We start from the raw sequence: 72,089 nt of genomic DNA on the forward strand, positions 1-72,089 counted from the left end.
TATTCCTCAACCACTCGCATAATACCTTTTTCTTGTACACACATAGGGCAGCACTTTTTCTGTATTTATTATTTTTAAAAGGGGTTGTCCAGGATTAGATAAATATAACTGCCATCTCGCAGAAGCAGCGCCACCACAGTCCACAGGATGTATATGGTATTACAGCTACACTCTTAAAACGAATGCAATTCAAGACACAACCATCGAACAGTGGTGGCGCTGTTTTTTTGAAGAAAGCTGGGTGCTAACCATGATGGCTCCCATAGGGGTGTTCTCCCAGCTTTCCTGTAGCATCGATATTGCGGCACCGCATAACTTGATGGTCTATGTTTGAAAATCTATTTTTATATAATAATAAGGTTCCTTAAGAGGAGCTGATATGAAATGCATGTTTCTGGAGGACAGACTGTTCTTTGTGATGAATTAACTCTGTGTAATACTTCTTTTCTCCTGTGGGGGTGCTGCAGATAAACAGGATATCTCGATAATAAAATGGTGCCGAAACCCGGAAAGATCAGCTGTGATCTGTAGTTAAACCTGGGAGAAAATATCCAATCTATCTAGCAGCAATTACACAGCAGAGGACCAATGAATTGTAAAATATATATATATTCTTTTGGCGGGTAGTCATTTTTCTTAGTACCCCCATCTTTTAAGGAATGGTCAGATGTATTTGTATGGTTGATTTGCCGGTAGCTGTAAAGTCTCTTGACGTGTACGATTATCTCACCTTGTGACCTGTAGTTATCCGTATTGTACAGACACTCACTGTGGCGCTCATACATTAAATATATATTTACATGGTTCTCTCTGTTCTTTCCCTACAGATTTTTTTTCTCTTCCTCTTACAAAAAGCGCCACTCCTCCCACTGGTCGGGGTTGGTATTGCATCTCAGCTTACAGAATACCTTTCGCCATTTTTTTGTAGCCTATAAATTTTATAACGAAGTGGCGTTAAATATTTTTCTCTGCAGGCAATTTTTTTATTCTCTTGCATATCGTTACCCTTTTATGTAGTTGGAGGGAGGAGGGGTAGAAAACGCCTACAAAGAATGTCAAACATTGCATGATGTCGTAAGACTGGTGTCTAACCGCGTCACACACATCTCACTGCTGAGATTTACTGTGATTACAAGTGCTGGGAGAAGACTAGAGTGATGTGACGCTACAAACACAGCTCTGCTCTTCTTCAGGTCACATAGATATCACTGGCGAAACCTACAGGGATTATAAGTGGCAGGAGAAGATTAGAGCTGTGTGACACTACAAACATCGCTCTGCTTCTATCCCAGAAACAGCTCTGCTTTCTTCCCCATGTCACACAAATCTCACTGTCACAACCTAGTGTAATCACAAGTGTCGGGAGAAGAGCAGAGCTGTGCGACATTACAAACACTGCTGTTTTTCTATCCCAAACACAGATCTCTCTGCTGAAACCTACTGTGGCTGGAGAAAAGCACAGCTGTGTGACATGACAAACAGTTCCTTATCCCAGACACACAGCTCTGCTCTTACTGCTGGAAGTAGAGCAAAGCTGTGTTTCTGGGATCAATGCTGAGCGATCTACATGGCAATGGTCTTCCGCAGCCACTTACAAAGATGGCCACACTCTGGACCTCATCTTCACCCGCCTCTGTTCCCTATCTAACTTCTCTAACTCACCTCTTTCTGACTACAACCTACTTACATTCTCTGCCCTCTCCTCTCCAGGTCCACAATCCCCACTCCACAAAATTGCACACCCTCACAGAAATCTTTTAACACCTTGATTTGCACTCACTCTCTGAATCCCTCCTCCCTCTTACAGACAGTTTCTTACACGATGCAGATGCTGCTGCTGCTGCCGCTTTATAGAACACCACAATAGCTGCAGCTCTCCAATCGGCAGCCCCTCACACACACCAAAGCTCACAAAATCAACAGGCAACCCTGGCACACCAGCCTGACCAAATAATTGAGACGGGCTTCCAGGGTTGTTGAGCGGTGATGTTAACCCCTTAAATACCGGGGACGTATTAGTACGCATATTTGCGTACTGCCCGTTCAGTGAGGGCTGCTGCGCTGAGCCCTCACTGAACCGAGCACATGTCAGCTGATTCTTACAGCTGACATGTGGCCGCAACAGCCGCGGGTGGAATCGCGATCCACCCGCGGCTGTTAACATGTTAAATGCCGCTGTCAATCGCCGACAGCAGCATTTAACGCGCGCTTCCGGGTAGCGCGTCACAAGCCCCGCCCACCAGCGACCCCGTCACGTGATCGCGGGTCGCCGATGGGTGGGCATGACAACCCAGGGTCTGCAGCAGACGCCTGTGGTTGTCATGATCTTGTCGCTATGAGCGCCACCTAGTGGTCGGCGCTCATAGCACAGGACCATTTCTGCTGCATGCAGGGGACCTGCTCGTCCCCTGTATGTAGCAGAGGCGATCGGACAGTTGCTGCTTTTAGTCTCCTATGGAGACTATAGAAGCATGCAAAAAGTAAAAAAAAAAAAAAAGTTTTTAAAAATATAAAAAAAAATAAAAAAATATAAAAGTTTAAATCACCCCCCTTTTGCTCCATTCAAAATAAAATAAAAAATAAACCCCACATACACATATTTGGTATCGCCGCGTTCAGAATCACCCGATCTATCAAGATAAAAAAAGAATTAATCTGATCGGTTAACGGCGTAACGAGAAAAAAATTCTAAACGCCAGAATTAAGTTTTTTGGTCGCCGCAAAATTGCAATAAAATGCAATAACGGGCGATCAAAACATCGGATCTACCCCAAATGTTATCAATAAAAATGTCAGCCCGGTGCGCAAAAAATAAGCCATCAACCAGCCCCAGATCACGAAAAATGGAGACGCTACGGGTCTTAGAAAATGGCGCTATTTTTTTATTTTTTTTACCAAATTTTGGATTTTCTTTTCACCACTTAAATATAAAAGAACCTATACATGTTTGGTGTCTATGAACTCGTAATGAGCTGTAGAATAAGAAGGGCAGGTCAGTTTTAGCATTCAGTGAACGTGGTAAAAAAAAATAAATAAAAAAACAACTGTGGTATTGCACTTTTTTTGCAATTTTACCGCACTTGGAATTTTTTTCCCGTTTTCCCGTACAGGATATGGTAAAACTAGTAATGGCGTTGAAAAGTACAACTCGTCCCGCAAAAAATAAGCCCTCACATGGCCATATTGACCAAAAAATGAAAACACTGACTCTGGGAACAAGGGGAGCAAAAACGGAAAATGCTCCGGGGCTTAAGGGGTTAAAGATCCCGCTCCAAAGAGCACTTCATCGCATTCATACCGTCCCTCACTACTGTCAAGTCCACACTCATTGCAGCAAAACAACCTACTTCTCATATCCTCTCTGTCTCACAACCCTAAACAGCTCTTCAACACTTTCAATTCTCTCCTCTGTCCCCCAGCACCTCCCTCTCCTCTCAGCTGAAGACTTTGATATCAATTTTCTGCTTGAAGAATGAGGCAGAGAAAGGTTTAGCCTACAACTCCTCCTCATATCTACTCAACTCTCCTTCTCCAAAACCAGCTTCTCCACCATCACGGAATATCAACTTTCTGCTCTACTCTCAAGATCACATCTCACCACCTGTGCACTTGACCCAATCCTGTCCCACCTCATCCAAAACCTTGTCGCAGTCTTCATCCCATCTCTTCAACTTATCACTAACAACTGGTGTCTTCCCCCTCATGCTTTAAACATGCCTCGATCACATCCATCCTCAAAAAGCCCTCCCTTGATTCATCCTCTGTCTAGCTATCGCCCCATATCACTTCTCCCCTATGCCTCAAAACTACTGGAACAAGACGTCCATCGTCAACTGTCCTCCTACTCCCTCTTTGACCGCTTACAATCTGGCTTCCGACCGCATCACTCCACTGAAACTGCCCTGACTAAAGTCACCAACGACCTACTGACCGCCAAATCCAAGCGACACCACTCTGTCCTCCTCGACCTGTCATCTGTCTTCGACACAGTGGACCATTCCCTCTTACTACAGACTCTCGAATCTCTTGGTATCACGGACTTGGCCCTATCTCGGATCTCGTCATATCTAACAGACAGGACATTCAGCGTCTCCCACTCACACACCACCTCCTCATCTCGCCCCCTGTCGGTGTCCCCCAAGGTTCAGTTCTAGGACCCCTGCTCTTCTCCATCTACACCTTAGGCCTGGGACAGCTCATAGAGTCTCATGGCTTTCAGTATCACCTCTATGCTGATGACACACAGATCTACCTCTCTGCACCCGATCTCTCCTCCCTACTAACCAAAATCCCACAACGTCTGTCCGCTATTTCATCCTTCTCTGCTAGATTTCTAAAACTTAACATGGACAAAACCGAATTCATCATCTTTCCACCATCTCGTTCAACCCCCCCCCATCTGACCTATCTATCAAAGTCAATGACGGTCCACTCTCCCCAGTCCCGCAAGCTCACTGCTTTGGAGTAACCCTGGACTCTGATCTCTCCTTCAAACCACATATCCAAGCCCTTTCCACTTCCTGCCGACTCCAACTCAAAAATATCTCCCGGATCCGCACATTCATCAACCACGAGTCTGCAAAAACACTAGTGCATGCCCTCATCAGCTCCCGCCTCGATTACTGCAACCTCCTGCTCTGTGGCCTACCTTCTAACACTCTCGCACCCCTGGCCCCCCATTATCCAGAGACTTCAGTTCAAAACCCTAACTTTGGCATACAAAGCCATCCACAACCTGTCTCCTCCATACATCTGTGACCTAGTCTCCCGGTACCTACCTACAGTCAACCTCCCATCCTCACAAGATCACCTTCTCTACTCCCCTCTTATCTCCTCCTCCTCACAATCGCATACAAGATTTCTCCCGTGCATCCCCCCTATTCTGGAACTCTCTACCCCAACATATCAGACTCTCGCCTACCATGGAAACCTTCAAAAGGCACCTGAAGACCCACCTCTTCTGACAAGCCTACAACCTGCAGTAACCACCCCTCCACCATACCACTGCATGACCAGCTCTACCCTCACCTACTGTATCCTCACCCTTCCCTTGTAGACTGTGAGCCCTCGCCGGCAGGGTCCTCTCTCCTCCTGTACTAGTCACTGACTTGTATTGTCTAAGATCATTGTACTTTTTTTTTTTTCTTCTTATGTATACCCCTTTTTACATATAGAGCGCCATGGAATAAATGGCGCTATAAATAATACTGCAGCTCTCCTCTCACAGCATTGACAGTTTGCGTGGGGGAAAGGAGAACGGCATATTACATCAACCATGGTGTATTATCTGATTACAAGTGCTGGGTGGAGAGCAGAGCGGTGTATGTAATGACACAAAGCGTTGCTCTCCATCCCATACACTGTCAGTGCTGTGAGAGGAGAGCTGCAGTTTGTCATATACACCGCTATGCATCTACTCCATTTACTGAGGCATAATTCCGTAATACCAGTGGGGGATGTACTGACACAGTTGTGCTCTCCTCCCCAGGTCACACAGATCTCACTACCAACACCTACTTTGATAACAAATGAAGGAGAGCAGAGCTGTGTGTCATTACAAACACCGCTCTGCATCTGTCCTAGATAGATTTGCTGTACTCTAGGCATGTGTAATCACAGAGATGCAGAGCTGTGTTTATTAGCGACTCCCCGCTCTGCTCTCCTCCCCAGGTCACACAGATCTCACTGCCAACACTATTACAAGTTTAGGGGAAAGAGCAGTGCTGAGTGTGTGGGAGTCTTAATACATCAGTGTTTTATCAGCAGGAGATTATCACTGTAGGACTAGGTATCACTTGCACAGCAAGGGGGGGGGGGGGGGGGAGAGACAACAGCCTGAAGGACCTTCCTTCCAAAGGCTAAATCTCTAATGGACATTAGATCCAGTCTGTAGTGTCTGGAGAAGGTATGGATTGAGGACCAAGTAGCAGCTCTGCAAATCTGTTTGATGGATGCGTTGGCTCTCAGCCCAGGAGACAGATATCGCCCTTGTAGAATGGGCCTTGAGCTTTTCCGAAGGAGGTAGATTTTGGATTTGGTAAGCTTCCGTAATTGCTGTAATCCAGTTGGCTATCGTGGATTTTGCCTCTTTCTTCCCTTTGTTTGGGCCTTGAACATGGACAAATAGATTCTTGTCCGTCCTTCCTTCTTCCGTTCCCTGAAGGTAGTGCAGTACTATTCTTCGAACATCCAGTGTGTGGAACTCCTTTTCTCTCTCATTTTTTGGGTTGTCACAAAAGGATGGGAGAACTATCTCCTGAGACCTGAGGAAATTCAAGACCACCTTAGGTAGAAATGATGGATCAAGTCGGGAAAATTAGACGATCTTCCAGGATCCTTAGGTAGGGTTCGTTAATCGAAAGGACCTGCAGTTCACACACTCTCCTGGCTGTAGTTATTGCTACCAGGAAGACTTTTCCAGACTAGTCTGTCTGATCTTACGGTTGATGAAGGGTGGAAGGGTTAACCCTTTCAGAACAATGTTAAGGTCCCGGGGGGGAACCAAATCTGCTACCTTTGGGTGGAGGTGGGTGGCTGCTGTCATAAATCTCCTTACCCACTGATGTTCAGCTAGGTTTTGATCGAAGTACAAGCTTAGAGCCACTATCTGGACCTTAAGGGTACTAGGACTAACCCTTGTCCAGACCTTCCTGTAAGAAATCCAATATTTGCGCTATATTAGCTCTATGAGGGTCTGGATGACTAGGTGCACACCACATTACAAAGGTCTTCCAGATTTTATGGTATATGGTGTCCGTTACTGGTTTCCTGCTTTTCTGGAGAGTCTCGATTACTCTGTCTGAGAGGCCTGTTGTCTTTAATATCAAACTCAGTAGCCAGGCATCCAGGTGTAGTCTCTCGGGGTCCGGATGCTGAATTGGTCCCTGGAGAAGCAGCTCTCTGATGAGAGGAAGGACTAGAGGGCCTTCCACACAAACTGGTTAACGCACCGAACCAACTCCTCTTTGGCCAAAGATGAGCTACTAGGATTACTCGGGTACCTTCGGTCCTTATTTTCTGCAAGTTTTTGGAAGGATAGACAGTGGAGGGAAGGCATACGCCAGTTTGAATTTCCATTGATGTGCGAATGCTTTTACGCCCAAGCAAGAATCGTTTGAATTCAGGGAGAAATATTGAGGTACCTTCGCGTTCCGGTGTCTGGCGAAGAGGTCTACCTCTGGATAGCTCCATCTTTCGGTTAAAAACTGGAAGACATCTGGGCTTAGACTCCACTCTCCTGAATTAATTTTTGTTCTGCTTAGAAAATCGGCCTGGATGTTGACTGAGCCTTTGATATGAAGAGCCAACAGGGAGAGAAGATGTTCCTCGGCCCAGGAAAATATTCTCGCAGAGATAGATTTTAAGCTCTTGTGCTTCCCTGATGCCGAAGGTGGGCTACTGTGGTGATATTGTCGGAAAAGATCTGTATGTGGGAATCCTGGACCAGAGACTCGGCTTCTCTGAGGACTTCCTCTACAGCTTTTAGTTCTCTGAAGTTTGATGAACTTTGACTCACTTCTTTGGACCATATACCTTGGAATAGCTTTTGGGATTCTATGGTTCCCCATCCTCTTCCACTGGCATCCACTTTTATGGTTATCAGTGGGTTCTGGATCCACAGAACTCCTCTGTTTAGATTTTTTTGTGCTTAGCCCCCAGGATAGAGAGGTTTCTACCCGTGGTGGTATAGAAATCCTCTTGTTCAGAGACCGTGGAGATCCGTCCCAATTCGCAAGGATGTGGGTCTAATGTTCAGGTATGAGCCTGAGCCCAGGCCACCATCTGAACACAGGATGTTAGAGAACTGAGGACAGACAAGGCACTTCTTAATGATACCAATCTCCTGCTTTGTAGGATATTGATCTTTTGCTTTCAACATGACTTGCTTTTGTTTGGGTAGAAAAGACATCTGGTTGTGCGAGTCCAATAGCACTCCTAAAAACATCTTAGTCATGGATGGAACCATGTCTGATTTTTTGTGGTTCACTAACCAACCCAGTGATGACAGGATCTGAGTGGTCAACTGTATATGATCTTGTAGCAACGGTACGGAGGAGGCGATTAATAGTAGGTTGTCGAGGTATGGTACTATCGAAATATTCTGACCTCTGATATAAGCCATGACTTTTGTAAATATCCGTGGGGCTGATGATATTCCGAATAGGAGAACATTGAACGGGTAGTGGACTATTTGTTCTCCTTGGGTCACCGTGAATCTTAAAAAAATTTCAATAAAGTGGATGTATGGGGATGTGGTAGTATACATCCTGGAGCTCGATTGTGGCCAGGACATGGTCCTGTCCTATTAGAGGGACCGTTGATCTGGTCGATTCCATCTTGAATCTCCGGTAGCGGATATATTGATTCAGTGGCTTTAGATTGATTATAGTTCGGTGAGAGCCGATTGGTTTCTTTATCAGGAAGAGATTGGAATAATGTCCTCTGCCTATTTCCCCTGTTAGTACTAGGTAAATCACCCCCAAGGATAGTAGGTCTGTTAGACCGGATATCAAGGCGGCTTGCAGTCCTCGAGAGGAGAGTCGCGTTATCTTTATTCTCTGCGGGGATAGGAGGAGAATTCTCTCTTTACTCCAAACTCGACTGCCCTTAGGATCCATGGGTCTGAGCAGATCTTTCTCCACTGAAGAAGAAAGTTCGAGATGCGGCCTCCAACTGTCCTGGCGTCAAGGTTTATTCGGACGCTGGATTTTGGGAGAGAAAAAGATTCTTTCCACCTCTTTCTTTTGGGTAGCTCCAGCGACCTGTTTTCCTATATTGAGTGGTCTGATCTTGGGAAGGTCGAAAGGGTCTCTTCCTTGCGCTTTTAGGTTCCGGGAGGGATCTCTTTTTGTCTGAGGCTTTTTCGAGAAGATCATCTAGGGCTGGTCCGAAAATGTATCTTCCTTTAAAAGGGAATAGAACATAATTTCATCTTTGATGCCACGTCACCGCTCCAGGACTTTAACCACAGGGCCCATCTCACGGAAGTCGATAAACCAGCTGCTCTTGCTGCTACTCTCACCGATTCTGCGGAAGCATCTGCTAGAAATCCTGTGGCCTTCTGGAGAAGTGGTAAGGATGCCAGGATATCTTCTCTGGGGGTGCCAGAAACCAGGTGTTCCTCTAGTTGATCTAGCCAATGAGCAACTCCCGTAGAGACCGCGTTGGTGTTTAACAGCGCTGCCAAGGTCTCCCAGGACTTCCTCAATAATCCCTCTATCTTGCGTTCCAAGGGGTATTGAGAGGAATCTTCTAAGAGCAATGTGGTCTTCTTTGCCACCCGTGCAATCTGGATATCCACTTTTGGGACCTCAGACCAGCATTCTGTTGTCTCACTGTCAACTGGAAATCTATCCTTTAACTCCGTTGGGGTATTCAACCTCTTTTCTGGGGATTCTCATTCTTCTAGGACTAAGTTCCGAATATTCTGGTGTATAAGAAATACCAATTTCTTCTTGGAATGCAAGCCTCCAAAAACATTTGATCCTGTACTGTCTGGGGAACCTTTTCTTCGATCTCCATAGTTCTCCTTACTGCTAAAAGGAGTACTTCCAAGCTATCTGATAGGAAGTAGTATCTTTCTCGTTGAGTCATCAGGGACTGGACTCAGTTCACCTTCCTCTGGTAGCTCTCCCAGGATATATATCTCATCCTGGGAATCCTCATCCCCTTCCTCTGGCGGGCTGATCTTCCACTTTTTGGTTGCCGGAAAAGCAGACGTAGTAGCCTGACTAGGAGAGGGCATAGGGGGAGAGAATGAAGCCAGGGAGGATTTGATTTCCTGACGGACAATCCCCTTTATTTCCTCCATTAATGAAGGCTGTTCCTGCCTGATAATCTTCTCCGTACAGTCCTTGCATAGGGGTTTTCTATGGGAGGACATTAGCATTTTTGTACAGACAGGGCATCTGCGTGACTGTTTAGATTTGTCTCCAGGTGCAGATTCCTTGTTCCCCTAAAAGAGAGGGGAGAAGGGAAAGGAGCTATAATCATTATTACCTGCACCTGGGAAATGGACTATTAGTGCCATACTTACTGGGACTGGACCGGCGCTGGGCTCCACAGCTGCAGAGCGAGAAGACGCTTCAGAAGCAGACATGGTTTTGTCCTACCTGCAGATGTCTTCCTGTCCAGGGCTCCTTTATGGGCGACTGGATATAGCGCCTCCCTCTCATTTAGAGGGCTCCTCCTCTGGTGTCCAGGTGAAGACCGTTGTGATCACCGGCGGTTTCCGCCCCTATTTCCCCCATTGTGCTGCTGCGTTCCACCGTGGAATGCACAAACCACCGGAAGTGACGTCATCATCCACTGTTCGGCGTCCGTCACTTCCGGCGCAGCGGTTGCATGGGCTCCATATCCAGGAGATAAGCGTCGCCCACGCTTTCAGCGGGGGGAGAGATGATGGGAGGAGGAGATGGGCCGGAGAGCTCAGAGAGGCCTCCGGTCCGAAAATCCTGCAGACCTTGCCCGAAGGTGCGGACTGGAGGAGAAGGTCCCGATTCCAGGGGAGACGGGAGCAGCGCCAACGAGGAGAAGAGGTAAGCCGATCGATCCCCCGCTGCCCGGCTTGCAGCTGCCCGGTGCTGGGCCGGTGGCAGGCACTGAGGAAAAACCCAGTGCCTGCCACCGGCCCAGCACACCGAGGATGACCTCTTCATCCCTGATAGGGACAGGAAAGAACACTGGCGGGAGGATGTGGGAGGGGGCTATTTAACCTCTTCCTGTCCCTATTAGGGTGGGGTTACATCCTCCGGTGTGCTGTCGTGGGGGGGGTTTATTAGAGAAAACAGGGATTTTAATCAATACTACAGCAAGCAGCCCAGTAAGTGATACATCGCCAGAATCGGGTTCTCATGCCCAACTGCTCTAAGCTTTTGAGATGGAATTTTGGTTGTCATTTTTTTCTTGCACACAAGGTCCCTTTACAAAAAAACTAAAAATAAAACAAATAAAAAATTGCAAAGTGACACTTTATTCCTGGTAATGACACATTTAGTAATACTTTTGTTTTTTTCTCAGTGAATAACTTTACCTTACAAAAAAATTCAGAATATGAAAAAACACACAGAAAAGACGCGGTTATTATCGGGAGGCGAGTGCGGAGCGAGCCCTGAGAGAAGCGTCCGTGATAGTGGTATAAGGCGGATAACCGAGGCGGCGGCCGGGGGGGGGGGCAGTAATAGAAGAGCGGCGGCGGTCTCCAGCCTCTGGCTGCTGCTGCAAAAATCACAACTCCCAGCCGTGCCCCAGGCGGTCGGCGCATGCCATTCTCCTGTGAGTGGTTGACCCCCTCCATTAAAGGGGCACTCCAGAGTTTTATAAAATATAGCGCTAACCTGCAATAGACATGTGTTTTAATCTATGAGTGTTTTTATAAACTTCTGGAAAACCCCTTTAAGAAAAAAAAAAAAAAAAAAAAATGATATAGCACCGCCATAGTGTTTCCAAGTCACCGCTGTGGTAGAAAAAAAAAAAAAAAAAAAGAGAAGAAATGTGCAACACTGGAGGAATGTCTGTGAAAATACAACCATCTGGCGTTATTTAAAGGGGTACTCCACTGATCTGATTAATAAAGCAGGATAGGAGAAATGCCAGGACCTGGATAGACAAAGTGATCTTCAGGCCTTTAGCCCAGCTTGCTGGCATTGAGCCGTGGTAGGAGCGCTGCTCGTCCTGAGCTTTCCGCCATCATCTGCGGCTTTAGTAATCGGATTTCTGGGGAGAACCCCCTCTAACAACGCCATAAACACTTTGGGTCGCCATCATATAAAGCAGCTAATGGCGTCAGTAGTCCATGGGTAGACGCCGCAGCATAATACTGAGCCCTGCCCCCGTGCAGTCCTATGTAAGCACGTCTGAGCAGGCAGCTCCCTGCGACGGCTCCGCAGCGGTGACGAGTCCCGCCTTGGGCTATAGCAGCAGGGGCGTCCTCTCCCCCCGCGACTGCGGCTGGCGGAAGTAATCTCTGAACTCCGCCAGGCCGGCCCGGATCCGATCCTTTAGGGGCGGCATGTGGTGGCTGGGATCCAGGATGTTGGTGATCCGCCGCTCCCGCCGCCGCTTCCACACCACGTAGGGGGTCGGGGGGAAAGCCGGCCGCTCCCTCTCCCGGTACAGCTGGGTGAAGACACCGCCGACTGCGAGGATCAACCAGACCGCCATGATGATGAAGTCTGCGGAGGACAAGAAAGAAAGACATCAGGTTTTCTCAGCTCTTCTATACATTTTTGGAGAACTGTGTCCTCTAGTGACGCCTCGCGGTGCCGACAGGAGGAGCTACAGGGGAACAGAAGCGGGAGCCAAATGTGTCCACGCAAACAAAGGGCAGCTCTGATCCTCTCCACCATGATTTACACTGCAGCTCTGACCCCTTCCCCCCACCATGATTTACACAGCAGCTCTGACCCCCTTCCCCCCACCATGATTTACACTGCAGATGACCTTTTCCACTGTGGTTTACACTGCAGCTCTGACCCCTTCCCCCCACCATGATTTAGACTGCAGCTCTGACCCCTTCCCCCCACCATGATTTACACAGCAGCTCTGACCCCTTCCCCCCACCATGATTTACACAGCAGCTCTGACCCCTTCCCCCCACCATGATTTACACAGCAGCTCTGACCCCTTCCCCCCACCATGATTTACACTGCAGATGACCTTTTCCACTGTGGTTTACACTGCAGCTCTGATCCCTTCCTACCACCATGATTTACACTGCAGCTGTGGCCGGATGTGACGGCAGACTTTTCCCTTACCGTTTCTCTGGAACGGCACGCTGCTGTAGGCCGCACTGAAGTCTCTGCTTAGCGCCCTCTTCAGGACATTTAGCGTGATGTAGCTGAGACTGGTGTACACATAACTGTCAACCGCCAGCACCACCACATAGGAGCCGACTGCACCGCAGCTCAGGATGTTCAGCTGTCGGGGGAAAGAAATCACATCAGTACCCACAACGTGTGTATACTTATGCAATCACTCGGATTACATCCAATCATTAAAAGATAAAAAAATCCGCAAACTAATTATTAAGACTTTTCTCTCGTTTTGTGTATACAGCTCCAAGACAGAACTGAGATTCTCCTAGTTTGAGTCAACAGTACTAAGAGAGCCTCTCACCCTGGGAGGAAATCCCCAAAGTGATCAATGTTATGACATGAATACAAAGCGTACTACTTCATTTCACCTGTGGGGGTGCTGCAGGGAAAGTGAACACTTGCCAGATTACACAGCAGATCGTAGCCGATCACTGGGATTCCAGCAAGTGGGAAAGCATATTGTGATCAAATTATATTAAAAAAAATAATGCAATTAATAAAACAAATATTAATGTGTTTTTTTATTATTTTTATAAATTACTAATAAAAAATAAAATAGTACTGCAAATTTATATATTAATTGTATTACTCTTAATTTATATATAACACATTGCTATTAATACAATAAAATATTTCAATTACTATTAATAGTAATATATATATCTATCTTACTATTAAAATTGTAATAAAACTTACTATCATTTTCTTTATTAATGATAAAAATAATAAAAATAAATAGTAATTAGCAATAAAATTATTAATAAAAGTAATATATAGCAATAATAAATTTAATAGTAAGAAAAAATTCAAGAAAAATTCTGTACATACATATATATATATACACACACACACACCAAAAATATAAAGGGAACACTTAAACAACAGAATATAACTCCAAGTAAATCAAACTTCTGTGAAATCAAACTGTCCACTTAGGAAGCAACACTGATTGACAATCAATTTCACATGCTGTTGTGCAAATGGAATAGACAATAGATGGAAATAATTGGCAATTATCAAGACACCCTCAATAAAGGAGTAGTTCTGCAGGTGGGGACCACAGACCACATCTCAGTACCAATGCTTTCTGGCTGATGTTTTGGTCACTTTTGAATGTTGGTTGTGCTTTCACACTCGTGGTAGCATGAGACGAACTTTACAACCCACAGAAGTTGCTCAGGTAGTGCAGCTCATCCAGGATGGCACATCAATGCGAGCTGTGGCAAGAAGGTTTGCTGTGTCTGTCAGTGTAGTGTCCAGAGGCTGGGAGCACTACCAGGAGACAGGCCAGCACACCAGGAGACGTGGAGGGGGCCATAGGAGGGCAACAACCCAGCAGCAGGACCGCTACCTCCGCCTTTGTGCAAGGAGGAACAGGGGGAGCACGGCCAGAGCCCTGCAAAATGACCTCCAGCAGGCCACAAATGTGCATGTGTTTGCACAAACGGTTAGAAACCGACTCCATGAGGGTGGTATGAGGGCCCGACGTCCACAGATGGGGTTGTGCTCACAGCCCAACACCGTGTAGGACGCTTGGCATTTGAGACAGAACACCAGGATTGGCAAAGTCGCCACTGGCGCCCTGTGCTCTTCACAGATGAAAGCAGGTTCACACTGAGCACATGTGACAGACGTGACAGAGTCTGGAGACGCCGTGGAGAGCAATCTGCTGCCTGCAACATCCTTCAGCATGACCGGTTTGGCAGTGGGTCAGTAATGGTGTGGGGTGGCATTTCTTTGGAGGGGCGCACAGCCCTCCATGTGCTCGCCAGAGGTAGCCTGACTGCCATTAGGTACCGAGATAAGATCCTCAGACCCCTTGTGAGACCATATGCTGGTGCGGTTGGCCCTGGGTTCCTCCTAATGCAGGACAATGCCAGACCTCATGTGGCTGGAGTGTGTCAGCCGTTCCTGCAAGATGAAGGCATTGAAGCTATGGACTGGCCCGCCCGTTCCCCAGACCTGAATCCGATTGAGCACATCTGGGACATCATGTCTCGCTCCATCCACCAACGTCACGTTGCACCACAGACTGTCCAGGAGATAGCGGATGCTTTAGTCCAGGTTTGGGAGGAGATCCCACAGGAGACCATCCGCAACCTCATCAGGAGCATGCCCAGGGGTTGTAGGGAGGTCATACAGGCACGTGGAGGCCACACACAATACTCAACCTCATCAGGAGCATGCCCAGGCGTTGTAGGGAGGTCATACAGGCACGTGGAGGCCACACACAATACTCAGCCTCATCAGAAGCATGCCCAGGCGTTGTACGGAGGTCATACAGGCACGTGGAGGCCACACACAATACTCAACCTCATCAGGAGCATGCCCAGGCGTTGTAGGGAGGTCATACAGGCACGTGGAGGCCACACACAATACTCAGCCTCATCAGGAGCATGCCCAGGCGTTGTAGGGAGGTCATACAGGCACGTGGAGGCCACACACAATACTCAGCCTCATCAGGAGCATGCCCAGGCGTTGTAGGGAGGTCATACAGGCACGTGGAGGCCACACACAATACTCAGCCTCATCAGGAGCATGCCCAGGCGTTGTAGGGAGGTCATACAGGCACGTGGAGGCCACACACAATACTCAACCTCATCAGGAGCATGCCCAGGCATTGTAGGGAGGTCATACAGGCACGTGGAGGCCACACACAATACTGAGCCTCATCAGGGGCATGCCCAGGCGTTGTAGGGAGGTCATACAGACACGTGGAGGCCACACACAATACTCAGCCTTATCAGGAGCATGCCCAGGCGTTGTAGGGAGGTCATACAGGCACGTGGAGGCCACACACAATACTCAGCCTCATCAGGGGCATGCCCAGGCGTTGTAGGGAGGTCATACAGACACGTGGAGGCCACACACAATACTCAGCCTTATCAGGAGCATGCCCAGGCGTTGTAGGGAGGTCATACAGGCACGTGGAGGCCACACACAATACTCAGCCTCATCAGGAGCATGCCCAGGCGTTGTAGGGAGGTCATACAGGCACGTGGAGGCCACACACAATACTCAGCCTCATCAGGAGCATGCCCAGGCGTTGTAGGGAGGTCATACAGGCATGTGGAGGCCACACACAATACTCAGCCTCATCAGGAGCATGCCCAGGCGTTGTAGGGAGGTCATACAGGCATGTGGAGGCCACACACAATACTCAGCCTCATCAGGAGCATGCCCAGGCGTTGTAGGGAGGTCATACAGGCATGTGGAGGCCACACACAATACTCAGCCTCATCAGGAGCATGCCCAGGCGTTGTAGGGAGGTCATACAGGCATGTGGAGGCCACACACAATACTCAGCCTCATCAGGAGCATGCCCAGGTGTTGTAGGGAGGTCATACAGGCACGTGGAGGCCACACACAATACTCAGCCTCATCAGGAGCATGCCCAGGTGTTGTAGGGAGGTCATACAGGCACGTGGAGGCCACACACAATACTCAGCCTCATCAGGAGCATGCCCAGGCGTTGTAGGGAGGTCATACAGGCACGTGGAGGCCACACACAATACTCAGCCTCATCAGGAGCATGCCCAGGCATTGTAGGGAGGTCATACAGGCACGTGGAGGCCACACACAATACTCAGCCTCATCAGGAGCATGCCCAGGCGTTGTAGGGAGGTCATACAGGCACGTGGAGGCCACACACAATACTCAGCCTCATCAGGAGCATGCCCAGGCGTTGTAGGGAGGTCATACAGGCACGTGGAGGCCACAGACAATACTCAGCCTCATCAGGAGCATGCCCAGGCGTGGTAGGGAGGTCATACAGGCACGTGGAGGCCACACACAATACTCAGCCTCATCAGGAGCATGCCCAGGCGTTGTAGGGAGGTCATACAGGCACGTGGAGGCCACACACAATACTCAGCCTCATTTTGACTTGTTTTAAGGACATTACATCAAAGTTAAATCAGCCTGTAGTGTGTTTTTCCACTTTAGTTTTGGGGGTGACTCCATATCCAGGCCTCCATTGGTTAATAAATGTGATTTCCATTGATGATTTTTGTGTGATTTTGTTGTCAGCACATTCAGCTTTGTACAGAACAAAGTATTCAATGAGAATATTTCATTCATTCAGATCTAGGATGTGTTATTGGAGTGTTCCCTTTATTTTGTTGAGCAGTGTATATACACACACATAGATATAGATCGATATATTATATCTATATCGGCTTGAAAAGCAAAACATTAGTGGACAACTTTTTCACATGTTTTCCACTGACCTTTGTGTCACACGCGGACATGTGACCTGTCTTTTAGACATCATACAGTGAATTGTGGAAAAAAATATATATATTGCACAACTCAAATCAGCCACAAGGGGCGCCGTGATCCCACTTCTCATCATGTGAGCTGCGTACCGTTGTCCACGAGAAACAGTTAATTGAGCAACACGCGGATGACATCACATGACGGTAGCAGCGACTCTCACGGTCCGGCAGATAATATACAACTTTACTTAAAGGGATCCCGCCCTGATAATACTCACTATTTTGGGGAAGGGGAGCAGAAACGCCGGCACCATCAGGGTGATACAGGCGAACGTCAACCAGAATATGCTGTCGTTCCGGAAGGAGGAATATTCGCCTGCGGAAAGGACACAAAAAAGTCAATATCAAGTTTAACAGGGCCGGTACGAGAGGGAGAGATACTGTAGGTTCACAGGGCTTGCAGCTGGATGTGGGCGGGGCTGCAGAGTGATTGACAGGTCTGACCCTGCGGCACAGTGCAGAGCTGGGAGATCATCACATACAGTTTGTACGCCGCAGGCAGAGACCGCCGCTGACCCCGCAGCGTTATAGAATGAATAAGCAGATTTCCGGAATGGGCAGTCTCCGCCCCCCTCCTCCCTTATAGCAGCCATGTTGGAATGCATCGTAGAACTTTATACTTTACCTATTGGGGTGAAGAACACAATGGACGACACCAGGAATCCCAGCACCAGCCCCACCAGCATTATACAGAGGTAAACGCAGCCGAATCTCCACCAGTAACCGGCTAGCAGGATCCCTCCGACAACCCCGGCCAGCGCAGTCAGCGACAGACGAGCTGCAGAAAGAAAAATGGTGGCAGGTTATACTGGACAGAGTCAAACTCCACGGACATAAACTAGTCCCTCTCTACACAGTGACAGGAATAGCGAGAGTCCCCCCCCGGACTGTGATTGGCTACCAATTGTATCTAAAAACAGGAGGGGGAGGAGCCTGTGAATGACTGAAATAACAGCCCCCCAAAAAGAACTAATATGGCCGACAGCGGTAACAATCAAGACAGCTGATTCTTCACCTAGAGAATGACTGCCAGGAGGAGCTAAGAGAGGACAAGGAATAGCTTCTGTGACCGGGTGACAGAAAGAGCAGCCCTATGAGAACTAACATGGTTGACAATGGTTACTAGTTTAAGTTATTGCCCCAACTTGTGATTGGCTGCCAAGAGGAGCTAAAGGAGGGAATATGTGGAGCCTCTTGAGATGGATAGCTGTGGCCTTAGAGGTTACCTACCAAGAAGAGCTGAGTGTCTCTGAGAAAACCTCAAGAAAACCCAATATGACAGACACATTGTCTGCCTGGAGGAACATGGCTGACAGCTACTTCCTGAAAACACAATGTCTTACCGTCATGGTTGAGATGTGTGACACTTGTGAGGAGGAGGAACATGAAGAAGCCGAAGATGATAAACCCCATACAGAAGAAACCTGGAGAGAAAACGCAGAGATGATGACGGTCCGCGGGGCGTGGAGGCCTCTGACACACCGGGGCGGAGGACACAGAGGGGGACTTACCGAGCTTAAGACAGCGGTGGCCGAAGAAGCAGATGAGGAGGCCGAAGATGGCGCAGAAGGTGAAGAAGACTTTGGTTGACACTTTACCTGCAAAGGGAAGAGAATATTATAACATTGCGGGGCCCGACGGTGAGGGCCCGGATTGTAACGTGACCCCATCCACGTCCTGCTGACGCCCCCCAACGCCCCTCACTCTCCTTACCCAGGGTGGTGCAGCTGTCCATGGCTGCGGTGAAGTTGCAGGCATATGTGTGAACGGGCACATAGGCTGCCGACGTGTTCAGGACGGGATCACGGACCACCACGCTGTAGATAACTCCTTGTCCGGGGACCGAGGAGAAGGACATGGTGGTTCTGTCGCTGGAAGTCAGAGTGGCCAGCTGGGAACATAACAGCCCCATTAGAAGGATTCAGCAGAGACCCCCCCCAACCGCTCTGCCCCAACACAGGGGACTGTGTCTGTAGTAACTCCTCCACCCTAGACCACCAGGGACGCAGACGCCAACCCCTTCTGTGCCCTAGACCACCAGGGACGCAGACGCCAACCCCTTCTGTGCCCTAGACCACCAGGGACGCAGACGCCAACCCCTTCTGTGCCCTAGACCACCAGGGACGCAGACGCCAACCCCTTCTGTGCCCTAGACCACCAGGGACGCAGACGCCAACCCCTTCTGTGCCCTAGACCACCAGGGACGCCGACGCCAACCCCTTCTGTGCCCTAGACCACCAGGGACGCCGACGCCAACCCCTTCTGTGCCCTAGACCACCAGGGACGCCGATGCTAAGCCCTTCTCTACCCTAGACCACCTGGGACGCCAATGTTACGTCCTTCTGTGCCCTAGACCACTAGGGACGACGGTGCTAACCTCTTCTGTGCCCTAGACCACCAGGGATGCCAACGCTAACTGCTTCTCTGCCCTACACCACCAAGGACGCTAACACCAACCCCTTCTCTGCCCTAGACCTTCAGGGATGCCGGCGCTAACCTTTTCTCTGGCCTACACCACCAGGAATATTGACATTAACCCCTTTTTGCCCTAGACCACCAGGGATACTAGCTTCAACTGCTTTTGTTTCCTAAATAACCAGGGATTATGGCATTAACCCCTAATCTGTGACTCTTTACCTACCCTAGCCCAACTGGGATATTGGACATACTCCTCAGTATCCTCTTACCTTCACCCCGTTGGCGGAGATCTGTGGCACCAGGGACATCCTCTGCAGATGCGCCAGAAGCACGGAGTCATTCAGATTGTTCTCCGGCAGGAAGTACTGGTAGACGTCGTACTGGAGGCGAAAGCGGGATTCCTGGCCCGTCTGGACATCACAGGGCGGAGGCTGCGCCGCTCTACAGAGGAGAATCATACGGAATCACCCCGACTAACTGACGCCCACCCTCCTGTCTAGGACCCCGATATGATACGTACCTGGCATGGCCCAGGTTAGCCGGTGCGAACATGATCACCGTCTCGTACAGGTTGTACTGCAGGTGCACGTTAGGGTCGATGTCTAAACTGAACTCCAGGTTACAGGCGCCGGGAATCGGGTCTGTGGACAGGAAAGTGACAACCAATATGGCTGCCGTGCCGCCTCCTACAAGATGTGACCCAGAGAAATATTCCACCATGTGTCAGGCCGGTCCTTACCTCGCTCGGAGTAAGAGACAGTGACAGCTGACGCCAGCAGGGGAGCCGGGGAGGAAGTCTCCAGGTACCAGGAGCACGAGGTCTGGCTGGGGGTGAGGACGCTCAGGAGGCCGGCATCACTGCCAGTCTCAGAGGCATTAATAGCCGGGACCTAAAAGAGAGAAAGCAGGAGAATAAGCACAGTGAGTGCAGCTCTGGAGTATAATACAGGATGTAACTCAGGATCAGTAATGTAATGTATGTACACAGAGACTGCACCAGCAGAATAGTGAGTGCAGCTGTGGAGTATAATACAGGATGTAACTCAGGATCAGTAATGTATGTACACAGTGACTGCACCAGCAGAATAGTGAGCGCAGCTCTGGAGTATAATACAGGATGTAACTCAGGATCAGTAATGTAATGTATGTATACAGTAACTGCACCAGCAGAATAGTGAGCGCAGCTCTGGAGTATAATACAGGATGTAACTCAGGATCAGTAATGCAATGTATGTACACAGAGACTGCACCAGCAGAATAGTGAGTGCAGCTCTGGAGTATAATACAGGATGTAACTTAGGATCAGTAATGTAATGTATGTATACAGTGACTGCACCAGCAGAATAGTGAGAGCAGCTCTGGAGTATAATACAGGATATAACTCAGGATCAGTAATGTAATGTATGTACACAGAGACTGCACCAGCAGAATAGAGAGTGCAGCTCTGGAGTATAATACAGGATGTAACTCAGGATCAGTAATGTATGTACACAGTGACTGCACCAGCTGAATAGTGAGTGCAGCTCTGGAGTATAATACAGGATGTAACTCAGGATCAGTAATGTAATGTATGTACACAGAGACTGCACCAGCAGAATAGTGAGTGCAGCTCTGGAGTATAATACAGGATGTATCTCAGGATCAGTAATGTAATGTATGTACACAGTGACTGCACCAGCAGAATAGTGAGTGCAGCTCTGGAGTATAATACAGGAGGTAACTCAGGATCAGTAATGTATTGTATGTACACAGTGACTGCACCAGCAGAATAGTGAGTGCAGCTCTGGAGTATAATACAGGATGTAACTCAGGATCAGTAATGTAATGGATGTACATAGTGACTGCAGCTCTGGAGTATAATACAGGATGTAACTCAGGATCAGTAATGTAATGTATGTACACAGTGACTGCACCAGCAGAATAGTGAGCGCAGCTCTGGAGTATAATACAGGATGTAACTCAGGATCAGTAATGTAATGTATGTACACAGTGACTGCACCAGCAGAATAGTGAGTGCAGCTCTGGAGTATAATACAGGAGGTAACTCAGGATCAGTAATGTATTGTATGTACACAGTGACTGCACCAGCAGAATAGTGAGTGCAGCTCTGGAGTATAATACAGGATGTAACTCAGGATCAGTAATGTAATGGATGTACATAGTGACTGCAGCTCTGGAGTATAATACAGGATGTAACTCAGGATCAGTAATGTAATGTATGTACACAGTGACTGCACCAGCAGAATAGTGAGTGCAGCTCTGGAGTATAATACAGGATGTAACTCAGGATCAGTAATGTAATGTATGTACACAGTGACTGCACAAGCAGAATAGTGAGCGCAGCTCTGTGGAGTATAATACAGGATGTAACTCAGGATCAGTAATGTAATGTATGTACACAGTGACTGCACCAGCAGAATAGTGAGTGCAGCTCTGGAGTATAATACAGGATGTAACTCAGGATCAGTAATGTAATGTATGTACACAGAGACTGCACCAGCAGAATAGTGAGTGCAGCTCTGGAGTATAATACAGGATGTAACTCAGGATCAGTAATGTAATGTATGTACACAGTGACTGCACCAGCAGAATAGTGAGTGCAGCTCTGGAGAATAATACAGGATGTAACTCAGGATCAGTAATGTAATGTATGTACACAGTAACTGCACCAGCAGAATAGTGAGTGCAGCTCTGGAGTATAATACAGAAGGTAACTCCGGATCAGTAATGTAATGTATGTACACAGAGACTGCACCAGCAGAATAGTGAGTGCAGCTCTGGAGTATAATACAGGATGTAACTCAGGATCAGTAATGTAATGTATGTACACAGAGACTGCACCAGCAGAATAGTGAGTGCAGCTCTGGAGTATAATACAGGATGTAACTCAGGATCAGTAATGTAATGTATGTACACAGTAACTGCACCAGCAGAATAGTGAGTGCAGCTCTGGAGTATAATACAGAAGGTAACTCAGGATCAGTAATGTAATGTATGTACACAGTGACTGCACCAGAAGAATAGTGAGTGCAGCTCTGGAGTATAATACAGGATGTAACTCAGGATCAGTACAGGATAAGTAATGTAATGTATGTACACAGTGACTGCACCAGCAGAAGAGTGAGTGCAGCTCTGGAGTATAATACAGGATGTAACTCAGGATCAGTAATGTAATGTATGTACACAGTGACTGCACCAGCAGAATAGTGAGCGCAGCTCTGGAGTATAATACAGGATGTAACTCAGGATCAGTAATGTAATGTATGTACACAGTGACTGCACCAGCAGAATAGTGAGTGCAGCTCTGGAGTATAATACAGGATGTAACTCAGGATCAGTAATGTAATGTATGTACACAGTGACTCCAGCAGAATAGTGAGTGCAGCTCTGGAGTATAATACAGGATGTAACTCAGGATCAGTAATGTAATGTATGTACACAGTGACTCCAGCAGAATAGTGAGTGCAGCTCTGGAGTATAATACAGGATGTAACTCAGGATCAGTAATGTAAAGTAATGTATGTACACAGTGACTGCACCAGCAGAATAGTGAGTGCAGCTCTGGAGTATAATACAGGATGTAACTCAGGATCAGTAATGTAATGTATGTACACAGTAACTGCACCAGCAGAATAGTGAGTGCAGCTCTGGAGTATAATACAGGATGTAACTCAGGATCAGTAATATAATGTATGTACACAGTGACTGCACCAGCAGAATAGTGAGTGCAGCTCTGGAGGTGATACAGATCGCGTGGGTTACGCACCTTGCTGACAGACAGCGTCATGTTCACATACTGACTGTGCACTTGGAAGAGGATGAAGGAGACATTACTGGGAATGTTGTGTAGAACGAACTCTGTGGGGGAGGAATGATTGAGCGTAATGTCCGCAAACCTTCCCACTGACACTTCTGCGAGTCCTGGAAATAAGAGACAGCAAGAATTAATATGGACCTGGACCTCAAACATAGGGGCAGTATTATAGTAGTTATATTCTTGTACATAGGGGCAGTATTATAGTAGTTATATTCTTGTACATAGGGGGCAGTATTATAGTAGTTATAGTCTCGTACATAGGGGCAGTATTATAGTAGTTATATTCTTGTACATAGGAGGCAGTATTATAGTAGTTATATTCTTGTACATAGGAGCAGTATTATAGTAGTTATATTCTTGTACATAGGGGGCAGTATTATAGTAGTTATAGTCTCGTACATAGGGGCAGTATTATAGTAGTTATATTCTTGTACATAGGAGGCAGTATTATAGTAGTTATATTCTTGTACATAGGGGCAGTATTATAGTAGTTATATTCTTGTACATAGGGGCTGTATTATAGTAGTTATATTCTCAGTGTCACTGATACCCCACCTCCTATGATGCCCCCAGTGATCACGTTACATAATATTTACAGTATTTGACTTTCTATGGAAGAAAGTAATTTCCAAGAAAATGCAGAACCCGCACTTTTGCTGGTAGGAGGAAAACACTGGAGTAAAATTAGCCCTTCAGGTCGCTGAAACTGCAGATGTTTTGAGAAGACATTTGAAAAGGGAAGTTCTGTGAGAAGGCTGGATATTTCATTCGTAGATGGTACATAATACTATTTTAGTATTTTCTCAATGCTGATTACTTAAGGAAACCATTACACAGATCACCCAATGGTTGGATCATACACTTATTCAGGATTTTGACGACTCGGGGGTCCACATTTCTTAATGGCTCAAATATGGGGTCTAAATTAAGTAATCTGGAGCCTCAATTTATCACAGGGGTCTGACTTTTGGGCTCTGAGTATTTTCGTACATTTTTTGGGGCACCTGATCTGTAAATACTTGCATATTTGTTTGTTCGAGGGCTTCCCCAAGACAGGAATTTATTTCCAGGAGTTTCCCCGACATTAAGGTTGGAAAACCCCCGAGAGACAAAATATGACATCCTTGTCCCTTACTATAAACCTCACTAGTTGATGAGGAGGAGGGGGCGGCCGCTGACGCGATAGAGGAACCGAAAAAAAAGTTTGGGAATTTTCCCGGCCGTGTAAAAACATTGCAGTCGCCCCTTTAAAATGAGAAACACCTGAAAATGGACGCACGGGCTACATCCGACCCGAATTTCCACGACAACGGACCCCGGGGATCAGGGAGGACACAAGTAATACAGATCAGAGCAAACACATTACGAGACTTGTGACCGGGCATGAAAAGCGTTAATGCAGGCAGAGGAGTGGGAAAAGCGACCTAATAAGAAGTTGCCGCCCCCCAGCCAGGGCAAGCAGAGACCCCCCACCAATATCTGTCCTACATACAGAAAACCCCCTGAAACGAGGATGTCCACTAATGGCCGAGAAGAAGATCCGATGGTCAATCTCATCCCCTGGAGGCAGCCGCTAAATCCAAACCCTAAATAATACACAGGAGAACCGCTCATGGCACTGCTTGCTGACAGGGACTGGAAACTTCACCAACGGTCCCATAATATGGAACCAGAAGAGCATGTATCATCTGTGGAAGCGGACCCACGCTGTTCAACGAGGGAAGCACCCAGGCAGCGGTGTAATGGGGGAAGGGAAGAGAGAGGGGGGAGGGGCACAGACACTGGTATAATAGGGGGGGGAGGGGCACAAACACTGGTATAATAGGGAGGGGGGGGAGGGGCACAGACACTGGTATAATAGGGGGGGGAGGGGCACAGACACTGGTATAATAGGGGGGGGAGGGGCACAGACACTGGTATAATAGGGGGGGGGAGGGGCACAGACACTGGTATAATAGGGGGGGGAGGGGCACAGACACTGGTATAATAGGGGGGGGAGGGGCACAGACACTGGTATAATAGGGGGGGGAGGGGCACAGACACTGGTATAATAGGGGGGGGAGGGGCACAGACACTGGTATAATAGGGGGGGGAGGGGCACAGACACTGGTATAATAGGGGGGGGAGGGGCACAGACACTGGTATAATAGGGGGGGAGGGGCACAGACACTGGTATAATAGGGGGGGAGGGGCACAGACACTGGTATAATAGGGGGGGGGAGAGGCACAGACACTGGTATAATAGGGAGGGGGGGAGGGGCACAGACACTGGTATAATAGGGAGGGGGGGAGGGGCACAGACACTGGTATAATAGGGAGGGGGGGAGGGGCACAGACACTGGTATAATAGGGAGGGGGGGAGGGGCACAGACACTGGTATAATAGGGAGGGGGGGAGGGGCACAGACACTGGTATAATAGGGAGGGGAGGGAGGGGCACAGACACTGGTATAATAGGGAGGGGAGGGAGGGGCACAGACACTGGTATAATAGGGAGGGGAGGGAGGGGCACAGACACTGGTATAATAGGGAGGGGGGGGCACAGACACTGGTATAATAGGGAGGGGGGGAGGGGCACAGACACTGGTATAATAGGGAGGGGGGGAGGGGCACAGACACTGGTATAATAGGGAGGGGGGGAGGGGCACAGACACTGGTATAATAGGGAGGGGGGGGCACAGACACTGGTATAATAGGGGGGGGAGGGGCACAGACACTGGTATAATAGGGGGGGGAGGGGCACAGACACTGGTATAATAGGGGGGGAGGGGCACAGACACTGGTATAATAGGGGGGGGAGGGGCCCAGACACTGGTATAATAGGGGGGGGAGGGGCCCAGACACTGGTATAATAGGGAGGGGGGGAGGGGCCCAGACACTGGTATAATAGGGAGGGGGGGAGGGGCACAGACACTGGTATAATAGGGAGGGGGGGGGAGGGGCACAGACACTGGTATAATAGGGAGGGGGGGGGAGGGGCACAGACACTGGTATAATAGGGAGGGGGGGGAGGGGCACAGACACTGGTATAATAGGGGGGAGGGGCACAGACACTGGTATAATAGGGGGGAGGGGCACAGACACTGGTATAATAGGGGGGAGGGGCACAGACACTGGTATAATAGGGGGGAGGGGCACAGACACTGGTATAATAGGGGGGAGGGGCACAGACACTGGTATAATAGGGGGGAGGGGCACAGACACTGGTATAATAGGGGGGAGGGGCACAGACACTGGTATAATAGGGGGGAGGGGCACAGACACTGGTATAATAGGGGGGAGGGGCACAGACACTGGTATAATAGGGGGGAGGGGCACAGACACTGGTATAATAGGGGGGAGGGGCACAGACACTGGTATAATAGGGGGGAGGGGCACAGACACTGGTATAATAGGGGGGAGGGGCACAGACACTGGTATAATAGGGGGGAGGGGCACAGACACCGGTATAATAGGGGGAAGGGGCACAGACACCGGTATAATGGGGGGGGGGAAGGGGCACAGACACCGGTATAATGGGGGGGGGGGGAGGGGCACAGACACCGGTATAATGGGGGGGGGGAAGGGGCACAGACACCGGTATAATGGGGGGGGGAAGGGGCACAGACACCGGTATAATGGGGGGGAGGGAAGGGGCACAGACACCGGTATAATGGGGGGGGAAGGGGCACAGACACCGGTATAATGGGGGGGGGAAGGGGCACAGACACCGGTATAATGGGGGGGGAAGGGGCACAGACAACGGTATAATGGGGGGGGGGAAGGGGCACAGACACCGGTATAATGGGGGGGGGAAGGGGCACAGACACCGGTATAATGGGGGGGGAAGGGGCACAGACACCGGTATAATGGGGGGGGGGGGGAGAGGGCACAGACACCGGTATAATGGGGGGGGGGGGGGGGGGGGGGGGAGAGGGCACAGACACCGGTATAATGGGGGGGGGGGGGAGAGGGCACAGACACCGGTATAATGGGGGGGGGGGGGGGGGGAGAGGGCACAGACACCGGTATAATGGGGGGGGGGGGGAGAGGGCACAGACACCCGTATAATGGGGGGGGGGGGGGGAGAGGGCACAGACACCCGTATAATGGGGGGGGGGGGGGGAGAGGGCACAGACACCCGTATAATGGGGGGGGGGGGGGGGAGAGGGCACAGACACCCGTATAATGGGGGGGGGGGGGAGAGGGCACAGACACCCGTATAATGGGGGGGAGAGGGAGAGGGCACAGACACCCGTATAATGGGGGGGAGAGGGAGAGGGCACAGACACCGGTATAATGGGGGGGGGGGGGGAGGGCACAGACACCGGTATAATGGGGGGGGGGGCACAGACACCGGTATAATGGGGGGGGGGGGGGGAGGGCACAGACACCGGTATAATGGGGGGGGGGGGGGGAGAGGGCACAGACACCGGTATAATGGGGGGGGGGAGAGGGCACAGACACCGGTATAATGGGGGGGGAGAGGGCACAGACACCGGTATAATGGGGGGGGGAAGGGGCACAGACACCGGTATAATGGGGGGGGGGGAAGGGGCACAGACACCGGTATAATGGGGGGGGGAAGGGGCACAGACACCGGTATAATGGGGAGGAGAGGGCACAGACACCGGTATAATGGGGGGGAGAGGGCACAGACACCGGTATAATGGGGGGGGAGAGGGCACAGACACCGGTATAATGGGGGGGGGGAGAGGGCACAGACACCGGTATAATGGGGGGGAGAGGGCACAGACACCGGTATAATGGGGGGGGAGAGGGCACAGACACCGGTATAATGGGGGGGGGGAGAGGGCACAGACACCGGTATAATGGGGGGGGGGGAGGGCACAGACACCGGTATAATGGGGGGGGGGGGAGAGGGCACAGACACCGGTATAATGGGGGGGAGAGGGGCACATATCAGGCTCAGGGGTTTCTTACCCGCGGAGGCCACGCAGGACACTCCCAGCAGCACCAGCGCGGTGATCATCCCCCGGCCCCGCATGTCGCCGCTCTGTCCTGGCTGCAGTGCACACTGCCTCACATCACCCAGACTCCAAACACCAAACCGCCCCGACTGTTCCGCACTTCCGGCCCCGCCCCTAACCTGGACTGTAACAGCTGTGACAATAAAGACAAAGGGCAGTCAACTTCCGGTCGCTGGAACGCAGCTTCCCGAACGTTTAGCTCTGTGCACAGCCCCCTTCCGGTGTAAATGCTGCACTGTGATCTCCTGTACGGTCTATAATAACCCGTATAAATAGCAGCAGGGGACACATAATAGGTGGTTACCCATGGTGACCAATCAGATGCCGGCTTTCATTTAATCTAATGCAACATGGAAAATGAAAGCTGTAGTTTAATTGGTTACTTGGTATTTTTGTAGTACTCCAACCTTTTTGTGTTTTTCGGTCGCTGGAGCTGTGTAGGGGCTTGTTGTATTTTGTGTGCCGAACACTGGTGTTTATTTTGGGGTCAATTCGACATTTTGATCGCGTTTTTCCAACATTAATTGTGCTGACCATAATAGCTCCAAGATGGCGGGGTCTGCGATAGCCCCCCCCCCCGGCTGCCATAGCAACGCATCGTCACTCCATGAGGGGAGAAGGTGATGGACACCCCACCAGGATATCGACTGTGGTGTTTAAGTGGTTAAACAGCAGCGGTCGCAGCTCCTGAGCCTGCTCCATACACCCGCAACCTCTTCTTGACGGATATTTACCTCATGGAATGGGAAGGGCTTAATAGTATATACTGTATTCACTCTAATATACATGTCTACCCTCAGAGAAGGGGCAGACGCTTGTATTTTGTCCTCTCATCCCATATTGTGAGGCCAGAGTCGCCCGCTGTCCCCTTGTGTCGTCTGTACAGGATGAAGCTTATCCGGACTAAGTCATAAGAAATACCTCACAGGAAAACTGCTTTTATACCCTCAGCAACCAATCAGAGCTCAGCTTTTTTTTTTTTTACCTCAGCAACAACCAATCAGACTCGGCTTTCACTTTACCTCAGCAACCAATCAGAGCTCAGCTTCTTTTTTTTTTTTTTTTTACCTCAGCAACAACCAATCAGACTTGGGTTTCACTTTACCTCAGCAACCTGAGTCAGTTTCCATTTTACCTCAGCAACCAGTCAGAGCTCAGCTTTTTTTTTTTTTTTTTTAACCTCAGCATCAACCAATCAGACTCGGCTTTCATTTTACCTCAGCAACCAATCAGAGTCAGGTTCCATTTTACCTCAGCAACCAATCAGAGCTCAGCTTTTCTTTTACCTCAGTTTTCGTTTTACCTCAGAAGTGTGAGGCCCATGGTCTTCTTCCTGACAGTTCGGTGGTTTTCTCACCGTCTTGGCAGAAGACAGGTGCCGGCAATTATTTCCCACCATATTGCCGTTCCGTTGTTAGACCCTAGGCCGGTGAGTCTGACTTCTATACCAGGAAAGATCTTTGAACAAATTATTAAACAACATGTATGTAAGTACATGGATAAGAATGAAGTGATTAACCAGAGTCAGCATGGGTTTGTAACTAACAAGTCATGTCAGACTAACTTAATTTCCTTCTATGACAGAATTACTGACTGGGTGGATCAGGGAAATGCTGTAGATATAGTATATCTTGACTTCAGCAAAGCATTTGACAAAGTATCTCACACCATCCTTATTGAAAAAATGACCAAGTATGCAATGGACCAGGCAACTGTTAGGTGGATTCATAACTGGCTTAGTGATCGGACTCAAAGGGTGGTTGTAAATGGCTTCACATCCAGCTGGATGAATGTCTCAAGCGGGGTACCACAGGGCTCCGTCCTGGGACCTGTATTGTTCAACATCTTTATCAATGATTTAGATGAAGGAATTGAGGGTAAACTGATTAAATTTGCTGATGACACAAAGCTAGGAGGGATAGCTAATACTAGAGAAGAGAGAGAGAGGATTCAAAAAGACCTAAATAAACTGGAGCAGTGGGCAGCAACCAACAGAATGGTTTTTAACAGGGAAAAATGCAAAGTACTACATCTGGGCAATAAAAATGAAAAACGCATATACAGAATGGGAGGAATAGAGCTAAGCAACAGTACATGTGAAAAAGACTTAGGTATACTAATAGATCATAGACTGAACATGAGTCAACAGTGTGATGCAGCAGCAAAAAAGGCAAATACAATTCTGGGATGTATTAACAGAAGCATACAGTCTAGATCACGTGAAGTCATTATCGGTCTTTACTCCTCTTTGGTCAGACCTCATCTGGAATACTGTGTACAGTTTTGGGCACCACATTTTAAAAAAGACATAGACAAACTGGAGCAAGTTCAGAGAAGAGCGACCAGAATGGTGACTGGTCTGCAAACCATGTCCTATGAGGAACGGTTGCAGGATTTGGGAATGTTTAGCTTGCAAAAAAGAAGACTGAGAGGAGACTTAATAGCTGTCTACAAATATGTCAAGGGCTGTCACATTGTAGAAGGATCATCTTTAGGCTGTGTTCACACGATGCGTATTTCATGCGTTTCCGCGGCGTTTTTGCAGTTGCGTAAACGCCGCGGAAATGCATGAAAAACGCATGGTAGAAGGGAAGCAATGTTCCCCAATGGAAATCCGCATGTGCTGTGCCCATGATGCGGATTTTTCCACAGCGTTAACGCTGCGGTCAAAAATCCGCAGCATGTCAATTAATTTTGCGGAAACGCGGCGATTTCGCCGCCATTGACTTGCATTAGAACGCGCCAATTCCGCAAGACAGCATTTGTACTTGCGTAATTGGTGCGTTCTAATGTGCGGATGGTACCCGGGTGTGGAGGAGAGGAGAGTCTCATCCACACCCAGGTACCATTAAAAAAGCTGTAAAAGAAGAATAAAATAAAAAATAAATGTATTCTTACCATCTGTCGGCCCGCACAGCGCTCCCGCTTGGTTCCCGGCACTTGCAGTGAGTTGTAGGACCTGCGGTGACGTCAGAGTCATGTGACGGGTCACGTGACGCTGACGTCGGCAGGTCTTTCAATTCAAAGTTGCCGGCGAGGGAGAACGGAGTGAGCAGGACAGCGCGGGCCATCGGAGGTAAGTACACTCTCTCGGTTCACACTGTATAAATCCATGCTGTTTGCATGGATTTATATAGTGTGACCTAGTTATCAAGCACTTTCCAGGTGATGCTAACATCGCCTGGAAAGCGCTTGTCAATCTGCATGCGGAAACGCATGTGAATCTGCATGTGGATCCGCATGTATTCTGCAGGAAAAACGCATGCACAATCTGCATGCGTTTTTTCTGCCAGGGAGATGCAGAAATGATGCAGAAATTTTCTGCTTCATTTCTGCATCGTGTGCACATACCCTTATTCTCATTTGCACAAGGAAAGACTAGAAGCAATGGGATGAAACTAAATGGGAGGAGACACAGATTAGATATTAGAAAAAACTTTTTGACAGTTAGGGTGATTAATGAGTGGAACAGGCTGCCACGAGAGGTGGTGAGTTCCCCTTCAATGGACGTCTTCAAACAGAGGCTGGACAGACATCTGTCTGAGATGATCTAGTGAATCCTGCTTTGAGCAGGGGGTTGGACCAGATGACCCAGGAGGTCCCTTCCAACTCTACCATTCTATGATTCTATGATTCTAGAAATGGGAGGTCCGGACTCGCGTGTTTGTCATGGGCACGTCACCAGTCGCCGATGTCAGAAGAGAAGGCAAGAAAGCAGGAGCAATGGCGATTGCTCAGGAGTGCAGGGATGAGGTAAAGTAAGGAGCCATATAACGGTGGTAATACTCGATCAGTATGTCTGAGGGGGTGTTCAGGCGACTGACAGGTGATAGCCTCGTTTGGGGGAACGTACGGTGGGATCCTGCTGTCATCCGGAGGTGGGGAGGCGACCGTCACCATCACACGGGGCACGGCCATGATTCACCATGGAGCCGTCCAGCTCGCTGCCCTTCCTGATCTTCTGACTGCTTCAACTGTTGTACGATGACCCCCGTAGCGCATATAAATGTAGCACCCTGAGGATTCGGCTGCTACAGGAGTATTGCACCTCAACCCAGAGGTGTGATATTCCACTCCCGGGTAAGGATGGAGTGTGGAACTGAGCTCAGTTAGCTGCATGCACTACACACATCCCATTTCCGAGGAACGGACCAACGGTACTCCCACTTAGAAATGTGCAGGTACGACCGAGTCTGTTCCTGGCTGGAGTGGGAGGGGGGTGGAACATCCCATGTAGTGTAGGGGCAGATAGGGGGAGCAGTCTGGGTAGTGATAGGAGCTCATTGGGTGCTGGTCACCTGAGCTCACACATAGAGGGATATATAAGGTGGGCACCAACTAGAATCAGGGTCAGATGCAGAGAACAAGTCAGATGCAGAGAACAAGTCAGTTGGAGACAGCAAGACAGCTGCAGAGGAGCAGACAGCAAGCAGAGAGGAAGTCAGCCTGCAGCAAGGGAGAAGAGAGACCCTGAGTGAGAGAGGAGCAGAGAAGGAGTACCCAGAGGGGAGAACAGAGAGGACCCAAGAACCCAAATTAAAGCACCGGGTGAGGAGTCGGCACAGGGTACCGGAACCCAAGCTGGTGGGGGCAGAAAACACACCCTAGCCAGAGACCGGAGGCCGTGGGCAGCATCTGCCACGGCCACCCATCACATCCACCCCGAAGGCACACCACATGAAGGGTCAGGGAACCCAAGGCCAAGGGTGTCCCAACAGAAGGCCCGAGGGAGCTGGACCTAGGTGGATCACTGGTGGGGACGGCCAGAGAACGGGACAGAAAGAGAGCTCAGGGCCACGCTCCGGACTTGTTTGGGGGTTGGCTGGATCCAGGACCTGGTGGACGCAGCACGGCTCGGGTGGTCACTAGCAGCTGGAGTGACCAGTACAACATCTGCAGTAAGTAAACACCCTTAACTGCACAACCCGACTCTGTCTTCACTGCCGTCTGCACTACACCACCACAACCCCCATCCTCTGCGCCTGTCCCCTCTGAGGCTATACCCCTCCCGTTGGGGGTTATCCCACCAAGCTGCGCACCCACCATCAGCCTCAGCGGACCCTGCTGCAGCGGCGGCCACAGTGACCGCATCACAACGGGTGGCGTAGTCGACACAAAAGAACTCTTAATAACATCTGTAGGACTGCCACATAACACTGAGCTTGACGCCCTGGGCACGGGGCCGGGTCACAGCCGCTCGGAGACTACAACCCCCCATCTGATCCGGTGCCGGGTATTCCCCTCAAAAAGGAATATGTCCCAGGGGGCGCGTCAACTTTGGCGTAGTCGGCAGGATTACGTGCCCGCAACACCCGGGTACTGCGTGCCTGAAGAAAAGTGCAAGTTTACCTCAGAAAGAAGTCTCCCGCCGGTTCCGGAGGGTCCACGCCATCGGACCCCATCACAAGTCGTTTCCCGCCGATTGTCCGCCATTTCCAGCTTGTTCCCGCCATCTGCAGAGTTTCCCGCCACTGGGCGACGCTTCCCGCCAAAACCGCAGATTTCCCGCCTTGGAAGAGCAGCGGACGCCATTATGGGCGTGCCAAAGGAGGGCAAGAGGCCACCTCCCATCGTGGGCCAGGACAGAAAATGGCGCCAAAAGTGGAAACCGCCCCCACCAACAGAGACTGTGATGCTGGAGGTGTCTGTCAGCGTGAAAGAACTACCCCTGGAGCTGACAGTCACCGAGTTGCCCCGGGACCGCCCTCGAAGTGGGAGGAGACGAAAGGAGAGAACAAAGATGGGTGTCGCCTGGAGCAGTCTGGAGCGAGCGCACCCGGAGGCAAGAAGTCTAACGAGGAGTAGCAGAGAAGCTCACCCGGAGATGTCCAGAGAGCAGAGCAGCACCGGCCCGCTGGCCAGGAGCCTGCTGGAAGAAGAGCAGAGCAGCACCGACCCGTTGGTCAGGAGCCTGCTAGACACCACGACCCCACTAGGCCTAGTGGAGGTCCTTGCACAGCTCCCCCGAGACCGGGAGTGTGCACAGACTGCCCTGGAGGGCCTCGCACGGAGGATGGCCCGGGTACAGCGCGAGATATTGGCGGAATGGAGCCGGGAGATGGCCCAGCAAGCTGAGACCAGTCAACGGAGCACGCTACCCTGGAAGAGGAAACAGACCGCCTCTGAGGATGGCGCGGGAGGACCGAAGGCTGAAGACGGCGCCGAGAAGGGAGCCGAACGCATGGAGGCAGGTAAAGGGGACGCCTATACCCCAAGCCGGGAAACCGCCCACCTGCCCCAGCTCCCCGTCGCAGAGCCCGAAAGTCCCCCTGCTGTGCCCGTAGCCGCCATGTCACCGCTATGGACTAGGCCCCGACCGGAAGCCGCCGCAGCGACCCCTGTGACGTCACGCGCCTCGACCCGGAGCGTGACAAAGCAGGAAATACCACCAGCCTGGTCGCAAGGCCTAGTACCCCCGGGCGCCGCATCACCAACAGCGCCCCCTACCTCCGCGGAGCCTCCGGCCTGGCCGCAAGGCCAGGTGGCCCAGGGCGCCGCCGTCCTAACGGTGCCCTTCACCTTCCAGGTGCCCCAGGCTTGGCCGCAAGGCCTGGGCAACCCGGGCGCCACCACCACCGTGCCCGCACCCGTAAAACCAAGGGTGCCACACCTGGGGGAGGACTTGTTCAGCCAGCTCACATGGCCGGACGGGCGGTCCTTCATCTGGCCCGAAGAATTCCATGAGCTGGAACGGCAGCAGAGACTAGGGCCCTTGTGTGAGCCCCTGATTCCGGCTCCGAAGCCCGTGGCACGGATCTCGCCCCCGCTTGAAGAGGCCCAATTTGAGTGGGACCCCACCGGAGAAGATCTAATGGGGTTCACTCAGGAAACCAGGGCAGCTGCAGCAGAGCGCGCTGAGTGTTGCCGACAGCAGCTCGAAGAGTTCGCGAGGGAGCGGAGAGAGAGGCGGGTCCGGGAACAACAGGCCCAAATAAGGAGCGCCGAGCAGAAGAGCCGGACCAGGAGGGACCCCCGTGCAGCGCATTGTCCCCGCACCATCGGGACAGTGATCAAGTTCAACCAGCAGCATGGGTGGGGCTTCATTCGAGACAACAACACCCCCGGCGACGTCTTTGTCACGCGCAGAGACGTGGAGTCCCATCTGCCGGAGGGGCACAGAGGTCGTGACCTCTACATCGGAGACGAGGTCACCTTTACCCGGCACAAGTGTGCCAAAGGACCTTACGCCCTCCACGTACACCGCCTGACGGAGGAGGAGTTGCAGTGCGAGGAGGAGGAGCAAGAGGACCCGGACGGGTCTGAAGTTACAACCAGCTGTAAGCAAAGAGCAGGAGGAAGACGCCGTTGAGTGCGGCAGAGCAGTAGATGTAAATAGTTACCCGACCGGGTACTAAAGAAACTGTTGCTACATATATATAGTCCCCGTTGGGACCAGTAGAACTGAACTGTTAACCCGTGTGTCCCTTAACCCCACTGACCGAGGACTGAGAGCGGTCATCCCTTTCCTAATACCTGGCCGAGGACTGAGAGCGGCCATATTTCCTTGTATATAGTTGCGCTTCCTAAAGCGCCCCCTACCGGTTTTATAGGGAAAACCATTTTTCTTCAAGAGACTGTCGCACTTTACCCGGTCACAAGTTGCACCGTGACCGGAGGTACCAGAAGACAAGAATGTTTTTATGAAAAGTTTTTATGAAAAGTTTTATATGATGTTTTATTATGTTGTTTATGCAAAAATTGTATGTTTTGGTGTTTTTTATATCTTACAGCCCGAGGACGTGCTGTGATTTACCAGGGGGGAATGTAGCACCCTGAGGATTCGGCTGCTACAGGAGTATTGCACCTCAACCCAGAGGTGTGATATTCCACTCCCGGGTAAGGATGGAGTGTGGAACTGAGCTCAGTTAGCTGCATGCACTACACACATCCCATTTCCGAGGAACGGACCAACGGTACTCCCACTTAGAAATGTGCAGGTACGACCGAGTCTGTTCCTGGCTGGAGTGGGAGGGGGGTGGAACATCCCATGTAGTGTAGGGGCAGAAATTAAGGGGAGCAGTCTGGGTAGTGATAGGAGCTCATTGGGTGCTGGTCACCTGAGCTCACACATAGAGGGATATATAAGGTGGGCACCAACTAGAATCAGGGTCAGATGCAGAGAACAAGTCAGATGCAGAGAACAAGTCAGTTGGAGACAGCAAGACAGCTGCAGAGGAGCAGACAGCAAGCAGAGAGGAAGTCAGCCTGCAGCAAGGGAGAAGAGAGACCCTGAGTGAGAGAGGAGCAGAGAAGGAGTACCCAGAGGGGAGAACAGAGAGGACCCAAGAACCCAAATTAAAGCACCGGGTGAGGAGTCGGCACAGGGTACCGGAACCCAAGCTGGTGGGGGCAGAAAACACACCCTAGCCAGAGACCAGAGGCCGAGGGCAGCATCTGCCACGGCCACCCATCACATCCACCCCGAAGGCACACCACATGAAGGGTCAGGGAACCCAAGGCCAAGGGTGTCCCAACAGAAGGCCCGAGGGAGCTGGACCTAGGTGGATCACTGGTGGGGACGGCCAGAGAACGGGACAGAAAGAGAGCTCAGGGCCACGCTCCGGACTTGTTTGGGGGTTGGCTGGATCCAGGACCTGGTGGACGCAGCACGGCTCGGGTGGTCACTAGCAGCTGGAGTGACCAGTACAACATCTGCAGTAAGTAAACACCCTTAACTGCACAACCCGACTCTGTCTTCACTGCCGTCTGCACTACACCACCACAACCCCCATCCTCTGCGCCTGTCCCCTCTGAGGCTATACCCCTCCCGTTGGGGGTTATCCCACCAAGCTGCGCACCCACCATCAGCCTCAGCGGACCCTGCTGCAGCGGCGGCCACAGTGACCGCATCACAACGGGTGGCGTAGTCGACACAAAAGAACTCTTAATAACATCTGTAGGACTGCCACATAACACTGAGCTTGACGCCCTGGGCACGGGGCCGGGTCACAGCCGCTCGGAGACTACAACCCCCCATCTGATCCGGTGCCGGGTATTCCCCTCAAAAAGGAATATGTCCCAGGGGGCGCGTCATAGACACCCCCCGTATGTCAGCTCTGGGGTCCGCAAGTATGAAGGGGGGCTGAAGAGCTGTGTTATACAGCCGGCATCTGTCTGTATCAATAATGACTGGTAGATAGATCAAAGTATCGCGGGATCAGGTCCCCTAAAAGGGACATAAAATCAGGGGCGGAACTACCGCCCGTGCAGCCGGTTCATTGAACGGGGGCCCCGAGGGAGAGGGGGCCCCTCCAGCAGGGCCGCCATCAGGGCATGACTGCCCTGACTCCAGTATGGGGCCCAGCCGGTAGGGGCCCCCTTGGAGCCCCGCTGGGGGCCCCCCTCTTGTGAGTCTCTCTCCTCATGGGGCCCCCGGCCCCATGCTAAGCGCCGGGTCCGGGACATCTCAGCGCTGCGTTGCTCTGCTGCGGCAGCACCTTCATGATTCCCCTGATTTCCGGTCATGTGACGGCGCCGTCACATGGCCGGAAGTCAGGAGAACCTGGTGTCAGCGATTTGGACGAGCGCCAGGATTCTGCAGGGATCGCATGGGGGTAAGTATAACAAGTTTTGTTTTTTTCAAAATACAATTTACTAGGAGTGGGGGGAATGGGAGATGCACATGGGGGGGGGGGAGATAAGAGATGCACATGGGGGGGGAGATGATAAGAGATGCACATGGGGTGGGGGGGATGAATCATAGAATCATAGAATGGTAGAGTTGGAAGGGACCTCCTGGGTCATCTGGTCCAACCCCCTGCTCAAAGCAGGATTCACTAAATCATCTCAGACAGATGTCTGTCCAGCCTCTGTTTGAAGACGTCCATTGAAGGGGAACTCACCACCTCTCGTGGCAGCCTGTTCCCACTCATTAATCACCCTAACTGTCAAAAAGTTTTTTCTAATATCTAATCTGTGTCTCCTCCCATTTAGTTTCATCCCGTTGCTTCTAGTCTTTCCCTGTGCAAATGAGAATAAAGATGATCCTTCTACAATGTGACAGCCCTTGACATATTTGTAGACAGCTATTAAGTCTCCTCTCAGTCTTCTTTTTTGCAAGCTAAACATTCCAAATCCTGCAACCGTTCCTCATAGGACAGGGTTTGCAGACCAGTCACCATTCTGGTCGCTCTTCTCTGAACTTGTTCCAGTTTGTCTATGTCTTTTTTAAAATGTGGTGCCCAAAACTGTACACAGTATTCCAGATGAGGTCTGACCAAAGAGGAGTAAAGACCGATAATGACTTCACGTGATCTAGACTGTATGCTTCTGTTAATACATCCCAGAATTGTATTTGCCTTTTTTGCTGCTGCATCACACTGTTGACTCATGTTCAGTCTATGATCTATTAGTATACCTAAGTCTTTTTCACATGTACTGTTGCTTAGCTCTATTCCTCCCATTCTGTATATGCTTTTTTCATTTTTATGAGAGAGGTGCACATGGGGTGGGGGGGATGAGAGAGGTGCACATGTGGGGGGAGGGGGGTGAGAGGTGCACATGTGGGGGGGGGATAAGAGATGCACATGGGGGGAGATAAGAGATGCACATGGGGGGGAGATAAGAGATGCACATGGGGGAGAGATAAGAGATGCACATGGGGGGGAGATAAGAGATGCACATGGGGGGGAGATAAGAGATGCACATGGGGGAGGGGGATAAGAGATGCACATGGGGGGGAGATAAGAGGTGCACATGTGGGGGAGGGGGATGAGAGATGTGCACATGTGGGGGGATGAGAGAGGGGCACATGGGGGGGATGAGAGAGGGGCACATGTGGGGGAGGGGGATGAGAGATGTGCACATGTGGGGGGGTGAGAGAGCTGCACATGGGGGGGGTGGTGAGAGCTGCACATGGGGGGGATGAGAGAGGGGCACATGTGTGGGAGGGGGATGAGAGAGGTGCACATGTGGGGGAGGGGGATGAGAGATGTGCACATATGGTGGGGATGAGAGAGGTGCACATGGAGGGGGTGGTGAGAGCTGCACATGTGGGAGGATGAGAGAGGGGCACATGGGGGGGATGAGAGAGGGGCACATGTGGGGGAGGGGGATGAGAGATGTGCACATGTGGGGGGGTGAGAGAGCTGCACATGGGGGGGTGGTGAGAGCTGCACATGGGGGGGATGAGAGAGGGGCACATGTGTGGGAGGGGGATGAGAGAGGTGCACATGTGGGGGAGGGGGATGAGAGATGTGCACATGGGGGGGTGGTGAGAGCTGCTCATGGGGGGTGAGAGCTGCACATGGGAGAATTGGGAGAAAATGAGCTGCACATGGGGGAATTAGGAGTGGGGGGATAATGAGCTGCACATAATGAATGTGGGGTGGGGGAGAGTAAATGATAAATGACGATGGGGTGGGGAGAGCACGGACATGATATAATGAATTGGGGCAGGGGGTGCATGTAAATAATGAATGCAGGGAGCAGGAAGTATAGAGTAGAGGTTCTAATTAAATTATATATTAAGTGCCTATTTACAGTTAATGGGGGCACCGTGGTGGATTACAATTTATATTTGGAATGGTAGGTTGCATAATAACTAACCATATATTGATGGTGGATGCACGTCTGTATTCAGCTGCGTAATGTAGAAGTTGGGGAATGTGCTCTAGATAACTGTGTTATTTTATGCAGAGACGAGTCCTGGCTGGAAGACGTGATGGCGGTCTGTGCTGGATGAAGGAGAAAAGCGTAGCTGAAGGACTTCACCTAGAGACGTCACCAGTGAGTCAGTGCATTACATGTACACTTACACTATATACTATGTACCGGGCTCCTGTGTATAATGTCACTGGTGATCACTGTATTACCTGTACACTATATACAGAGCTCCTGTGTATAATGTCACTGGTGATCACTGTATTACCTGTACACTGACACTATATACAGAGCTCCTGTGTATAATGTCACTGGTGATCACTGTATTACCTGTACACTGACAATATATACAGAGCTCCTGTGTATAATGTCACTGGTGATCACTGTATTACCTGTACACTGACACTATATACAGAGCTCCTGTGTATAATGTCAGTGGTGATCACTAGATTACCTGGACACTTACATTATACATACCATGCATAGAGCTCCCGTGTATAATGACACTTATGGTAATATTAGTAATGTGGTGGTAATATTAGTAATGTGGTGGTAATATGTGGTCTGGTCATGGTGTGGCAGTTTTTCTCCCTTCTGTGTGGTATTATTCGGTCACTATGTTGTGGTAATATGTGGTCTGGTGATGGCGTGGCGGTATTCCCTGTATGTGGTATTATTGGTCATTTTAAAAAAAATGTATATGACACGTTCCCTTAAAGAAAACTAAATAAAAATATATCTAAAAAGAGTATTGGATATTTTAAGAACATTTTAATAGGTTAGAGTAGGGCCTGGCCAGAAGAGTCTACCTTATCGTGGTGGCGGCTTTAAAAACCTTTTGGCCAAAACAAAAGCTGCTGGCTATGTATGTGGCACCGTCACATGGCCGAACGTCAGGAGAACCTGGTGGCAGCAACGTGGACGAGCGCCAGGATTCTGCAGGGATCGCATGGGGGTAAGTATAACAAGTTTTATTTTTCTTAAATACAATTAATTAACTAGGAGTGGGGGGGGGTGAGAGATGCACATGGGGGGGGATGAGAGATGCACATGGGGGGGGATGAGAGATGCACATGGGGGGGGATGAGAGATGCACATGGGGGGGGATGAGAGATGCACATGGGGGGGATGAGAGATGCACATGGGGGGGGATGAGAGATGCACATGGGGGGGTGAGAGCTGCACATGGGGGGGTGAGAGATGCACATGGGGGGGTGAGAGATGCACATGGGGGGGTGAGAGATGCACGGGGGGGTGAGAGATGCACGGGGGGGTGAGAGATGCACGGGGGGGGTGAGAGATGCACGGGGGGGGATGAGAGATGCACGGGGGGGATGAGAGATGCACGGGGGGGATGAGAGATGCACGGGGGGATGAGAGATGCACGGGGGGGATGAGAGATGCACGGGGGGATGAGAGATGCACGGGGGGATGAGAGATGCACGGGGGGGTGAGAGATGCACGGGGGGATGAGAGATGCACGGGGGGGATGAGAGATGCACGGGGGGATGAGAGATGCACGGGGGGGATGAGAGATGCACGGGGGGGATGAGAGATACATCGGGGGGTGAGCTGCACATGGGGGGGATGAGAGCTGCACATGGGGGGGTTATGTTTACATAACTTTGTTGCCTTATGAAGCGCAGGGGGGGGCCCCCAAAAATTTCTTGCACAGGGGCCCACTACAATCTGTGTCCGCCCCTGCATAAAATAAAGCAAAAATGTCAATGTTTTTCAAAAAAATATATACAAAAAATAATATAAGTTAACAGCAGCTCAGATTAGAGACCAGGTCAATGCCACACAGAGTTCTAGCAGCAGACACATCTCTACAACAACTGTTAAGAGGAGACTTTGTGCAGCCGGCCTTCATGGTAAAATAGCTGCTAGGAAACCACTGCTAAGGACCGGCAACAAGGAGAAGAGACTTGTTTGGGCTAAAGAACACAAGGAATGGACATTAGACCAGTGGAAATCTGTGCTTTGGTCTGATGAGTCCAAATTTGAGATCTTTGGTTCCAACCACCGTGTCTTTGTGCGACGCAGAAAAGGTGAACGGATGGACTCTACATGCCTGGTTCCCACCGTGAAGCATGGAGGAGGAGGTGTGATGGTGTGGGGGGGCTTTGCTGGTGACATTGTTGGGGATTTATTCAAAATTGAAGGCATACTGAACCAGCATGGATGAATTTTGGCTGCAATTTTCTAAAACAGTTGTAAAAATACACCTACCGTATTTTGCGGACTATAAAACACCACTGGACCATAAGACGCAACCAAAATTTTGGGGAGGAACATAGGAAAAAAATGCTTTTAAATAAAATGGTGGTTCATGGTATAGTCCGATTTTACGGTAGGTTACGGGGGGAGAAGGGGTGGGCGTCGGCGGTGGAGCAAGGTCACAGGAGGCAGGGTCGCTGCTTCAGGAGGCCGACAGTGGCAGGAGTGGGCCGATGCTGCAGACCCCAGGGTGTGATGAGTGGGTGTCTTGGTGGTGCGAGGCTGCGGGCCCTGGGCTTCCATAAGATGTCGGCAGTGAGCGGAGTCCCCTTCCCATTGATTTCCCTGCGGTGGGCTTCGGGAAAATGGCGCTGGAGGCAGCGCGTGCGCAGATTGAGATCTCGGTAGCCCACCGCAGGTAAATCAGTGGGAAGGGGACTCCGCTCATCACCCACATCTTATGGGTGGGCCACACATGACCCGCAGCCTTGCACCGCCGGGATACCCCCTCCTCCCAGTCCAGGGCCCACAGCATCATCCCACTCCTGCCGCTGCCGCCAACCTCCTGCAGCAGTGACCCTGCCTCCTGTGACCTCGCTCCACCACAGCCGCCTTCCCTGGTAAGTTACTTTCATATTATAAGACTCACCCCCTTTTTTCTCCCAAATTTTGGGGGGAAATGTGCTTCTTGTTATCCTTTAAAATATTGTACTTTTCCGTGATTTTTAAAAATCGTGCAAAAACACTGCGGTATTATCGGAGTGCGGTCCAGTTTTTTTCACGGACCCATAGACTTGCCTATTTTAATCCGTCACGCAGATCAAAATTGAACATATCTACCCTTCACCCCCGGCCTGCGAAAAATCACAGACATGTGAATATCATAAGTATGAGTGCTATCCCTGAAAACCACACATAGCAATCATACAAGAACATCGGACATGTGAATGAGCCCTTAATCTTCTGTCCCACATCTATAGTGTGAAATCGTCGACTCGTGATCCGGAACCAGAAAGTGTAATAAACCATGAAAAGGGTCAGATCAGGAGGCGCAGTGTGTGATATTCACTTCAGATTGGGGAAAGGCTGACTTTAGTGGATGAGTAACAAGAAGTAAAAAAAAACCTCAATGCCCGCTGTGATAACTGCTACTTATTTATTTAACCGCCTTCAGCTCGAACTGGAGCTATGGAGACTTGATGGATGAACGCTCTGTAGGATGATCGACCTTGGGCAAGCCTAGATAGGTCCACGCTCTGTAGGATGATCGACCTTGGGCAAGCCTAGATAGGTCCACGCTCTGTAGGATGATCGACCTTGGGCAAGCCTAGATAGGTCCACCATGGTCTTATCCGTCGTTATCTTGATAGTATCAAGCTATCGGGTTGCTGGTCTTCCTCTTCGCTTTATTCCTTCTATTTTTCCGACCATGGTGATGTCCTTCTCCAGTGATTGCTCTCTTCGTGTGTCCAAATTAGGCAAGTCATAGCTTGGTGACCCTTGCTTCAAGTGACATGTCTGGCTTGATTTGTTTGTTTGTTTGTTCTTCTTGCCATCCATGATATTGATAACAACCTTCTCCAGCACCACATTTTGAAGGCATCGATTCTTCTTCTGTCTTGTTTCTCTATCATCCAGGTTTCGACTCCTTCTGTTACAACAGAAAAAAAAACGAACTGTGTAGGAGCCATGTCTTTGTTGGCAGTGAAATGTTCCTTCATCACTGCTACTTGTAACTTATTCCAGTGCTGAAACTCTCCAAAGACATTTACATCCACATGTGACTAATATCTGCTGCTCCTCTTATAATTATCTGCACTGCTGAAACTCTTGATCCTGAACGTAAAAATTGTTACAGGACTTTCCATGTACCTATCACAAATATAGTACCTCTTTCTATGTGGCACAATGTTCCCTTAGGCATTTAGGCCCAGGTTTGACCTCTGCACCCCTTCTTGCTACTGTTAACACCTTATAATTGCAGACAATGCAGATACAAGTGTTAAAAGATGATCAGAAGTGATTTCACGAGGGACATCTAGTGTTCATATATGGAATTGCACACACTTTACAATAATGAACCCCAACCCCCTATCCTTCCCCATAGAGTAAACCTAAAGACATAATCACATACACAAAGGCTCTCTCTTTTCTAACTCCTTAAATGCAATTGTCTCTAGGATCTAAGTGATTCGATTCTTGTAATCGGAGCAGTTACAGGTGGGCTTTATAACACTGCCAGCATCTGGTGTGTATAGAGTCATATACGCGGAGTGTCTTAATGGAATATGTCAGCTCATTATTTCACATGTCAGAAAGGAGAAAAATAATTGTTTTGAAACAATAAAAAAATCTGTGGAAATATAATTTATTTACTTGTTAGAGCGCCATCTAGTGTTTGTATGTTCCCCCTATCCCATAAGGAACAATGGAACTTGTATGCTCTGAAGCAGGAAGGAATGAAAAAGTATATACGGTACTTTAGGTGGCGCTGTAGAGTACAAGTCCTCTTTTTCTCTGAAGAGGCAATTTGCATACGGTACTTTATAAATTTGTCACCTTCACTGCTGTATAGTCTGCTGACACTAGGTGGCAGCGGTCGCTGTGCTCTTCCTTGCCTGTTTGTCTACTCTAGAAGAGTCTGTTCAGTAGTGTGTCTCCACCTAGTGGCACCAATGTGGTATACAAGGACTTTGTTTTTATATGTACTGCATTCTGTTCATTAACCACAAAATGACAATAATTGTTTTTGTAATTTTTTTTTTATTTCTGTTGTGTATGAGACTGCTCTGCATCCCCTTCCAGCTCCTTCCTCAGCTGACATAATTCTGTTTTTTTTTTATTATTCTTCCCTAGATAAAAAAATATTTCTTATCTTTATCGTGTGGCTCTCCAGTTGTTGTAATACTACAGTCAGGCATTCTGGAAGTTGCAGTTTTGCATCAACTAGATGGACAGGTTGAAGAATACTATTGTATGGAGGACACCTGAGCAAACTGTGGCTCGTGGACCACAGCTGGCCCTTTGGCTGTTTCTGTCCGGCTCGCGGACTGGGAAAGCCAAAGGGCTGAAAACAGTGGCGTACCACCCAGTGTCTCGAGTTTAATAGCATCTGTGTCCTCAGGATATAGCTACAATTTAATATAATGGTGAAGAAGAGAGCTGACTGCTCTCTGTGCCACCATTCACCCTGAGTGTCTGAGACTCGGTGCAGCTGGCGCAATCTAGTGAAGTAATTGCGCCTGTTGCGCATAATGTGACCAGAGCAATGCATCTGGGAAACTGGGCTAGGAAACTGGTATTATTATTATTTTTTTAACTGACAGTACTGGATACATCATACTGTGTGAAGGGGGTTAACATACTATGTGTGAGGGATATTGGGACATCATATTGTGTGGGTAGTTATTGGGGATCATGCTATGTGGGGAGGGGATACGAGGGCATCATACTATGGTAGGGTGACTCGGGGCATAATACTATGTGGGGTTGACTGGGGCCTTCATACTGTTTGGAGGATCGTATTGTTTGGGGGCTGTGGGGGCATCATACTGTTGGGGGTTCATTAGGGGCATCAGCTTGTGTGGGGGAAGCTGCTGATCAAGGCACAAGATCTGAATAACTATAAAAAGCAATAAATTACGGTGTATGCTTTTGATTCGCTGCTACTGTTAAGAACACGTTACAGCAAGCTCTAGTCAGCATACTGAATTCTGCGCAATATTAAGTGCTACATTTATTAATATAAAATAATGTTAATATTAATATTGAGCAGAATTAAGTTCAGCCTACGTGTTCGGCCCTCCACTACAGTCATTGTTTCTCACATGGCCCTTAGGGAAAATTAATTTCCCACCGTGGTATAGAGGGAGCCAGATGCTGAGCTTTTATACTCGGAGGCTGCCGTGGGGTCCAGTCAGGTTTGTGATTAAAAAATGGCTCAGTGTGTCCTAGTTTGGCGCTGTAGAGCAGATCTGGAGGCTTGAGGTCTGACTGTAAGTTCGGCCCTGAGACACAAAATCGTTAGCTGATGCGGTGGGATACGGGGGCTCCTAAAAGTAGAGTCTGGGCATATGGAGACCTTCCACCTGTTGGACAAAGAGAAATCATTTCAGTATAAGGTAACGATTTAGGTCAAATTTCACAGCAAAAAATTACCCATAAAAAGATTTATTTAGTAGATATTCCTTAAAAATTTGTAAATAAAAAAAAACATCTAGAATAATGAATTTAAACTAAATACAGTGGTGGCCAAAAGTATTGGCACCCCTGCAATTCTGTCAGATAATACTCAGTTTCTTCCTGAAAATGATTGCAATCACAAATTCTTTGGTATTATTCTCTTCATTTAATTTGTCTTCAATGAAAAAAACACAAAAAGAATTGTCCTAAAGCCAAATTGGATATAATTCCACACCAAACCTAAAAAAGGGGGTGGACAAAAGTATTGGCACTGTTTGAAAAATCATGTGATGCTTCTCTAATTCGTGTAATTAAAAGCACCTGTAACTTACCTGTGGCACCTAACAGGTGTTGGCAATAACTAAATCACACTTGCAGCCAGTTAACATGGATTAAAGTTGACTCAACCTCTGTCCTGTGTCCTTGTGTGTACCACATTGAGCATGGAGAAAAGAAAGAAGACCAAAGAACTGTCTGAGGACTTGAGAAACCAAATTGTGAGGAAGCATGAGCAATCTCAAGGCTACAAGTCCATCTCCAAAGACCTGAATGTTCCTGTGTCTTCCGTGCGCAGTGTCATCAAGAAGTGTAAAGCCCATGGCACTGTGGCTAACCTCCCTAGATGTGGACGGAAAAGAAAAATTGACGAGAGATTTCAACGCAAGATTGTGCGGATGGTGGATAAAGAACCTCGACTAACATCCAAACAAGTTCAAGCTGCCCTGCAGTCCGAGGGTACAACAGTGTCAACCCGTACTATCCGTCGGCGTCTGAATGAAAAGGGACTGTATGGTAGAATACCCAGGAAGACCCCACTTCTTACCCCGAGACATAAAAAAGCCAGGCTGGAGTTTGCCAAAACTTACCCGAGAAAGCCGAAAACGTTTTGGAAGAATGTTCTCTGGTCAGATGAGACAAAAGTAGAGCTTTTTGGGAAAAAGCATCAACATAGAGTGTACAGGAAAAAAAAAGAGGCATTCAAAGAAAAGAACACGGTCCCTACAGTCAAACATGGCGGAGGTTCCCTGATGTTTTGGGGTTGCTTTGCTGCCTCTGGCACTGGACTGCTTGACCGTGTGCATGGCATTATGAAGTCTGAAGACTACCAACAAATTATGCAGCATAATGTAGGGCCCAGTGTGAGAAAGCTGGGTCTCTCTCAGAGGTCATGGGTCTTCCAGCAGGTCAATGACCCAAAACACACTTCCAAAAGCACTATAAAATGGTTTGAGAGAAAGCACTGGAGACTTCTAAGGTGGCCAGCAATGAGTCCAGACCTGAATCCTATAGAACACCTGTGGAGAGATCTCAAAATGGCAGTTTGGAGAAGGCACCCTTCAAATATCAGGGAGCAGTTTGCCAAAGAATAATGGTGTACAATTCCAGCAGAGCATTGTAAGAAACTCATTGATGGTTACCGGAAGCGGTTGTTCGCAGTTATTTTGGCTAAAGGTTGTGCAACCAAGTATTAGGCTGAGGGTGCCAATACTTTTGTCTGGCCCATTTTTGGAGTTTTGTGTGAAATGATCAATGATTTGATTTTTGCTTCATTCTCTTTTGTGCTTTTTCCTTGCAAGCAAATTAAATGAAGATAATAATACCAAAGAATTTGTGATTGCAATCATTTTCAGGAAGAAACTGAGTATTATCTGACAGAATTGCAGGGGTGCCAATACTTTTGGCCAGCACTGTATAAATAATGTGTACAAGAAAACTCTTGGTAAAGTAATGTAACAAGGATCTTTTGCCCTAAACAGGCCCTAAGAACAATGCCTACATGTCCACAGAGGTTGGCACTCTTAACACAATTGGTGCCCCCGCTCAGCGTCGACTATCTCTAATGTCCCTAGTGGATTGTCACGGGGATTCCTTGACAGAGAGGGGCCAGAAGATCGCAGTGTCTGGTCACACAAAATCCTGCACTGATTAGAACTGCTTCACCATCCTATTAAACAATGCAGGTTTTCCTTGCTCTGTCATTGCAAGGATTAATCAGTTCAGTTAATCTCCTGGACCTCTCCATCCTAAATTGCCTCAGCTGTTCTATGTTGGCCACTCCCTTCTGGTATATATGCTCGCCACTGGCACTTGGGAATTGCCAGTGATAGTTCTTACTTCCTGGTTAGGTGTTGGAGGGGAAATTCAGTGTTTGGAGTAGGCGGTTGGAGAGTCATTTAAGAGATTTCTGCGTGGAGTTGGCTTCATGCTTCTCCTCATCCTCTCCTCTTTGGTTTCTCCTACCTATCCCTCCCCTGTGTTTCACTTTGTTGTTTTGTGAGGATATTTGTATGATTGTAGTACTCTTTCATCCCTTTTTGTCTTCCCTTGTCTGTCTGATTAGTGTAATCCTATACACTTCAGCCTCACACCTCCCTGGGTGGGGAAATGAACAGATAAGGTTTAAGATGGAAGAATAGCAAGGTACGTGACCCTGGCGTCTCCACCTTCAGGGGTAATCCGGGGGATAGGGATAGACTAGGGCTCCCCCTAGTTCGAGGGATCAGGTAGTCACCCACCATCCCTAGTCACTATGTGACATGGACCATGCAGTTCCTAAGACTAGGAAAGACAGTGCTGTTTGTAGCGCCGGCGTCCCTGCCCTCTGCTAGGCAGGGACGCTGTTCCCCTCACCTCTCTGCTCCGTGCCCGGCGTCCTCCTCCCGCTCTGCTGGCAGCGCGCGCTCCTTCCCGGCCACTGTGCTTAGGGCGCGCGCGCTCTCCCTCCCTCTTAAAGGGGCCGCGCGCGCCGTCCTAAGGAGTCCCCGGCCAATGGCCGGAGGACTTCACCATATATAAGGCACCTCCTCCAAAATGGAGGTGCCCGAGCAATGTTGTTGCACTGTTCACTACTCTGCTTCAGCCCTCAGGTCCCGTTGCCAGTTACCTGCCAGATTCCTGCCAGCTTGCTGTCTTATTCCTGCCTGATTATCTGCTACCTGCCTGCTAGTCTGAGGTCCGACGGTCTGCCTTACTACTCCTGTCAGTCTGTCTAAGGACCAGCCTGTCCGCTCACCTGGGAGCGCACTTCAGCCACCTGCCTGCTTGCCTGAGGTCCGACGGTCTGCCTTCCAACTCCTGTCAGTCTGTCTATGGACCAGCTTGCCTGCTCACCTGGGAGCACACATCTGCTACCTGCCTGCTAGCCTACCTGGAGGCTCCGCCGTCACGTGCTGTGACCACCTGCCTGTCCAGTGACTCCTGCCCGCTCACCTGGGAGCGCTCATCTGCTGCCTGTCTGCTAGCCTACCTGGAGGCTCTGCCGTCACGTGCTGTGACCACCCGCCTGTCCAGAGACTTCTGCCCGCTCACCTGGGAGCGCTCATCTGCCGCCTGTCTGTTGGTCTTCCTGGAGGCTCCGCCGTCATGTGCTGTGACCACCCGTTCATCCAGAGACTCTCGCCTGCTCACCTGGGAGCTCACGTCTATCATCAGCCTCCACAGGTCGTACCAACCCTTTACCCAGAGACTGCCCCGGTCACTTGCCGTGACCATCTGCCCGTTCATCCAGAGACTGCCCCGGTCACTTGCCGTGACCATCTGCCCGTTCATTCAGAGACTGCCCCGATCACTTGCCGTGACCATCTGCCCGTTCATCCAGAGACTGCCCCGGTCACTTGCCGTGACCATCTGCCCGTTCATCCAGAGACTGCCCCGGTCACTTGCCGTGACCTCCAGCCCGTTCACTCAGAGACTGTCCCGGTCACCTGCTGTGACTTCCTGCCCGTCTTCCCTGGTCGCCACCCGCTCCCTTACAAGGACCGCCCCCTTGTATAGTAGCTCAGAGGTTCCGCCTCCCAGACCCGTTACAGTTTGCTCGGGCCATGGAACCCGGTGGCACCCAAGCTCCCTCGCTCTCGGACCTGTGTCATGAACTGTCCCGTCAAAGGTCCCAACAGGAGTCCATCCTGGGTCACCTGCGGAATGTCAATACTCGCCTGGACTGCTCCACCAGCAACCTCCGCCAGTGCCATGTCTCGCAATCCGGCAGCTCCGCTGCCCACTAATACCATGGTATCCTACCCCGGACCCCGGCTTTCTGCACCTCCTCGCTTCGGAGGCGACTCCGCCCAGGCTCGGGGCTTCATAAATCAGTGGACCCTGCACTTTGAACTATTGTCCCACCAGTTTAACTCCGACCGAGCCAAAATTGCATTCATCATGTCCCATCTCACCGGGGAGGCCCTGGCCTGGCTAAATCCTCTATGGGAGAGAGGAGACCCCCTGGTGTCCAACTTGCCTGCTTTTCTCACGGCTTTCCGGAAAGTCTTCGACGAACCCGGACGGAAGACCTCATCCGCATCATCACTGCTACGCCTCCGTCAGGGAAGTCTCACCGTGGGCCAATATGCCATACGGTTCCGTACCCTTGCCTCGGAGCTGGCCTGGGATAACGACGCTCTGGTATCCGTCTTCTGGGAGGGTCTGTCCGGCCGTATTAAAGATGAACTTGCCGGTCGGGACATCCCTACCACTCTCGATGACCTAATAACTCTTGCCACCCGGATTGACCTACGGTTCCAGGAGCGTGTGTCACGGGTGTGTCGCCACGAAGATCGTCACGATTACACAGCCTGACTTCTCGCAGCTGACTTTTTGGTGCTTTGTGTTTTTCAGCAGTGAGGGAGTTAATTCTCTCTCTCTCTGTGCTAGACAAGGTCCAGCCTCGCCCAGCTGCGATCAATGCTGCTGTAGTGGGACTCCTTCAAATGCCTGCTGGTCTGTTAGGGAAGTGTCGGTGAAAGCATTTCATGCAGACTAACAGAGCGGATCGTGGTATTTGGAGTTTCAGAGATAAGTGTATTCGGAGAGTTTTTTCCCTTCCTCGCTTTATCATTTATCTCCTTTCCCGTTGGTGTTCCCTCTGTTGTAGTTGTGTAGTTTTTGTATGCAAGGTGGTTTTGTTTTTTCCCTTGTACTGTCTCGTTCGTCTAAGTACTGTGTGTGGGCATATTATTACTTGTCCCCTTTTGTTGTGATCGGGGTCCTTCTCAGGACTAGATTACTTAGGTGCAGGGATCCTCAGGAGGTAGGGGTTATGCTGGCGGCCTGGACCTCTGTACCTTTAACAGTACCTCCAGGTTGAGGGATTAGTCAGGGCCCCAGCTTAGGGTCAGCTTAGGCCCCCTACCTCCAGTATACAGAGACAGCGTGACATTTTCACCGACCACTTAGTTTTTCTCCAGCTACCATGGATTCAGTAGCCGGTCTAGCTCGGCAGTTGCAGAGTTTGTCTATGGAGCTGGCGGACGTTAGGTCCAAGGTTTTGTATCCTCAGGAGCAAGCCGGACCAGAACCTAAAGTAGCTCTCCCTGACAGGTTCACTGGGGGGCGGGACAAGTTTTTTGTTTTCCGGGAGGCATGCAAGTTGTACTTTCGGCTGCGGCCTCGGTCATCGGGGAGTGAAGAACAAAGGGTGGGAATTGTCATCTCGCTCCTACAAGGGGACCCACAATCTTGGGCGTTCTCTCTTCCCCCGGGCTCCCCGGCTCTCCAGTCAGTGGATAGGTTTTTCGCTGCTCTGGGACTCGTATATGATGACCCAGATCGGATCTCCCTTGCTGAGTCAAAGTTACGTAGGATTCAGCAGGGAGATCGTCCGGCGGAGGAATTCTGTTCGGAGTTCCGTAGGTGGGCCACGGACACCCAGTGGAATGACCCGGCTCTTAGGAGCCAGTTTTGTCAAGGTTTATCTGACAAATTACAGGATGTGTTGGCACAGTATGACTCTCCCGCGTCACTGGAAGCCGCTATGGCCCTTGCTATTCGCGTTGACAGACGGCTTCGGGAGAGGTGCGGGATAACTCTACCCCCTGTGATGACTCCACCTCCTACAAGGTCCCCTCATATGGTGGTTCCCCTGGTCAGTCCAGAGGAGCCTATGCAATTAGGAGGGACATCATTTCGGGGGAGGGGACCGGTGGTGCGCCATAAGACAGGAAGGTGTTTCTTCTGCGGGAGAAAGGGACATTTTATTGGGGGGTGTCCATCCCGTCCCTTGCAGAGAGAAGAGTCGTCGGAAAACTGTTGATCCCAGGTTGTGTGGTGGACGGCAATCTGGGAGTAGGTATTTCGTCCCTAGGTTCATCTCAGTTTCTCGTACCGGCGGAGGTGGTGGTGGGTACGAGAACTGAGAGGATATCTGTTCTTCTGGATAGTGGGGCCGGGGCTAATCTGGTTGATGCTCGGTTTGCCCGGGTTCAAGGTATGCGATTGAGTGAGTTGGCTAAACCCATCCCCATATTCTCGATCGATGCCAGGCCTCTCGGTCAGGGAAGTTTTTTGCAAGCTGTGCATGACGTAAAACTTCAAGTGGGGGCGATACATAAAGAACTGTTGTCTTGCTACGTGTTGGAGGGTCTTCCCACTCCTATAGTGTTGGGCCTTCCTTGGTTAACTAAGCATAACCCGGTTATTAATTGGCAAACCAGAGAGATAAGCCAATGGAGTAAATTCTGTAATAAAAACTGCATGAACACGGTCATCGGTGCGGTTACTCCTTGGGTCTTACCTCCATTTCTGGCGGACTTTGAGGATGTATTCTCGGAGAAAGGGTGTCAGGAACTACCTCCTCATCGCGAGTATGACTGTTCTGTAAAACTGCTCCCTGAGGCCAAGTTACCTAAAGCTAGGTTGTATAACCTTTCTGGTCCTGAGAGGCAGGCCATGAAGGATTATATTTCAGAAAGTCTGGCTAAGGGGCATATTAGACCTTCATCTTCACCGGTGGCTGCGGGGTTCTTCTTTGTTAAGAAGAAAGATGGAGGCCTACGCCCTTGCCTGGATTTCCGTGAACTTAATCGGATTACGGTCCGAGATCTGTATCCGCTCCCACTTATTCCCGATCTCTTTAATCAGATCGTGGGCGCCAAATGGTTCTCTAAGTTGGATCTCAGGGGGGCGTACAATCTGATTAGGATGAAGGAGGGGGATGAGTGGAAGACGGCGTTTAACACTCCGGAGGGGCATTATGAGAACCTTGTCATGCCATTCGGTCTGACTAATGCCCCGGCGGTGTTCCAACACTTTGTTAATGACATTTTTCGCCGTCTGGTGGGACAGTTTGTTGTCATATATCTGGATGATATCTTAATTTACTCGCCGGATCTGGTGTCTCATCAGGAGCACGTTAGGCAGGTGTTACAGATCTTGCGGGATAATAAACTGTATGCCAAATGGGAAAAGTGTGTGTTCGCCGTACAGGAACTCCAGTTTTTAGGCTTCCTGGTTTCAGCGTCCGGTTTTCGTATGGACCCTGGGAAAGTGCGGGCAGTTCTTGAGTGGGATCGGCCAGAGAATCTTAAGGCACTACAACGTTTCCTGGGGTTTGCTAATTATTACCGGAAGTTCATTCGTAATTTCTCGTCCATGGTTAAGCCTCTCACAGGCATGACTAAAAAGGGGACGGGTTTTTCTAGGTGGTCTGACAAGGCTTGTCAAGCATTCTCCTCCTTGAAAAAATGTTTTGCCTCGGCACCCATACTCATTCAACCTGATGCGTCACAGCCATTCATTGTAGAGGTAGACGCTTCCGAGGTAGGGGTGGGAGCAGTATTGTCACAAGGTTCGTCCCCTGGTAAGTGGCATCCGTGCGCCTTTTTCTCTAAAAAATTGTCGTCTGCTGAGAGGAATTACGATGTCGGCAATAGGGAACTCTTGGCCATTAAGTTAGCTTTTGAGGAGTGGCGCCATTTTTTGGAGGGGGCAGTCCATCCGGTCACCGTCATCACCGATCACAAGAACCTGCTATATCTGGAGTCCGCGAAACGTCTGAATCCCAGACAAGCTAGGTGGTCATTGTTTTTTACCAGGTTTAATTTTGTCGTTACATATCGTCCTGGGTCAAAAAATGTAAAGGCGGATGCCTTATCTCGTAGTTTCCCTGGGGCCGGGAATACGGACGACCCGATTCCTATCCTTCAGGAGGGGGTGGTGGTTTCGGCAGTATGCTCTGAGCTGGAGGAGGAGGTATTGGAGGCTCAGGGGGACGCCCCTGTTGGACCTCCGGGGAGACTGTTTGTTCCAGATCAGTTGCGACAAAAGGTGATCGAGGCACACCATAACTCAGTTTTTGCAGGACACCCGGGGAGTAAAGCAACTGTGGATCTCCTCTCGCGTCGGTTTTGGTGGCCTAACTTACATAAGGAGGTGGTAACTTTTGTCGCGTCCTGTGGGGTTTGTGCGCGCTCTAAGACCTCACATACCCGTCCGTCTGGGGCCCTCTTACCTTTGAAGATCCCGGAGCGTCCTTGGACTCATCTGTCTATGGACTTTATTACGGACCTCCCTCCGTCTTCGGGTAAAACGGTCATACTCGTTGTAGTGGACAGGTTCAGCAAGATGGCACATTTTATCGCTCTTCCTGCTCTCCCTAATGCTAAAACTCTTGCGCAGGTGTTCATTGGGGAGATTGTGAGGCTTCACGGGGTACCCTCCGAGGTGGTGTCTGATCGGGGGTCTCAGTTTGTGTCCAAGTTCTGGAAGGCGTTTTGTGCACGGCGGGGGATGCATTTGTCGTTCTCATCGGCTTTTCATCCTCAGACCAATGGTCAGACGGAACGAATGAACCAGAGCTTGGAGACATATCTCCGGTGTTTTGTGTCAGAGAACCAGGAGGACTGGGCTTCTTTCTTACCTCTGGCAGAGTTTGCTCTTAATAATAGGCGGAGCGAGTCCACTGGTAAGTCCCCGTTTTTTGGGGCATATGGTTTTCACCCCCAGTTTTGTACTTTCAGTAGGGGGGGCTCTTCGGGGGTTCCTGAGGAGGAACGATTTTCCTCATCACTCGCTTCAGTATGGAGAGGGGTGCTGAAGAATCTGAATACTATGGGGAACCGATACAAACGTATGGCTGATAGGAGGAGAGTGTCTGGTCCGGACCTAAGTGTGAACGATCGGGTATGGTTGTCTACCAGGAATATAAAACTTAAGGTTCCCTCCTGGAAACTGGGTCCCAGGTTCATCGGGCCGTACAGAATCAGTTCTATAATTAATCCGGTGGCATTCCGTCTTGACCTCCCCCCTACGTTTAAAATTCACAACGTGTTCCACAGATCGTTGCTTAAGAGGTATGTGGCGCCGGTGGTACCGTCACCTTTACCTCCCCCTCCAGTGGTGGTCAATGGTAACTTGGAGTTCCAGGTATCGAGGGTCATCGATTCACGCTTTAATCGCCGGTCCCTTCAGTACCTGGTTCATTGGAAAGGGTATGGTCCTGAGGAGAGGATGTGGGTTCCTGCGTCGGATATTAACGCAGACCGATTAGTTCGGGCCTTCCACATGACTCACCCGGATAAACCTGGCCCTGAGGGTCCGGAGGCCACTCGTAGAAGGGGGGGTACTGTCACGGGTGTGTCGCCACGAAGATCGTCACGATTACACAGCCTGACTTCTCGCAGCTGACTTTTTGGTGCTTTGTGTTTTTCGGCAGTGAGGGAGTTAATTCTCTCTCTCTCTGTGCTAGACAAGGTCCAGCCTCGCCCAGCTGCAATCAATGCTGCTGTAGTGGGACTCCTTCAAATGCCTGCTGGTCTGTTAGGGAAGTGTCGGTGAAAGCATTTCATGCAGACTAACAGAGCGGATCGTGGTATTTGGAGTTTCAGAGATAAGTGTATTCGGAGAGTTTTTTCCCTTCCTCGCTTTATCATTTATCTCCTTTCCCGTTGGTGTTCTCTCTGTTGTAGTTGTGTAGTTTTTGTATGCAAGGTGGTTTTGGTTTTTCCCTTGTACTGTCTCGTTCGTCTAAGTACTGTGTGTGGGCATATTATTACTTGTCCCCTTTTGTTGTGATCGGGGTCCTTCTCAGGACTAGATTACTTAGGTGCAGGGATCCTCAGGAGGTAGGGGTTACGCTGGCGGCCTGGACCTCTGTACCTTTAACAGTACCTCCAGGTTGAGGGATTAGTCAGGGCCCCAGCTTAGGGTCAGCTTAGGCCCCCTACCTCCAGTATACAGAGACAGCGTGACAGCGTGCCAAAGAGGTCACCCGTGAGAGGAGGTTACCACGTCTAGCTCCTACTTTTCAGAGCTGCTTCTACTGTGGCAGTAAGGAGCACCGGATCCGTACCTGCCCGGAGAGGTCGGGAAACGCCTGTGTCTAGGTTCGCTCAGAGAGGTCAACCTAGACAAGAATAAATCCTCTCCATCTCTGCTGTTGTCAGTCTCAATCGTCTGCGGGGAGAACCGTTATTTCGAACTAGCCCAACTTGACTCTGGAGCAGCCGGGAATCTTATTTCACAGTCCCTGGTAGAGAAATACCGCATCCCCACCAAACCTCTGGCTGTACCCTTGTCTGTTGCTGCCGTGGATGGGGGTCTCTTACCACGCCCCATCCAACTCATCACCGAATCCATTACTCTGCAAGTGGGAATGCTGCATTCTGAGAGTATCTCCTTTCATGTTCTGCCTGGACTCTCCCACGCCCTCTTGCTAGGCCTACCTTGGCTCCAAAGACATGCACCCGTGCTTGACTGGCAGACTGGAGAAGTCCTTCGCTGGGGACAGGACTGCCATAAGACCTGTCTGGTTCCCGTCCATCCCGTCCGTCCTTCTCCTACCCCAGCTAATCTACCTGGACTTCCGATTCCTTATTGGTCTTATGCTGATGTCTTTAATAAAAAGGAAGCAGAGACACTACCCCCTCATAGACCATACGACTGCCCTATCGACCTGTTACCTGGTACTACTCCTCCCCGTGGGCGTATTTATCCATTATCCGCTGCTGAGACCCGGTCGATGTCCGAATATATTGAGGAGAATCTGGCCAGGGGATTCATCCGGAAATCTACCTCCCCGGCGGGAGCAGGCTTCTTTTTCGTCAAAAAGAAGGACGGCTCTCTCCGTCCCTGTATAGACTATAGAGGCCTTAACCAGATCACGGTGAAGAATAAGTACCCCCTTCCGCTCATTCCGGAGTTATTTGATCGTCTGAGGGGGGCTAGAATCTTCACCAAACTGGACCTCCGTGGGGCGTACAACCTGGTTCGTATCCGTCAGGGGGATGAATGGAAGACGGCATTCAACACCCGGGACGGCCACTATGAATATCTGGTAATGCCCTTTGGTCTCTGTAACGCTCCTGCCGTCTTTCAAGAGTTGGTCAATGACATCTTCCGGGACCTTCTCTACTCCTGCGTAGTGGTGTACCTGGACGACATCTTGGTCTTCTCTCCGGATCTCCAGACTCACCGGAGGGACGTTCGTCAGGTCCTGCTCAGGCTCAGGCAGAATCACCTCTTCGCTAAATACGAGAAGTGCCTCTTTGAGCAGACCTCGCTTCCGTTTTTGGGCTACATTATTTCTCAGACCGGCCTACGAATGGATCCAGAGAAGCTGTCTGCCATCGAGAAATGGCCTCGACCGGAGGGGTTGAAGGCCATTCAGCGATTCCTGGGCTTCGCTAACTACTACCGCCTCTTCATACCACACTTCTCTTCCCGGACTGCCCCAATTTCCGCGCTCACCCGTAAGGGTACTAATCCCAAAGAGTGGCCGCCCGAAGCAGAGGAGGCCTTTCTTTCCCTAAAACAGGCCTTCTCTTCCGCCCCGGTGCTGCATCGCCCGGACGGCAACAAGCAGTTCTTCCTGGAAGTTGACGCCTCCTCCTCTGGAGCCGGAGCGGTACTTACTCAAAAATCATCTTCCGGGAGAATGGTAACTTGTGGCTTCTTCTCCAAACTCCTCTCCTCCTCTGAGCGCAACTATTCCATAGGAGACCGAGAGTTATTGGCCATCAAGCTGGCGTTGGAGGAGTGGCGTTACCTACTCAAGGGGGCTCTTCACCTGGTAATAATTTACACTGACTACAAGAACTTGGCTTACCTCCAGCATGCCCAGAGACTTAACCCGCGCCAAGCCCGGTGGTCCTTGTTTTTTGCTCGCTTTGATTTTGTTCTTCATTTTCGCCCGGCTGACAAAAACGTCAAAGCAGACGCCTTGTCCCGATCCTTTCTGGTGTCCGATCTCGAGGAAGAACCTAAACATATCATCGATCCCGCCAGAGTAATGCAGGTGGCTCCCGTGAGTCTAAATCGTCTCCCTCCCGGTAAGACGTTTGTTTCAGTACCTGATCGGAAGAAGATCCTACACTGGGGCCATTCGTCTAAACTAGCTGGCCACGCCGGTCAGAAAAAGACCCTCCAGCTTATTGCCCGGCACTACTGGTGGCCTACCCTGCACAAGGACGTAATAGACTTTGTTTCTGCCTGTGTGTCCTGCGCCCGCAACAAAGTCCCGAGACACCTGCCAGCCGGTCGCCTCCTTCCGCTTCCTGTGCCTGCTGCCCCCTGGCAGCATATTGCTATGGACTTCATAACTGATCTCCCCATCTCCGCCGGTTGTACGGTCATTTGGGTGGTCGCTGATCGCTTTTCCAAGATGGCTCACTTTATTCCCCTGCCAGCCCTCCCGTCTGCACCCGAGCTGGCTAAAGACTTTATCCGCCACATCTTCCGTCTTCATGGCCTGCCCCTCCACATCGTGTCGGATCGTGGGGTACAGTTCACCTCACGTTTCTGGAGAGCCACTTGTAAACTGCTAGACGTCACCCTGGACTTCTCTTCCGCTTACCACCCACAGTCCAATGGTCAAGTGGAGCGGATCAATCAGAACCTGACCAGTTACCTCCGGCACTTCGTTAATGCCCATCATTCAGACTGGGTGGATCTCCTACCATGGGCCGAGTTCTCTTATAACAATCACGAGAGCGAATCCTCCTCCAAATCCCCGTTTTTTGTAGTCTTCGGTCAGCATCCTCGGATTCCTTTTCCTGTCTCCACCTCTGTGGACAACCCGGCTGCGGAATCTCTCGTTAGCAAATTTTCCTCCATTTGGGAGAGTACCCGATCCGCACTCCTTCAGTCGTCCGAACGGATGAAAAGACACGCTGACAAAAAACGCCTGGATCCTCCACAATTTCGTCCTGGAGATAAAGTCTGGCTCTCATCTAAATATGTCCGACTCAAGATACCTTCTTACAAGTTAGGGCCTCGGTTCATCGGTCCTCTGGAGGTCATCAGTCAGATCAACCCGGTGGCCTATAAATTGAAACTCCCGGCCAACTTACGGATCCCTAACTCCTTCCATGTATCTCTCCTCAAACCTGTGGTACTTAACTCTTTTTCCAAGTCTACAGGTACGCCTCCTGCTCCGGTTTCTGCTGAGGACGAGTTTGAGGTAGAGAACATTCTTGCCACCAAAAGGGTAAGAGGAAAGACCTTTTTTCTAGTAGATTGGAAGGGGTTTGGTCCTGAGGAGAGAACGTGGGAGCCCCGGGAGAACATCCATGCCCCTCTCATCCTAGCTAAATTTCGGTCTGGCCTAAAAAAGTGGGGGCCTAAAGGGGGGGGGTACTGTAGCGCCGGCGTCCCTGCCCTCTTGCTAGGCAGGGACGCTGTTCCCCTCACCTCTCTGCTCCGTGCCCGGCGTCCTCCTCCCGCTCTGCTGGCAGCGCGCGCTCCTTCCCGGCCACTGTGCTTAGGGCGCGCGCGCGCGCTCTCCCTCCCTCTTAAAGGGGCCGCGCGCGCCGTCCTAAGGAGTCCCCGGCCAATGGCCGGAGGACTTCACCATATATAAGGCACCTCCTCCAAAATGGAGGTGCCCGAGCAATGTTGTTGCACTGTTCACTACTCTGCTTCAGCCCTCAGGTCCCGTTGCCAGTTACCTGCCAGATACCTGCCAGATTCCTGCCAGCTTGCTGTCTTATTCCTGCCTGAATATCTGCTACCTGCCTGCTAGTCTGAGGTCCGACGGTCTGCCTTACTACTCCTGTCAGTCTGTCTAAGGACCAGCCTGTCCGCTCACCTGGGAGCGCACTTCAGCCACCTGACTGCTTGCCTGAGGTCCGACGGTCTGCCTTCCAACTCCTGTCAGTCTGTCTATGGACCAGCTTGCCTGCTCACCTGGGAGCACACATCTGCTACCTGCCTGCTAGCCTACCTGGAGGCTCCGCCGTCACGTGCTGTGACCACCTGCCTGTCCAGTGACTCCTGCCCGCTCACCTGGGAGCGCTCATCTGCTGCCTGTCTGCTAGCCTACCTGGAGGCTCTGCCGTCACGTGCTGTGACCACCCGCCTGTCCAGAGACTTCTGCCCGCTCACCTGGGAGCGCTCATCTGCCGCCTGTCTGTTGGTCTTCCTGGAGGCTCCGCCGTCACATGCTGTGACCACCCGTTCATCCAGAGACTCTCGCCTGCTCACCTGGGAGCTCACGTCTATCATCAGCCGCCACAGGTCGTACCAACCCTTTACCCAGAGACTGCCCCGGTCACTTGCCGTGACCATCTGCCCGTTCATCCAGAGACTGCCCCGGTCACTTGCCGTGACCATCTGCCCGTTCATTCAGAGACTGCCCCGGTCACTTGCCGTGACCATCTGCCCGTTCATCCAGAGACTGCCCCGGTCACTTGCCGTGACCATCTGCCCGTTCATCCAGAGACTGCCCCGGTCACTTGCCGTGACCTCCAGCCCGTTCACTCAGAGACTGTCCCGGTCACCTGCTGTGACTTCCTGCCCGTCTTCCCTGGTCGCCACCCGCTCCCTTACAAGGACCGCCCCCTTGTATAGTAGCTCAGAGGTTCCGCCTCCCAGACCCGTTACACTGTTCAGGGATATCAGATTTGACACCAGCCCAAATGCAGATCATGCAAGTTACAATACAAGATGATTAATGACATAGTATCCCATATAATAACTTCCCAAGACAGTAATTGGGGTAACAGCGATGGTATTAAGCAGTGTAGGTATCCCAATCAATATCTCCCCCATATGCTCAGGTGGAAATAATTATCAGTCAAATTAAATATATTTCTCATTTATTATTGCTAGTTATAGGCTGTATTCATGTGAGGTTTATGCTGTTTTCTGTTGTGAAGGTGAAACAATTTACTGACAACTTCAAAGAGTCAAAAACGACACATATGAGCACATCCTGAGACAAAGGCCACACAAGCGTATAAAAAAAATTGTTTGATTTTGATCCAGAAAATATCAACGATTTTTTATCTGCATTGTCATTCGTAATTTCAAATAATCTAATATGTCCGACCACAAAACGAGGATATTTATTTTCAATACTAGATGGTGGCCCGATTCTAACGCATCGGGTATTCTAGAATATGTATGCGGCCGACCGGGCGCAATCAGCAGAGCGTTGTTTAAATTTGCCGCCAAAATTGCTGATTGGTCGCGGCCGGCAACCGCGACCAATCAGCAAAACGGTGTTTAAATCTGGCTGCAATATCGGTGATTGGTCGCGGGTGGCGGCCGCTACCAATCAGCGAACCGTGTTAGTGAGGACTGGAGAGCGTGTTTAAATTTGGCGATAAAATCGCTGATTAGTCGCGACCGCGACCAATCAGCAAAACGGTGTTTAAATTTGGCCCCAATAATGCTGATTGGTTGCGGCCGGCGACCGCGACCAATTAGCATAGCGGTGTTTAAATTTGGCGGCAATATCGCTGACTGGTCCCGGCCGGCGACCACGACCAATCAGCAAAGCGGTGTTTAAATTTGGTGCCAATAATGCTGATTGGTCGCAGCCGGCGTCCGCGACCAATCAGCAGAGCGTTGTTTAAATTTTGCGCCAATCTCGCTGATTGGTCGCGGGCGTCGACCGCGACCAATCAGCGAACCGTGTTAGTGAGGACTGGAGAGCGTGTTTAAATTTGGCGATAAAATCGCTGATTAGTCGCGACCGCGACCAATCAGCAAAACGGTGTTTAAATTTGGCCCCAATAATGCTGATTGGTTGCGGCCGGCGACCGCGACCAATTAGCATAGCGGTGTTTAAATTTGGCCCCAATAATGCTGATTGGTCGCAGCCGGCGTCCGCGACCAATCAGCAGAGCGTTGTTTAAATTTTGCGCCAATCTCGCTGATTGGTCGCGGGCGTCGACCGCGACCAATCAGCGTCGTATTAGTGAGGACCGGGGAGCGGCGCTGCTTGTGCGGCTACTTCCGCTGCGAGAAGCCGGGAGATGAGCGGCTACTCACAGCAGAAGCATCCCGAACGGCGGCGCCGCTCCCCGGTCCTCCGTTCACACATGCCCTCCAGAGATCAGCGGGCCAAGCCGCTGATCTCCCGACGTTAGCCGCATGGAGGTGAGCGGCGCCGCCTGTCGGGGTACTTGTGCTGCCAGCAGCGGGGAGATGAGTGCCTCGCGCAGCTCATCTCCCCGCTGCATCGCCGCTGACCTCCGTCCCGCAGATGAGCCGCTAACGGCCGCCATCTTTTTCTGAAAACCCACGTCGTTGATTGGCTGCGGCCGGACCAATCAGCGACGCGGGATTTCCTGGACAGACAGACAGACGGGATAAGACGATATATATACAGACAGACGGGATAAGACGATATATATATATATATATATATATATATATATATATATATATATATATATATATATATATATATATATATATATATATATATATATATATATATATATATATGTAGACTAGATGGTGGCCCGATTCTAACGCATCGGGTATTCTAGAATATGTATGCGGCCGACCGGGCGCAGTCAGCAGAGCGGTGTTTAAATTAGTCGCCAAAATCGCTGATTGGTCGAGGCCGTCAACCGCGACCAATCAGCGAAGCGGTGTTAAAATTTGGCGCCTATATCGCAGATTGGTCACGGCCAGCGACCGCGACTAGTCAGCAGAGCGGTGTTTAAATTTGTCACCAAAATTGCTGATTGGTGCTGGCCGCTAGCCGCGACCAATCAGCAGAGCGGGGTTTAAATTTGTTAAATTTGCCAGCCATATCGATGATTGGTCGCGGCCGGCGGCCGCAACCAATCAGCGTCGTATTAGTGAGAACCGGGGAGCGGCGCTGGCTGTGCGGGTACTTCCACTGCGAGCATCTGGGAGATGAGCGGCTGCTTGCAGCAGAAGCATCCCGACCGGCGGCGCCGCTCCTCCGTTCACACTTGCCGTCGGGAGATCATAGCGTTGTTTAAATTTGGCGCCAATCTCGCTGATTGGTCGCGGCTGGCAACCGCGACCAATCAGCGAATCGTATTGGTGAGGACCGGGGAGCGCCGCTGCCTGTACCGCTACTTCCGCTGCGAGAACACGGGACATGAGCGACTGCTCGCAGCAGAAGTATCCCGACCCGCAGCGCCGCTCCCCGGTCCTCCCTTGACACCCTAGCCGCTGATCTCCCAACAGTAGCCGCATGGTGTTACTAAGGTCCTGACATTTATGTTCAAAATCGCTGATTGGTCGCGGGCGTTGCCCGCGACCAATCACCGATTTGGGCGCCACATTTTAATATTGGCTGCGACCAATCACCGATCTGACGCCACATTTTAATATTGGCTGCGACCAATCACCGATCTTGGCGCCACATTTAAACACTGCTGTGCTGATTGGTCGCGGACGCTGCCCGTGACCAATCACAGATTTGGGCGCGGACGCTGCCCGCGACCAATCACAGATTTGGGCGCCACATTTAAATAGCGTCCGCGACCAATCAGCACAGCGGTGTTTAAATGTGGTGCCCAAATCGGTGATTGGTCGCGGGCCGCGTCCGCGACCAATCAGCACAGCGGTGTTTAACTTTTGGTCCAAGATCAGTGATTGGTCGCGGCGAGAGATCGCGACCAATCATCGAATCGTATTGCTGAGGACCGGGGAGCGGAATAGTATTGGTGAGGACCGGGGAGCGCCGCTGCCTGTGCGGCTACTTCCGCTGCGAGAACCCGGGACATGAGCGGGCGCTCACAGCAGAAGTATCCCGCCCCGCAGCGCCGCTACCCGGTCCTCCCTTGACACCCTATCCGCATGGAGATCAGCGCCGCTGCCTGTGCGGCTACTTCCGCTGCGAGAACCCGGGACATGAGCGGGCGCTCACAGCAGAAGTATCCCGCCCCGCAGCGCCGCTCCCCCCTTCACACCCTAGCCGCATGGAGGTCAGCGTCGCCGGCGGTCGGGAGATGAGCGCCTCGCGCTGGTCATCTCCCGACTGCATCGCCGCTGAGCTCCGTCCCGCAGATGAGCCGCTAACGGCCGCCATTTTTTTTTCAGAAATCCCGCGGTGCTCATTGGCCGCTGCCGGACCAATGAGCGACGCTTGATTTCCTGGACAGAGATAGACAGACAGACAGACAGACAGACAGACAGACGGGATAAGACGATTATATATATAGATATTCTGTTTCATTCACATGCAGAAAAACATCCTTCGGTCGTAGAGGGTTATTAAAAGGGTTGGTCCAGTAACAGATAAGTGGCCATGTTTTTCAAATCCTTGCAACATTTATAGGGTCCACAGTGGTCAGATTTTCTGCAGATTGCTTCATCTCAGGTTCTGTGCTGATCTCAGTGATAAGAGGTTTATGGTTGATATCAATGTCCATAAAGCTCGGGCTGTACAGCGACTTCTCCTCAAGTTTGGGCCGCAGTAAAATCATCTCAGTATTTACCTATTTTCAAAAAAGTTGCTCGACTAATTCTCACATAGTCGGAAATCTTTTTGAGGAACCTTAGTAGAATAATCTAAGGATGTTGTGCTTTGTGGATGTTTTGACCAAAAAAACCTACATGTTCTGCATTTATAGGAATAACGGTAAAAGATGCGACAATAACAATTCATATTAATACACCCCCAAAGAAACAGACCCTTCATGAGGCTCCTCCCACTGGCTGAATCCCCCACCAATCATATATTCTGCTCCCTGTGATGTCACCAGTCACTCGTGACATTTCTTCTATGATGATGATGGTTCCTCAATGCTGCTACTCCTGATATTTTTATAGACCCTCCACATGCACAAAATGCAGCATAAAGGGGCTCTTTGAAGGCGGCAGTGAAGGTGTGTAAGTGTCTGATGGGGTCACACAGCTCATAAAATGACAACTGCCCAGCCTCATAATCCAGACATATGCTGACTCCATCACTGGAGATCTAGTGAGGTAACTGGATCGCTTTACCATCATAGCAACATCTATATATATATATATATATATATAATTGTGTCTCTCTGTCTGTCTAGGAAATCCCGCGTCGCTCATTGGTCCGGCAGCGGCCAATCAGCGCCGCGGGATTTCTGAAAAAAGATGGCGGCCGTTAGCGGCTCATCTGCGGGACGGAGCTCAGCGGCGATGTAGCCGGGAGATGAGCGCCGCGAGGCGCTCATCTCCCGGCCGGTAGCAGCAGAAGGACCTCGACCGCTGGACCCATCTGCGGGACCGAGATGCAGCCGGGAGATGAGCGGCGCGAGGCGCTCATCTCCCGGCCGGTAGCAGCGTAAGGACCGCCGACGTCGCTGACCTCCATGCGGAAGGGAGGACCGGGGAGCAGCGCTGCGGGTCGGAATACTTCTGCTGCGAGCGCCCGCTCATGTCCCGGGTTCTCGCTGCGGAACTATCCGCACAGGCAGCGCCGCTCCCCGGTCCTCACCAAGACAATTCGATGATTGGTCGCGATCTTCGGACCCGACCAATCACTGATCTTGCCGCAAAAGTTAAACACTAGTTTGCTGATTGGTCGCGGATGCTGCCCGCGACCAATCACCGATTTGGGCGCCAAATTTAAATATCGGCCGCGACCAATCACCGATCTTGGCTCCACATTTAAACACCGCTGTGCTGATTGGTCGCGGCCGATATTTAAATTTGGCGCCCAAATCGGTGATTGGTCGCGGGCAGCGTCCGCGACCAATCAGCACAGTAGTGTTTAACTTTTGCGGCAAGATCAGTGATTGGTCGCGGGCCAAGACCGCGACCAATCACCGATTTGTGAATCACATTTAAATAGCGGCCGCGACCAATTGGATGTCAGCGCCGCTCCCCGGTCCTCACCGATTTTGGCGCCACATTTAAATAGCGTCGGCGACCAATCAGCGATTTTTAACACAAATGTCCGGACCTTTGTAACACCATGCGGATACTGTGGGGACATCAGCGGCTAGGGTGTGAAGTGAGGACCGGGGAGCGGCGCTGACATCCAATGCGGATACTGTTGGGAGATCAGCGGCTAGGGTGTGAAGGGAGGACCGGGGAGCGGCGCTGCGGGTCGGGATACTTCTGCTGCGAGCAGTCGCTCATGTCCCGGGTTCTCGCAGCGGAAGTAGCCGCACAGGCAGCGGCGCTCCCCGGTCCTCACTAATACGATTCCGCTCCCCACCAATACAATTCGCTGATTGGTCGCGCTCTCCGCACGCGACCAATCAGTGATCTTGGCGCTAAAGTTAAACACCGCTCTGCTGATTGGTCACGGCCGCTGCCCGCGACCAATCACCGATTTGGGCGCCACATTTAAATAGCGACCAATCACCGATCTTGCCGCCACATTTAAACACTGCTGTGCTAATTGGTCGCGGACGCCAGCCGCGACCAATCAGCGAGCTTGGCGCCAAATTTAAACAACGCTCTGCTGATTGGATGCGTCTGGCGTCCGCGACCTATCAGCGAGATTGGCGCCAAATTTAAACAACGCTCTGCTGATTGATCGCTGGCCGAGATCTATCAGCAGTATTGGCGCAAAATTGAAACAACGCTCTGCTGATTGGTCGCGGACGCCAGACGCGTCCAATCAGCGAAATTGGCGCCAAATTTAAACAACGCTCTGCTGATTGATCGCGGTCGCCAGCCTCGACCAATCAGCAGAGCGATGCAGAGCGGGGTTTAAATTTGGCCCCAAAATCGCTGATTAGTCGCATCTGACGGCCGCGACCAATCAGCAGAGCGTTGTTTAAATTTTGCGCCAAAATCGCTGATTGGTCGTGGCCGGCGGCCTCGACCAATCAGCGATTTTGGCGCCAAATTTAAACACCGCTCTGCTGATTGCACCCTGTCGGCCGCATACATATTCTAGAATACCCGATGCATTAGAATTGGGCCACCATCTAGTCTAGTATATATAACCTGTAATATTATACTATTCAAGAAAGGCATCCAGGCCCTTCTTAAATTTTAGTAGTGAATCACTCATTACAACATCATGCGGCAGAGCAGTGGCGTACCGCCAATGGCGGCAGGCCACGAGACTGCTATGGGCCCCTGCTCCTGCCCCCATGATCCGCCGCCGCTGCAGGCTGCAACTAGATTGCCGGCACTTCCTCAGACATAGCTGCGGCTGTGTATGGTAGTAATGACACGCAGGGGCGACACTGCACCTTTAATTGTGCTTGTATGTCGCCCCTACCGCGTCATTACTAGCAGACACAGCCACACACAGCGCAGCTACGTCTGGGGAAGTGCCGGCAGACAAGCTGCAGCGCCGGAGTGAGGTCCTGGCTGTACAGATGCTGGGGGAGCGGCCCGGACCCAGACGGTGAGGGGACCCCCCTGATGGTCCAGGGCCTTGACTGTGAGGGGACCATCCTGATGGTCCAGGGCCTTCACTGTGAGGGGACCATCCTGATGGTTCAGGGCCTCAAAGGTGAGGGGCCCCCCCTGATGGTCCAGGGGACCCGACGGTGAGGTAGCCCCCCTGATGGTCCAGGGCCCCGACAGAGAACGAGCCCCCCTGATGGTCCAGGGCCATGTCTGTGATGACCATCAGACAGGTAAGGGAGGCTTGTCGCCAGATTCCCCAATCCCCAATTTAAATATATTTCTAATGTGTCTTGTGTGTGTGTGTGTGTGTATGACTGTGTATATATATTTATTTCTGTTTTATGTGTTTTTAAGAATGTGTTCAAATATGTGTGTCTGTATGTGTACATATCTGTGTGTGTTTGCGTGCATGTCTGCGTACTGTGTGTGCGTGCATGTCTGCGTACTGTGTGTGTGATCGCATGTCTGTGTACTGTGTATGCTATTGCATGTCTGCATACCGTGTGTGTGATCCATGTCTGCATACCGCGTGTGTGTGATAGCATGTCTGCGTACCGTTTGTGTGTGCTCACGTCTGCCTACCGTGTGTGCTCACATGTCTGTGTACCGTGTGTGTGATGGCATGTCTGCATACCGTGTGTGTGTGATCGCAGGTTTGTGTACCATGTGTGATCGCATGTCTGCATACTGTGTGTGAGATCGCATGTCTGCGTACTGTGTGTGTGATCGCATGTCTGCATACCGTGTGTGTGCCTGTCTGCGTACTGTGTGTGAGATCGCATGTCTGCGTTCTGTGTGAGATCGCATGTCTGCGTACCGTGTGCGCATGTCGGCATACTGTGTGCATGCGCGCATGTCGGCATACTGTGTGTGCACGCGCGTCTGCATACTGTGTGTGCACGCGCGTCTGCATACTGTGTGTGTGTGCGTGCATATCTTCATACTGTGTGTGTGCTCGTGCATGTCTGCGTTCTGTGTGTGTACATGTCTGCGTACTGTGTGTGTGCACGCGCATGTCTGCTTACTGTGTGTGTATGTTTACATATGTGAAGGACGAGGGCCCTGTGTACTATACCGATATTTCTCTGCCGTATCTGTGCATCATGAATGGTGGTATGTGCTAACGGGGCCCACTGAGACTCTTTCGCCCAGGGCCAACGAAAACCTGCAGCCGGCCATGGTTGAAATCAATGATGGAGGAGGGAGCATCATGTGACACTCCCTTTCCCATCATTTCTCCTCTGTGTCTGATGCAGTGGCATGATGACGCACCACGCTCTGTCAGACAGTGGAGCTGGCAGCTGCTGAGGTGATGAGAGAAACACGCTGCAGAGACTGAAGCAGCGGGGAACGAGGAGCGGTAAGTATGTATTTATTTTTTTTTAAATCAGTGAGTACTGATAATACTGGAGGACTGGGGCTGCATTTTACCCTATGGGGGGCTGCATTATACTGCGTACAGGACCATGGGGTGCATTATACTGTGTTGAGGACCATGGGGAGTGCATTATGATGTGTGGAGGACCATGGGGAGTGTATTATACTGTGTGGCTGTTACGCTTGCGCCCGGACTGACTGGCGTGAGCGTGATTAGTGATCCCACAGGCACGGCTGGAATGCAGACAGGCAGATACTGGCAGGTATGAACGCAGGCTGGATAGGGACCAGTACAGACTGGGATACAGGAACAGAGCCGCAGGTGCGGTGGACTAGCAGAGCAAAACCGCAAGAGCGGTGAACAAGCAGAGCGGAGAAAAACCGCCGGTACGGTGAACAAGCAGAGCGGAGCAAAACCGCAGGAGCGGTGAACAAGCAGAGCAGAGCAAAACCGCAGGTGCAGTGAGCAAGCAGAGCGGAGCAAAACCGCAGGTGCGGTGAGCAAGCAGAGCGGAGCAAAACCGCAGGTGCGGTGAGCAAGCAAAGCGGAGCAAAACCGCAGGTGCGGTGAGCATGCAGAGCGGAGCAAAACCGCAGGTGCGGTGAGCAAGCAGAGCGGAGCAAAACCGCAGGTGCGGTGAACAAGCAGAGCGGAGCAAAACCGCGGGTGCGGCGAACAAGCAGAGCGGAGCAAAACCGCAGGTGCGGCGAACAAGCAGAGCGGAGCAAAACCGCAGGTGCGGTGAGCAAGCAGAGCGGAGCAAAACCGCAGGTGCGGTAAACAAGCGGAACAGAGCGGAACCGCCGGAGCGGTGAACAAGCAGAGCAGAACAGAACCGCAGGTGCGGTAAACAAGCGGAGCAGAGCAGAACAAGCAGAGTAGAACAGAGCAGAAGGTGAAGGCAGACAGGACAGGGCTCTGTTCACATGGAACAGACTGGAAAATACAGGAAGATGGTTAGAAAACAGGAGGTAGATACGGAGGCAGGGAAAGGGGACAAGCAGAACCAGATACACACAAGATACTTACAATGAAGTAGCGAGTGGACACAAAACTCACAAACAGAAGTACAGAGACAACGAGTTGGAGTTAGGTGCAGGTTCAGACACTGCAGGCAAAGGGAAGGTACGGACATAGAGAGAAACAAGTAACGGGCTAGGACACTGTTCAAACAGCAGTGGACACCGCTTTGGGACTATAGGACCATTTCCAGGATGCACAGGACTTATTCCAGTTTCCAGAGGCACTTGCCCTCATCCCTGGACTTATTCCAATCCAATATCTGATTGTATTGATGAAGGCCACTGACAGGCCGAAACGTCTATTTTTTTTGGGATTGGACTATGATTGTAATAAATTTTCACATTTACTATTATTCGGGTTAGGCCCCTACTCGAGCACCTTTTTCTAGCGGTGGTGCGGTGATACACTCTTCTACTGTTCAGACAGGAACTGAACCGGGAACAAGATACAGGAACGAGCCTGGGAACTCAGCCCCCAGGGTGGCGGAAACAGACTAGAAGTCACAGGTACAGGAAAAGGCCCTGGGTACTCAGCCCCCAGGGTGGCAGACAGACTAGAGTCAGGACAGGACCTGGCACCTCAGTTGCAAAAGACAAACTGAGTGAAAGTGTTGCTCAGGCACCTCCTACTGGGTGGAGGGGGTTTAAGTATCCAGTGACTCACAGCAATAGGCTGGGGACGCATTAGGACTGTGCACACAGTAGCTATAAGAAACAAGCAGAAAGCCGCGCAGACGCCCTAAGTAATCAGACAAGAGACATGGACACAGCAGGTACTGGAGCAAAGAGTGCAGCATGGACTGACAGGTAAGATTGCTTTCTTGCATGGTGGGAGGTGGTGCACCATGCAAGCACGCCGCCAGGGATGTTACAGTGGCGGGCCATGGCAAGTGCATTATACTGTGTTAAGGACCATGGCGTGTGCATTATACTGTGTGGAGGACCATGGCGAGTGTCTTATACGGTGTGGAGGACCATGGCGAGTACATTATACTCTGTGGAGTGTGGAGAGTTGTGGGGCCATTATACTGTATGTAGGGCCATTATACTGTACTAGATGGTGGCCCGATTCTAATGCATCGGGTATTCTAGAATATGCATGCGGCTGACCGGGTGCGACTAAGCAGCGAAGCAGTGTTTAAATGGGTTGTGCACTACTTTAACCCCTTAAATACCGGTGACGTATTAGTACGCATATTTGCGTACTGCTCGTTCAGTGAGGGCTGCTGCGCTGAGCCCTCACTGAACGGAGCACATGTCAGCTGATTCTTACAGCTGACATGTGCCCGCAACAGCCGCGGGTGGAATCGCGATCCACCCGCGGCTGTTAACATGTTAAATGCCCCTGTCAATCTCTGACAGCAGCATTTAACGCGCGCTTCCGGGTAGCGCGTCATAAGCCCCGCCCACCGGCGACCCCGTCACGTGATCGCGGGTCGCCGATGGGTGGGCATGACAACCCAGGGTCTGCAGCAGATGCCTGTGGTTGTCATGATCTTGTCGCTATGAGCGCCACCTAGTGGTCGGCGCTCATAGCACAGGACCATTTCTGCTACATGCAGGGGACCTGCTCGTCCCCTGTATGTAGCAGAGGCGATCGGATAGTTGCTGCTACTAGTCTCCTATGGAGACTATTGAAGCATGCAAAAAGTAAAAAAAAAAAGTTTTTAAAAAAATAAAAAAAAAATAAAAAAAATATAAAAGTTTAAATCACCCCCCTTTTGCCCCATTCAAAATAAAATAAAAAATAAACCCCACATACACATATTTTGTATCGCCGCGTTCAGAATCGCCCGATCTATCAATATAAAAAAAAATTCATCCGATCGGTAAACGGCGTAACGAGAAAAAAATTCTAAACGCCAGAATTACGTTTTTTGGTCGACGCAAAATTGCAATAAAATGCAATAACGGGCGATCAAAACATCGGATCTACCCCAAATGTTATCAATAAAAATGTCAGCCCGGTGCGCAAAAAATAAGCCATCAACCAGTCCCAGATCCCGAAAAATGGAGACGCTACGGGTCTTAGAAAATGGCGCTATTTTTTTTTTTTACCAAATTTTGGAATTTTTTTTCACCACTTAAATATAAAAGAACCTATACATGTT

General features: G+C 50.6%; 2 protein-coding genes across 2 annotated transcripts in view; one reads left to right on the plus strand and one right to left on the minus strand.

The window, feature by feature from the left end:
• FGFR1OP2 (FGFR1 oncogene partner 2) overlaps positions 1 to 806 on the plus strand; it is an 8,468-nt gene extending 7,662 nt beyond the window's left edge. The window contains exon 6 of the mRNA XM_073650272.1: positions 1 to 806. This exon is cut by the window's left edge and continues 435 nt beyond it. The gene's annotated coding sequence lies outside the window, so the exon portion shown is untranslated.
• Positions 807 to 10,951: 10,145 nt separating this feature from the next.
• TM7SF3 (transmembrane 7 superfamily member 3) lies at positions 10,952 to 28,443 on the minus strand. The gene is made up of 12 exons (XM_073649346.1): positions 28,250 to 28,443; positions 23,277 to 23,431; positions 20,250 to 20,400; positions 20,031 to 20,151; positions 19,780 to 19,951; positions 18,806 to 18,983; positions 18,604 to 18,690; positions 18,436 to 18,516; positions 17,718 to 17,870; positions 17,311 to 17,408; positions 12,756 to 12,918; positions 10,952 to 12,173 (listed from the first exon to the last, which is right to left on the minus strand). Exons 1-12 carry the CDS (start codon positions 28,311 to 28,313, stop codon positions 11,911 to 11,913), a joined length of 1,686 nt encoding a protein of 561 aa, XP_073505447.1. The 5' UTR covers positions 28,314 to 28,443; the 3' UTR covers positions 10,952 to 11,910.
• Positions 28,444 to 72,089: the final 43,646 nt, after the last annotated feature.

The sequence above is a fragment of the Phyllobates terribilis genome, unplaced genomic scaffold, assembly GCF_046119375.1.
Source record: "Phyllobates terribilis strain yellow unplaced genomic scaffold, ASM4611937v1 Scaffold_10__3_contigs__length_209671492, whole genome shotgun sequence".
Classification (NCBI taxonomy): Eukaryota; Metazoa; Chordata; class Amphibia; order Anura; family Dendrobatidae; genus Phyllobates; species Phyllobates terribilis.

What these genes read in the sequence shown, in the direction of transcription:
- TM7SF3 (XM_073649346.1), bottom strand. Translation starts at nt 28,313, where the DNA reads ATGCGGGGCCGGGGGATGATCACCGCGCTGGTGCTGCTGGGAGTGTCC. An exon ending in TGACGCTGTCTGTCAGCAAG is followed by an intron (nt 20,401 to 23,276) that starts GTGCGTAACCCA and finishes TCTCTCTTTTAG; the next exon opens with GTCCCGGCTATTAATGCCTC. An exon ending in GGACAGCTGCACCACCCTGG is followed by an intron (nt 18,691 to 18,805) that starts GTAAGGAGAGTG and finishes TTCCCTTTGCAG; the next exon opens with GTAAAGTGTCAACCAAAGTC.